Source organism: Staurois parvus, unplaced genomic scaffold (genome assembly GCF_062004578.1).
Source record: "Staurois parvus isolate SC_StPar_1 unplaced genomic scaffold, SC_StPar_1.0 ptg000658l, whole genome shotgun sequence".
NCBI classification, from domain to species: domain Eukaryota; kingdom Metazoa; phylum Chordata; class Amphibia; order Anura; family Ranidae; genus Staurois; species Staurois parvus.
This window is the reverse complement of record NW_028318454.1, coordinates 1-60,803: the sequence shown is the minus strand read 5'-3', so window position 1 is coordinate 60,803 and position 60,803 is coordinate 1. Positions and strand designations below refer to the sequence as shown.

Below are 60,803 nucleotides of genomic sequence, written 5' to 3'. Positions count from 1 at the left end.
TCTCGTGACTCTCCTGGTATCTGATTCGGCTTGTCTTGACTATTCTTTGTATTCTCCTTTGATCTGACCCTCTGTTGCTGAACCCGGCTCGTGACCTGTGATTCTCGTCTGCTGTCCTGTACTGTTCTGTCCTGTTGTTGTTGACCCCGGCTTGTCTGACTACTCTTTTGTCTCTTCCACCAGCTACACGCCATTGGCGGCGGCCATTACCGCAGCTGAGGTGTCTCGGGGGCCGCGACCTGGTTCCTGGCTGCGTCAAGTCCATCCCCACCATCAGGGGCCCTGGTGAAGGGCAGCCTGGGACTTAGACTCCGCGCCCTGAGGGACTTTGGTCTGTGGGTGGTGGTTGTCGTCAGCCAGTGCGTTACATTGTTAGGCCTGCCTGTCCGTTCCTCAGCTCCTGCCCTGACACCTATGCACCCTGTCTGCAACTCACCTGACTCAATATACCTCTGCAACACCTGACTGCAGCTCACCTTTGCACATCCCCCCTCCCCCACCCTCATATGGTTAGCTAGCTTTGCAAAACACAGCTGTCAGCAGCCGGCCCCTCTCTATAGTAACTCCCATTTCGGGTCCTATCTTTCCACACAGTGCACTTACTCACTGCTCCGCCTCTTCTCCACTGGATGGTGATCACCCCTGGGGCATCGGCTTCCATGCATTAGACTGCAGGAGGAGATGTCCCACCCCTAAACACACTGCACCTGCAGATATCTGTTACTTCCCTGTCCCACAGTGAGTACAGAGGTAGGAAGGTTCTGTGGGAGTGGATGGTGCTGTCACTTTAGCCGCGCTTCTGTGTTTATAAGAGACAGTAGATATGGGTGTGCACAGGGCCAGTGCCGGAAGTGGCGGAATGGTGTTCCACCATGTTCCAGCTGAAATAAAACCCTGATCACAACTAGGTCTTATTTTCGGGGTAGGTCTTATACTTTAGCAATTCCCAAAAATAGCACTAGGTCTTATTTTCGGGGTAGGTCTTATTTTAGGGGAAACGGTATGTTTCTTGCTATGCAGCACAACTGGTTGCTCCTTGTGCTGCTGCACCATCTGCCAATCTGAGCTCTGCTGTTAAGTTGAATTCAGGTACTCATACACTGCTTGTACTTTATAAATACACATTTAACCCCTAAACGCCACCTCCTGGCAACACTAATACCTGGGAGGCAGCATGCCTTCTTTAGAATGTTATCACTGATTGGCTGAAATAACGATCACATGATTGGGTCCCTGTCCCGCTGTCTCCAGATCAGAAGCCATGACCAGGAGCCCTCAAATGGCCGAGTTGAGCACACTCTCAGCACACAACCTCAGGCTGCTTTAGACTAATGTGCGGTGGATGGGCTTTACAGACCTTTTTTCTTGCCACCGCAGATATGGCTAATGATGTATGAAATGAATAGAGAGCTGAATTAATTTGCGTATTTGATATCAGCCTGCAGTTTAGCTTTAAATATTTTTTCTACTTGACTGACGTAGTTTATTATGCCAGAAATATTTAAAGACAAAGCACTGAGACAATCTGATAACTGTAAAGTAGAGGAGATTTTTATTAGAAAACAAAAATGACAATGACATTTCTGTGAACAAGAGTACATAAGAAGGCAGCTTAGCAAATGTCAGACATTCCCAGAATCCACTGAGAATCCATGTGGAAATGACAGAACAAAGCTGGTGGCTGCTATTGCTATAAAGAATTCACTCATTTACACATTTCATTATAGAGCACATCACTGGAAAGATATATACTATTACTTTACTGGACACACCGTAATAGAACCAAACTCTGCAGTGCAGGACACAGTTTAATCAGACTAGAAATAAACACTTCATTTCAATGCCGAAGACACAAGGGTGGAAATAAGTTTGCATTGCCTGTCATTGCAGATAACACAAATATTTTTGATGCGCACGGAACTGGCAAACATACTAACAATCGCTTTTAGAAATTTCCAATTGTATTTCATCATTTATAAAAAAAATAAAACAAAACAATAATAGATGAACTTCTTTTTTTAGGCTTTGGTTCATTATCCTTTGCTGACCCAGACCAGATTGTCTGTCTGCATAATTGCAATTGAGGGAAAAAGAGAAAAAAAAAAAAAAATCACGAACATCACAGGAGGAAGCTGCAATATAGTAAGATTTAAGGAAAACTTGCCAACAATACTTACAAAAAACAGCCAGCACCACACAATTTATATATGCACACAATGCCCTCATCAGAATGTTAAAGATAGCCAGCGTAGTCTTGTGCAACATTTTGTTGACTGCTGAGGATAGGCATCGGCTTCTTATATATAGGGTCAGTATGGAGGAAGGTGGGCTGTCCGAGAAATCCCATATCTGCACAGTGTGGATGACCACATAGGATGATTCCATGCTCTTCTGTAGGCATGTAGCCTGCTGTGCCACAGACAGAGCGCTTGAGAGCAAACTTCCAAAGCCAGTGTGCACAGTCTATCTTTGCTGTCATTTTTAGATTTTGTTTGATAAAATGATGCAAACAGTGACAAGCAGTAACCCATACTTGGTAGCGTTTAACATGTCAGGGTAGAAAAGCCAAAGAAAGGTAAAGAGTATCTAAAACTCCAAACAAAAAATGTAATATATTACAGCTTACCAGTCCATAAATGTGATGGCTACATTCATTAAAATTTTTGTAGACTTTTTTTCCTTTATTTTCACCTGATCCGGCCAGTAACACTTCCTGTTATAGGGTGGCTACACTACCTCCTTCGCTGCATCTATAGAGGAGCAAAACAGCCATTCTTGTACAGCAGCACAATCTACCTGTGGAGAGGGTACTGTTAGATGAGCTAGTAAGTTTAGACAGATTTTACAGGAGTGGCTTACAAATTAAAGACTGACTGCACCTAAAAAGTTTTAAGCAGTTTTTTGATAGGGGGGGGGGGGGGAGATACCTATATAAAAAGCTGATCATTGTGAGCAGCTCCTTCGGTGAAAAAAGGTTTGTCTTAACCTGGCAACTGTAACTATTGATGGACAACCTGGTCTGTTGACAGAAGTTTAAAAAAAAAAAAAAAACACAACACACACATCAGGCATATTGGCAGGATCAGCAGGTTATAGAGACATAAAACAAAACTAAGACTGTTGTGTTAATGCCATTTGATAGACTTCATGGGGTTTATTTACTAAAGCTGGAGAGTCCAAAATCAGACTCCCTTCTGCATAGAAACCAATCAGCTTCTAACCTCAGCTTGTTCAATGAAGCTTTGACAATGAAACCTGGAAGCTGATTGGTTTCTATGCAGAAGGGAGTCTGATTTTGGACTCTCCAGCTTTAGTAAATAAACCCCCATATGTCAGGATTTTATTTTGCCCATAGTTCCACTTTAATTTCATTATGATTGTTATGGGTTACTACAGAATGCTCTGTGCACCAACTAAAAGCGGAGTTATATGTGTGGATAAGCAAATGCGTTCATTACGTCTGGTTTTAGATGTTCCTCATTAAGTCATATCGTGTTTACAGGGAGTACAAGCTCTATTAATGGATGCGTAAATACAGAATTAAATAAGTCTCTAATAAGTCCACATCGCCAATGTGATTCAGTAAGTATTCCAGTGTTCAAAAGTAAAGGGAGCAAGGCATTTATGTAATCCAAATACAACCACTGTAATTTATACAAAAATTGTAAAAAACAAACTAAGGTCTGGAATACAAAATAACATTTATTTAATAATGTGGTGCAAACAAACATAACATTTGATAACTAATCATTATTTCTGTGCAGCTAACAGTTTATGCTATAACTAAATTATGTTATGGGTTACACCTCCTTAAGCCATATATCCAAGACATCCCTCTATGCAGTCTTCCATTTTCTGTCCCTAAGGGCCGTTCACAACAGGTGCATTGGGACTGTTATGGGCAGCCTTACCCAGCACAGTTACACAGTAAGACGAGGCAAAAAGCCTTGCTCCCCATCATGCCAGTTCACAACACCACCCTGCAATGGTGTGTGCCGAAGAAAAGTAAGGCACACAGTATTTTTTTTTTTTCAGTGCAACCTGGTGTGACACAATTCACTACATTGAACCCTGCTGCCACCAAGAGAACTTTGTGAAATGTCACATTTAAATAATGTTTACACATCAGCACTGTTCCACACATACACACCAGCAGCCCTGCATTTAGCATGGCTGTTGGTGTGAATGAGCCCTAAAGATACAAAAAGCAAGGATTCATAATCTACCCAACTGACAGTCTATGGTAAGAAAATTATGACAGTGCTGAAGAAACCAACTGGACGGACAAGAAAGCATTGCCTCGTCGGATTTAAAAAAGCCAGTACTGCAATTACCCTTTTATTGAGAGCTCAGATGTGCTCTATTCAATAAAAGTGCATGCCAGATGGAAAAACTGGTGTTTGAGAGTAGAATTTTCTCCAAAGTTCTAAGCTCTAACGTACAGGCATCTTAAAGCGGAGCTACACCCAAAAGGGGACGTTCCGCTTTAAGGACTGCTCCCCCGCTCCCCATTAAGGATTTGCACCTTTGGGGGGCAGCGGGTACCTGAATTTGACAGGTACCCGCTCCCACTTCTGGTCCGATCGCCTAGGCGATCGGAAACGGAAGGTGTCCTACCTCCCTGTAGTCTTTTGGGACACGTGACAGGCCCCAGAAGACTACAGGACCATTCATGAAGCACAGCGCTACTCGCTTATGCGCAGTGGGTACCCGGCTGTGAAGCCGCAAGCTATCACAGCCGGGTGCCCACACTAAAGATGCTGGCCTCCTGGAATACAGGGCGGCCGGTGAATCGAGCTACGGGGGACACCACGGGACCAAGGGACTGTTTTTTAAAAGTCAGCAGCTACAGTTTTTGTAGCTGCTGACTTTTGTTTTTTGACAGGGTGAATGGAACTTCGCTTTAAGACAATGAACATTAGAGATCACTATTTCCATTTCCTACTGGCAAGACATAAGACCATAGAAGGGAATTCAACATATAATGGAGAATGGACAAAGATGTGATTATTGTTCAGTGAGATCTAGTGTACCAACATTTCTTTCTTACAATAAAGTGCTGCTAAGAGCAATAAAATAATTGAGTGAATAAAGTGGTACCAGTGCCACAATGGGTTAATCTAATGAACCTTGTAAATCTGATCTCAGGAAAGAGTTATAAAAAGTGGAATAATCTTTGGGAACATGTCTCATCTGCTCTTGCCCATTCAAGGCAGAACAGGTTTGTTTTAATCCCCACAGTCCCCAATATATACTTAGCCCTTTTCTTTTACTCTCCTGCCATTCCACACAGCATTGGGTGGCGAAAAAAGTGCCAGGTACTTGGAGAAGCATGTGAATTACTCCATGCGACACCGCCAGGTCAATAAAAGCAGTCACAGAGAGAGCCCATAACCATGTTTAAGCTGCAATTTTTGTGACTCATAGTTTACATAGGACTTTCCATTGCTCCCAGAGACTGAAAGAAGTGGCAGGGCAAGTGAAAGGAAGGCACCTTTATGCTGCTGAGAAGGGCTTAAAGTGAACTTGATGTGAACCTTTGCCCAATTTAAAGGAAACCTGTACTGAAATAAGTAGGCTTCCATTGCTAACCTCCTCCTGAAAAAGCCAACTGTCAATGCGTGGCATATGAAATCAGATCACTTGATCTGCCTTGTTGTTCTAAGAGTGTAAACTATTGGATTACTTCAACGACCAGGATCCTTCTTTGGACAGCAGAAAAACTGTTTGGTTGTATTAAAAGGATAAGTTCACCTTTCTAACATGTTACACCCATATTTAGGGTGTAACATGTAACATTTGGAATGGCCTCTGCACCCCATTGTGACAACTAGCAGGGGGATCTTCTCCTTCCCCGCTAGCGGTCACAATTAAAAAAAACAAAAGAAACTATGTAGCCGTGCGAGGCTCCGCCCACCCGGCTGCAACACTCATTCACAGTATTCTGTGAATGAGAATACTACAAGTTCCAACATCCTTTGCAGTAGTTTTAAAAGAACTACCATGGCGCTCCACAGCGGCATGGTAGTTCATTGAGCCTTCCTCTCAGTAAGTATCTGCTTGCCTGTACGGCACATACAGGCAAGCAAATATACCGACAGGTCATGGGGAGACCTGCATGGTACCAGTGATCCGCTGATTGCTAGTGCAATGCTTTAAAGGCTCCACAAACAAAAAATAATACATGCACATTTTTTTTACTTGCAAAAAAAATTTGCATTTATTTTTTTTTTGTTAAAAGGTGAACTTATCCTTTAATGACAACCGAGCTCCTCTTGCCTTTTGAATATGATCTACTGGTCCCAGGATTTCAAAATAACAAATTTTTACATTTCAATCTAAAGCAGCCGAATATACAAAACTGCTACAACTAAATAAGCACATTAGAGAAACTATGTTGACAAATGCTTGCACTAAAAACTATGTTGTCATACAATTTCCAGTTTTTATACTACCCAAAAGGCTGTCTATTTATGAAGTCTCATAAAAAGGTACATATGCTCAGTTTGTTTATTTCCCCCTGCAGACTGCAAACTAAAGCAGTCTTATGAAACCATTCTCTCCACATGTTGCAGAACTACAATTCCCAGCATGCTTGCCTGAAAAGGAAAGCCATAGGCTGCATGCCTGTGTGATCTAGTATGCTGGAGGCATGGTCAGATAGCATAATACGAGAGTATTTCCAAAAAAAAAAAAAAAAAGGCTTCAACTGGGAAATGTGAGGGAATAGAAAACTAGCTATATAACAGCACATTTCTTATCCTGTGTATGTAAAAATATACAAATTATTCTATACATTGCATTCTGCGTATTGGTTTTCTAATCTCCTTCATATACAAATTTTAGCAATGTATACCTTTCGGAAAGGAGTTCATGGAGAAGGTAAAAATGGATTTACGGCTTGTGCAGTGATGCTTTTTAAAGGGCATATGTCCAGAAATATGGGGAAATTCGAATGTTGACTTGTTTTTAAAAGTGCAAGTTCTAAGACTGGCATCCTTATCCTTGCATCCCTACATTGTATGTCAATGACCTGGTAAAGAAGTAACCTGGAGGTCAATGAATCATTAAAAAGTAAAGCAAGAAACAAGATAGAGCCTTCACTTTCAAAAACAAGTAAAACATGGCAGCTCCCATATTAACAACACAAAGGGTTCACTGGCTGATGAGATGTTTTTTCCCCAAAAACCTAATCACAAATTCCTACCATGCTGCTGATATGAATTAACGGACATTGCTGATATGCCTCATTTCTGTCCTTCTGCTGTGCAGCAATTGCAGGGTAGGTATTAAAAAAAAAAAAAAAAAATTCTCCAAAAAGATCCCCTCAGCTTAGAAGTAGATTTTACTGCATTCTCAGATATCCTCCTAAGGACCCATTCACACCAATATTCTTTGCAGTAATGTACATGCCAAACGATACAGCAGGTTCTTTGGAGGTGTGTTAAGCAGCTCATTAAAATTAAAAGAACTGCCTTGATGCAATGCACATTAATGCACCAGAACAGAATGCCTTGGTGTGAACAGGCCCTGATAATGTTGCAAATACATGGATCCAGAAACTCCAATTAAGAAATCTTCCTAACAAAGCTCCTGAGATTGGATCAGTGGTTATAAGCTATGGTTAGTTATATGACTTGTGAACTGCCTTTAAGTCTAGGTTCACACCTATGCATTTTCCGTTGCATTTTGTAGAATTGCACAGCAGTCCATTTAAAAGGATTTCCTATGGGACAGGTTCACATATCCACGTTTTCACCCAGTGCGTTTTTTGGAAAGGGTCAGAGACTTTTTTAAACGCAAAATGTTGCATTTTTGGTTCTATACACTTCAATGGAGACGCCGCAGAAAAGCATGTAGAGTATTTTTGATGCATTTTGCGTTTCATTCTGCCCAGCAACAAGTTGGAAAAAAAAAAACAAAAAAACGCAACACGCACAGTGAAAATCACTGCAGAAACAGATCACATGTAAACTGCATAGGTGTGAACCTAACCTCAATGCTGTATATTATTGTAAACAAACCTTATTACTGCACTATTGAAGGTGGTTTAATGGTGGCTGTAGAATGTTCTCTGCTTTCAGATTCTTTATTACAGGATATTTCATCCCAGAAGTACAACTCATATCAATGCACATAACATGTATACAGCAGCAAGGAGAAGATTATAGGGGGCCAAACAATACTCCTACAGGAGCTTACTAATGTGCTTTCAGGATTTGATCTTTCCACTTCCTACGCATGACCAAGAAGGATATACATTACCTGTAAACAAAAACAAAACTAATACAGGAACATATTCATTGCCATGTAAAACATATCTGGTAAGGAAAATACTGGGTTAGACTTCATACGTTACTAATCATAACACAACAGACAGCGTACAATAAAACACAAACATCGGCCTCTAGTCACTGAAAAATATCAGAACATACAATGGTAATTTGCTAACAGACTTTTCTATAGGCATATTGGAATAGAAAGAAGTTTGAAAGAAAACAAAAAAGAAAAACCAAAGAACTTTTTTGAAAGATCGATTAAACAATAAAAATGTCCTGGGTAATAAAACTATCTTGTCTTTATAGGTAATGGTTTAGGAACTTTCTAAAAGGTAGAAGATATCATTCCACAATGATATACAACTACATAAAGTTATCTGAAATGATTACAGACAGCTGGATCCTGTGCTGTTTGGCAGCTAGGGTAGGAGCCTATAGCGCAGTTAAAGACGGGCAGCTGTGTGGCGTTTAAGGCACCCCCTCCTGGTTTGGGAGAGCTGTTGCATTGCTTTGCTTCCATAGGGTACGTACGGTAGAAGCACAGAAGTGTGGGCAATGCCCTGGGTGAGGTGGTGTGCATGTACGTGGCTGTACATAAGGTGCTTTCTTCAAAGTAAACTGAAACTGGATGGATCAACGAGGAGAGAAGCCAGTGGCCAGACTGCAACCCACTGTAGGCGTCATGTCCCAGATCTACAAAATGTAACAAAAAGAACTACTGTCATAGGTATACACAATTACATACATTAATTAAACACACAGTGGAACCCATACACCATAAGCCCTGGTTCACACTGATGCGGTGCGGAATTCACAGCAATTTCAGTGCAAATTCCGCACCACATCAGAGTCGCACCCCGTTCATGCAAACCACTACAGGTGTATATGTTAACAACACCTCAAAAGCGGTCCGCAAAACGTGCTGCGATGTGCAGAATCGGATCGCATAGGTGTGAATACCTATGCGCTCCGATTCTAGTGCGAAAACCCAAAAAAAAAGGGCCCTGCACGTTTTTTGGTGCGGGGCGAATAGAACCATACAAAATGTATGGCTCCAATCGTACTGCGCACAAATCGCATGTGATTTGCACAGGAATTCGGTGCAGTTCCTGTGCGAATCACATGCGATATACCTTACATATATGCACCCAGGCTAACTGAAGAAGTTACTTTTGAGCCTTTGATGTGTGTACAAGCGTATGTGTGAAAAAAGATTAATGTATACATTTCTAAAAAACAGTCATTTATATTTTAATAGGTACCCGCTCCCACTTCCGCGGAGTTGTCCTCCCCCTCCCTCCACATAGTCTTGTGGGACACGTGACAGGTCTCAGAAAACTACGGGGCCATTCACAAAGCGCACACTTCTCGCGCATGCGCAGTGGACACCCGGCTGTGAAGCCGCAAGCTGTCACAGCCGGGTGACCACACTGAAGATGCCGGCGTTGGGGGAGAGAAGACGGCCGCTTAAAGCAGGACACCATTGGACCGAGGAACAGGAGCGGGTTCTTTTGCACAGTAGAACCAAACGGCCAGCCCAGTATTCTAACACGGCGACGGCAGGAATACCGGGCCGGCCGCTTCATAAGACTAATAGACATCCCCCCCCATTTTTTTGGGGGGCAAAAAAGTGCGTTTTATGAAGCGAAAAATACGGTATTTGCAGGGGCTCTGGCAGCACATCTATTCACAAAAAAGAAGTAAAAGCAGATACTTGACGGTGCCTGCTATGCAGCAGCAGCTTTCCCCCTTAAAGATTTAATTTAATGCTGAAGTATAGCCAAAAATAATTTGACCATATGCACAGTACAAATAAGTGAGCTCTAATGATGTGTTCTACATCTCCGATTGCTGTAGGATTTTGTTACATATCTAAAGCCAGCCATAGATGATGCGATTTTCTTTCCTGCAACCACAGGAAACCTGGCAGGAGAGCACAGTAAATATTGCTAGAGGCTATAGCTGTTGGCAATAATCACATGAAAAATCTAACAGGCTGGTTGTACCCAAGACATACAACAATCTAAGAGTACAATCAGCCTGCCCATTTGGTTTGAATCTCAGCTGGTCCCTGCTGATTCAGCCAAGATTCGAACCATCTATGGCCGACTTTACTCACTCTGCAGTGTCCTGTCTTATAGTTCCAGCTGGGGAACACAACTTTAGAGTTAACTTACTTTAATGGTGCAAAGTGGTAAAAATCCACTTTAAGATTAAAAAAAAGTTATTTACAACTAGTAAAAGGATCTTTTAATTTATCAGACTATCGCCTACTCTGCTCACTTTTAGGTGATCTCTGAAAACCTATCCTGCCCTCAACTAATAATGGAATCTTCTACTCTTCCAACCAGTCCATCCCCCACAGATACTACCTTTTGTACCACTAGCCCCCCCCCCCCCTCCTAGATTGTAAGCTCCAAGGAGCAGGGCCCTCAAATCCCTCTTGTATTGCACTGTATGGTTACTGTATTGTCTCCCGTTGTATTGTAAAGCACTGAGCAAACTGTTGGCACTATATAAATCCTGTATAATAATAATAATTTCCCAAAAAGTTTTTGATGCCACACAGCAAGCAGGCATAATTTTATAGTAAAAAATGGATGTCAAATAACAGTTTGAACTTAACTGGGAGCAAACAAGCAGCACAGTTCCTAGGTAAGATTATAATACACAGCGTGCTTTGAAAGAAACATGAGAATTATGTACACTATGAACAGGAGCCAGGCGCTGTGTTCCTGTTCATACGTTCCACAAACCGATGTGTTTTTACCATGGCAGCAGTGAGGTTTTTCCCCACTAATCACAGTTGACATATACCATTCACTTATTTCCTTTGGGACACATCTGTGCACTTTTATCCAGACCGTTCTTCCAGATTTATGTACACAGCTACTGTAGACCTCCTTTTCAAAAGTTAGCTGTTGTTAGAGTCGCTGTTAAAGCCCCTGGGGTGAACATGCAACAGGCATTTTCAGAATGAAAGATTAGCAGCTCAAGTATATCTCCCAGAACAAGTTCCTTTAAACAGATTTTTTGCTGCCCTGTAGTAAGAAGGTCTGCCATTTAAGAAAATGGGTGAAATTTAGGTGAGGCAGGTATTGTGTAACATTACAGGTTTAAAACACTAAGAATAACAAAGTGACATATTACTTGACATTAAAGTTTATCTCAATGAAGTTAAAGCTCAATAAAAAAATTAGTGTCTACCCACAGTGATCCTCATGGCTGGCCATCACCCTCAAGGTGAATGCAGGGAAGGTCACCGGACATCTTTCCATGCCTCCGTTTTTATGTTTCTGTGACCCTCCCTGTCTCAAGGCAAAAAGGCAGAGAGGGTCACAGAACACCTTTTCACGCCCTCTGTATTTCTAACCAAAAACATAAAATTGCTTATTATTAGGAAGAGAAGTACAAAATCCCACCTTTGTATTCCCTGGAAAAAATCCTGATTAGTTAAAATTGAAATCTAGGAATTTAGGTACCCTCATATCTCCCTATATTGTGAGTAAAACTTCATATACACCGGTCAGTCATAACTTTATGACCACCCACCTAATACTGAGTAGGACCCCTTTTGCCACCAAAACAGCCCTGACCAGTCAACACATGGACACCACTAGACCTCTGAAGGTATGCTGTGGTATCTGGCAGCAAGCCATCAGTAGCAGATGCTTTAAATCCTGTAAGTTGTGAGGTGGGCCTCCATGTATCAGACTTGTTTTTCCAGCACATCCCACAGATGCTCAACTGGATTGAGATCTGGAGAATTTGCAGGTAAAGTCACACCTCGAAGTTATGTTCCTCACCATTCTTCCATTATCCTGCTGAAAGAAGCCACTGCCATCAGGGAACACAGTTTCCATGAAGAGGTGTACTTGGTCAGCAACAATTTTTAGGTAGATGGTATATGTTAAGTAAGATTCACATGAATGGCAGGACCCAATGGTTCCCAGTAAACACTGCCCAATACATAACACTGCCTCTGTCAGCTTGCCTTCTTCCCATACTGCACCCTAAAGCCATCTCTTCCACAGGTAAATGACGCGCGCACACACCCGGCCATCCACATGATGTACAAGAAAAGGCTATTCATCAAGCTACTGTCTTGCATTGCTCCGTGGTCCATTTCTAGTGCTCACTTGCCCATTGTAGGTTCTTTTAGTTGTGGACACAGGTCAGCATGTACACCCTGACCTGTCTGCTGCTCTGCAGCCCCATACACAACAACAAACTGCCATGCCTTTTTTTTGTGCTTCTCAACTTCAGGGGCAAAATGTTCACTTGCTGCCTAATACATCCCACAGACTTTCAGATGCCATTTTAACTAGATAAATTAATGTTATTGCCCTAACCAGTCAGTGGCCATAATGTTATGGCTGATCGGTGTACATTGCTATTAAAAGGTTTCTAATTATTTTTCCGCTATTTTCCCCCCTTTCCAGTTATGCGGTGCATACATATTTTTCTGTTTTTGCCTAGAGTGTCACTTTAAGAGCGAATATATTTATCTAAAAGAATACTAGACATGAATTTACAATCATAAAATGCCATGTTTTCTAAAAAAGGTACACATACACAGAATCCCACTGTCCACTAGATGTCAGGAAAATGAATGCCCATTGTCTAAAGGCAAAACAGACTATCTGTGCAAAGGTCAGTCAGCTGGAACCTGGACGAATAATTCTGCTTTGTTCTCCACAGTTACAACATTCATTAGATATTGCTCAACCAGCAGGGCCAGGTAAATCCTCTCACATAGGTGGGGCTCTACTGACCAACCGGACTGAAAAAAGTCTTTCAATATCTAATGAATTTCACGGCTTTCCAGCCAATTCCCAATTTGTTCTGCTGTCTGACACAAAGGACCACAGTGTAACTGTGTAAATGGAAACATGGCAACTTTTTATTTTTAAATTATGAATATTCTACAACACTTTATATAGGTTTTCAGGTGGTTTGTACTTTCTACATTTTTGGAAAACACAAGCCTACTGGATCAATAAAATCAGCAATTTGTTGGCTGCATAAGTATTCATGTAAGTAAATATTTGATTGAATCACCTTGGCTACAATTACAGCTGCAAGTGTTCTGGGGTAAAATCTCTACCAGGTCTGCAAATTTTTGACCACTTTCACTGGCATAACAGCTCAGTCATGTTGAATGGGACCACTGGCGAACATCAGTTTTCTACCAGTTTGAAGGCTTCCCCCCCCCATTTTTACAATTTCATTGTAGCTTTGTGTGTGCTGCTGTATGTCTCTGTGTGTTGGGGGGGGGGGGTTAAGGGGGTGTCGTTGTCCTGCTGGAAGGTGGGACTCCAGTCCTATTCTTAGGTCTCTTGCAGACAAAGGCAGGCCATAGATGGAGCAAATTTCTTTTCTGCAACCAGATGGGGGAATTCCTCCTGCATAGCCATTGTGTTTTCTCAGTAGGGGGGTAGCCATCCTCCCTAGAACACCGTGATTATTGCTAGCGGCTATAACAGCTGCTAGCAATAATAGCATGTAAAATCCGGCAGGCTGGTTGTACCCAAGTTGATCGATCAATCAGCTTGGGTATATTCAGCCTACCCATACATGGTTTGAATCTCTGCCTGTTCCTGGAGAACCAATCCAGACTCAAATCTCTCTATGGCCAGCTTAAACCGGGTTTCCTATAGTATCGTCTTTTTGTCTCCATCCATGTTGTCATCAATCCTGTTCAGTTTCCAAGTCCCTGCAAACAAAAACCATCTTGACAACAGCATGGTGCTACCACCATGTTTCACTGTGGGGATGATGTGCTCTGTATTCTTGCCCTGTATGCTCTACTTTACTACCATGGCTGCTATGAGCTAAACTGTGCATACCCAACATCTGAAATTATAGAATGATTGCAGATGCAGATTGTTTTCTCTTTTGGTATTGTGCTCAAGAAAGATTCAAAGTAACAACTAAAACCAAAACAATAGACAAAATATATACCTATTTTGATAGTCAACATCGGATTTTTTTTTCAGTACCTTTAGTAGCCGGTCTTTTCCACAAGTGACCATAAGTCCTCTTGAGACATCCATTGTCATGTAGCAGATGTTGTGTTTACCCTCATGGAAAGTGGCCAATGGTGTCCGGCTTCAGAGAAAAAAAAAAAAAAAAAAAAAAAAAAGACAGTGTTTTAATTAAATTGCCCAAGTTATAAAAAAATATACCTTGTGATCAATGCAACATGAGTTTATTAAACAGTTAAAAAGTTAATCAAATGACAGCCTAGTATATTGTGACAAGGTAGACTCTAACGTTATGCTTAAGTCTCACTTTCACAGGAGTAATACACCATATATCCATATGGATGCACGTTACAAACACACACTGTCTGCATTCGGGGCACCCACACAGATGTCAAATTGAGAGCAGTGGCTGTGTCCATGCAGCTGCTGTGGGACTGGCTGCATGGAACACCTGTACATCCCCGTGCAGGTAAATGCTGCCCTCACACAGGTGTACACAAAGTAAATGCAACATCTTCTGTCGAGTACTGGCAATCCCTGAATAATATTCTTAACATAAGAAAAATAAAACTTAAATATATTGAATAATTTTATTTTATAACTGGATGAGCATTGGACAAATTAGAGAATATTTATACAGTCAGTTATGAGAGACACTGATAGTTCTAAATTACAATTTAACAATCACCCCCACCACCTATTGCTGAGTGGAAGGAGGCAATTAACAATGTCTTACATATATACAAGCTTACTTGTGCTAGTCATAACTTTCGTAAGAAATGTAATATCTGGGTAAGCTGGATATATGCTGAAGGCATAACTGTCTGACTAAAGTTTATTTATTTAAGGAACAGTGTTCTCCAATACTGCCCTCCTATTTTGTTATCTATCAACTACCACCTTCTTGGGAACATGCATGCACAGTCTCCCACGCACCTCCTTCCCCTCCCTTTCAATCCACCTCCTCCCCTTTTACCTTTCTCCCCTTGACTGTGGATACATCTCCCTGTTGCGATGTGCTAAGCTATTGGATGATTACATCTGCTGTACCTCGTTACTGAGTCCTATACAAATTTACTGGCAACACCATTTTTCTGATTCTTTTTATTTTAAATTTGTTTATGTACTTCCTATATGCATTCTGCTATACTTTATTCTGTATGGCTTTGTACGAATCCTTAATAAACATTTTACTGGCAAAAAAAATTATGCGTTAACACCAGAATCCTTCATATCACAGATAATCATGTTGAAGGAAATAGTGCTTTACAGTATATATACATTGACTGTATTCATTTCATCACTAGAAAACATTTTTTTATAGTCCTAAAGTCAGATAAATATGAAATGTAGTGTTTGAATATTACATACTTGCATTACATTAATAGCCAGCAGGTGGCACTACAGGCTCCTTACACATATAAACGGTCTACTATCAAGTAAGAACCAAAATTGCTACAGGTTGATCACAGCAGATATTCAGAATAAAGGGTTGTTATTTGCCAAGTGTTTGTATTTGGAGAAACTTTTTTTGTTCACAAGTTAGGAGATATATATTTATTATGTATATAATAATAAAAGAGTGAGCGCTAATCCAAAAAAGCAGAATTTTACTCTAAGTAACCAAAAAATACTTAAACAGAGTAATATCAACAAAAGTGCAGCGCTAGATAATAAAGTCTGAAAGAAAGTCCACTAAAAGTCTATTCATAAAAACGTGCCAGACGACAAGTAGAAAATCAATGGTGGCGGTCCGTGAAGAAAAGCAGAAATGCGCACTCACCAGAAGACAGATGTAAGTAAGCGGTATGCATCAAAGCCCATAGATCCTCAATCAAGGAGAGAGCTGGTCCGGTCAAAGTGGGTTGATCTTCCCTTAAGGATGCAGAGCTAATCCAGAGCAGATCCAGGTAGCCAGAGGTCTTCTACAGCTGGGTGAACGGAAGGGGTCTACCGCTTAAAGGGGGGGGGGGGGGGTCTTCCTCCTCTTGGTAAAGGCCTGAATTCTCAGTAAAAGGACTCTGCAAAAAGGTACTCCTCTCAGGGAGTCAGGGAAGGACGCCCATAGTGTAGTATTCATAGAATAAATTAATTTATTAAGGACAATAGTAACAACTTTGAAAAACATGCGTCATCCAAGTATAAAGGTTGAACGAACCCTAGAAGGTGAAATAATGGCCGCCGGGCCTCCACGTGTTCCATACCTCTGATGATGTGCGTGCGCACGTAACGTGTAAGGAGGAGCCTGGACGTTGAGACACTACGCTGCCGGAGCCACGTGGAGGCCCGGCGGCCATTATTTCACCTTCTAGGGTTAGTTCAACCTATACACCTGGATGACGCATGTTTTTCAAAGTTGTTACTATTGTCCTTAATAAATTAATTGATTCTATGAATACTACACTATGGGCGTCCTTCCCTGAGAGGAGTACCTTTTTGCAGAGTCCTTTACTGAGAAGTCAGGCCTTTACCAAGAGAAGGAAGGACCCCCCCCCTTTAAGCCTTTAAGCAGGAGACCCCTTCCGTCCATACAGCTGTAGGAGTCCTCTGGCTACCTGGATCTGCTCTGGATTAGCTCTGCATCCTTAAGGGAAGATCAACCCACTTTGACCGGAGCAGTTCTCTCCTTGATTGAGGATCTATGGGCTTTGATGCATACCGCTTACTTACATCTGTCTTCTGGTGAGTGCGCATTTCTGCTTTTCGCACATGGTGTAGACCAGTAGTCAACTTACATGATATAGGGAGCCTTGAGTGCGGCCACTGACATCACTAAAGAGGCACCCATAATATTATGTGGGGCGTAATGCTACAAAAAGCTGTGAGACTGCAGACATGCAACAGGAGATCAGAGACTACAGGTATGCTACAAGAAATAATCAGAGTATGCTACAGGAGAGGGTCAGAGACCGCAAACATGGTAAAGCAGATATTTGGAGACAGGCAAAACACTTCAGAAGAGACACTTTACATGAGCCTGCTAGACACATCACTGATATAAAAACCACCATGCTTCCACATGTGTATTCCCTACAGCCTACCTAAAAATTACATGTGCTACATATGACACTCCTCCCAATAAAATCCATAAAAAAAAAAAAAAAAAAAAAAGAGAAAAGGAATGGATAGCATGGAGAAAAAGGAAGACTGTGTGAAAGAAATAAATTAAACAGAATAAATCAGAAGTCAGTATAAAGACTTATTTTTCCTTCTCTGGTCGAAGTAAACATCAAGACAAACACACACCAAGACAAGACACAGACTATCATATGCAGCAGTCCAAGGGACGCAGTGCAGAGCCAAAGGACTGCAGGTTGGGACCCAAGGGTGCTGACTTTTACCAGTCAAGTCTCTTGGCTGAAAAAATCTTGTATATTAAATCGCTGCCACCTCTGTAGGAGGTGCATTTGTGCGCATCCTGGAAGTTAAAAATAGACAACTCCACTTTCCACTCAGGTAGAGGGTAGGAAAATAGTGAATAGAAAGAAATAGAAAGACAAATAGAAACATATTTGCAAGCAGTAACACTTAGCTCACTCAATAGTTAAAGTGTCCTCTGTTCCCCCCCACCACCCCGATACTCACTCCTCATCTTTGATGGTTTCATAACAAGAGTCACAGACCCGCACCTGAAACTCAAAGCCCATAATGGGGTAACTGGATCTTTTGGAGCTGCATTTACCGCAAACAGCCTGGCCGCACTTTCTGCAGTGGTGCTGAAATAAAGAAACAGACACATTTTTGCTCAGTAACCAGCAAGAACACAGGCTGAAATTGAATGCAACAAAACAAAAAAAGTTACAAAGAAAGGATTGTCGCTTTACCCACCTGTCGTAACCCAAGTGTCTTTGCATCCCACATCTGCTTAAGGTTCCAGAAAAAAGGTTGTGCGCACTTCTGGCAGGAATCACTTTCTAGCCACTGAGGAGCCTGTTATGCATCAAAAGTACATGTGAACTGTAGTACGCAGTAAAATATGGGTAAAGACAGATTAGGTCAAGCCTGTCTTCTTGAGTTATTCACGATTACTGACCATTTAAAAAAAAAACAAATTCCTGCCTAAACAGCATATAGAGCCAACAATGCTTTGTCATGTTTCCTTGCTTCCAATTCACTGCTCACTGTCAGTCTAGACATTTAAAGGCCAAGATCACCTTTTCAGGCAGCATTTCAATTTTATACCATAAATAGAAGCCTTTTATAAAGTGTTTTCCGCCCAATCCATTCCATGCGCTTATCTATCACTTACCTAGTTCACAGCAGCTTTCATTCTTCACCTCCCAGTTCAAACTTGGAAAAAAAAAAAAGCCTTCTGAGCTGGCCTATCACTTCCTGCATTATCATGTGACCTTCCAGAAAACTTCATATACCATCATGCACTGCCTTTCTGCATCACAGAATAGGGCGTGTTTTACTTCTGTGGACTACACCTTCCTCATCCCTATACCGCTTATATTTTCCTAACCACTTTCTCTTTCTTCTTCCATTAAGGTGGCTATACATAGTGCCATCGGATTGTGCAATCTACTATCAACTATGTAGTGCAAGGGCCTGTCTGATTTGATGAAATTGAGTGTACTGTTCAGACGGGTCTGCCTATTCCACAGTTGTAAATCTAAAAGGAAATTGTACAGAGATAGTACAAATCAGATTGCATAGTGTATGGCCAGATTTATACAAGTACATGGGAGGAAGACATTCATCTGTCAAAGTTCTTGTAACCCAGGTGCAACTCAGGGAGAGGGAGCATATAACAAAAAAAAAAAAAAAAAAAAAAAAAAACACACCACACACCAATTTCACTTTCAGGCCCTATTCACACAGCATAGTGGGAGTGTGTTTTTCCCATGAGACACAACAAATACAGCAGAGTAACTCATGGGGTATGTTGGTGCATTGCAGTTTCCACAGATTTTTTACTTTAAGTTTGTCTCATGTGTTTGCACTTGATAAAATGACTGTTTGGGGTGCTGTTAATTAATGGCACAGAAAATGTGACAAGTTAATTTTAAGTTTATAAAATGCGCTATACAATCTGATTGTGCCCATAGATTACAGTATGACTGATTGTGCACTTGAGATATGCACATCTACGAAATGTATTTTCAATTGTATGCATAAAAGACATTTACTACAATGTTAGAAGGATTAAATTAGGTTCCCCTTTGGTGTGAAACAAAATTGAGCACCTCTCTACTGTGTGCTTGCGGAGAACTTTTAGATTTACAGGTGGGATACTACAAAAGGGCAGTGATGGTAGCGTACAGCCCTCCAACATTTGAGAAACACTAGCATGAGCTGTTATTCAGTTTGTAAAAATCCAGATTTTAAATAAAGCAACACTGAGATAAAAGACATACCTCTTCTCTATCAATATCCATATTCCATACACAGATTCCTCCATCAACAGAACATGACACCAGTTGGCGTGTGAGCTGCAGGTAGCAGAGTCCCTGCACCTTGTCACTGGGCAAAGAAGAAAGCAGGTTTATGGTCATCAATACAGGCTTATTGTACAGTCTACCGAAATGGTCTACAGATTTTCTGAATGTTTACTAAATCAATATTAAACTGATGAGCACACAAAGCAGAATTAATTCTGCATCACGGCATATACATCACGGCATATATCACTGCCCCCAATTTAGTGATACGTGATGTCACACCTTTCAATCCATCATTTACTAAATCTTTCTACAGATAACAATGAGGTCCTGCTGTTGGCCATGATCTATTCTTGCATGCCATCTACGTAAGCAGTGACTCAGAGTACATGTCTATTACATTAAAGTGCAGTTTGGCTTAGGGCCAGAATCATCTTCATGCAGTTCAGACATGTACCAGCACAGAACTGAATGGAGCAGCGTCACACACCAGATAGTGGAAAGATGTGACAAAGAATGATCCTTACTGGTGTCCTTGGAGGATTAGCGTTCGTCCTTGTCTCCCTCCAATGTCCCACAGTATAATACTGTGATCTGCTGACCCTGAAAATAGAAACCGTTGCACAGGGTCCCAAAATATACAGGAGATGCTACCTAAAAGGAACAAAATGCAACACATTTGTGATAATCAGGTCCACTATAAACACCAAAATATATCCAAAATGCAAAATGAGTAATTTATGATACAATTCATAAAATAATTTAGTTGTTTCAGACAAGTATGCAAAGATTGAGAATATCACACAATATGTCTAAAAGAAAAAGTGGGGTGGAACTGAAATCTGGTCATCAAGTTGTTTTATCAACATTTCTGAAAAATTCCATTCTATTAATGTGGTTTTGGTGCTACTACAGCCTTCCTTTAGTACTGGCTACAGTTACCTGTCAGGTGATCCTTTGTTGAGTAAGTGGCCTGGTTGCAGCCAGCACTAAAAAGAATCGTGTAACAGCATTTTTCCTTTAGGAAACAAACATTTCAGCCCTCATTTTACTATTGATTTACCAAAAGCAAAAATAGGCTGTTCACTTTGCAAAGCCATTAATTGTTTGCGAGGAAATTTTCCCCAGAGGTAGGTGAATGTGATTTTGCAAAGGATGCCCAATGATGTGCAATGAAAAAAAATTTAAACAAACAGCATTTTTTTCTTGCACGATTAGATGATGGAAGTCACCAGATCTTCACCTTGTTCACTAAGCTCTTGGGAAAATTCCTTTGCAAAGTGGATGCAAAGTGTATTTGCTTTTAGTAAATTAACCTCTATATCTAAATTTCTGTTCCCCAGCAAGATTAAAATAGCAGTTCCCCTTTAAAAAAAAAAAAAAAAAAATTAAATAAATAATAGTAAAATACACATTTTTGCAGGGGAAAAAAAAAAAAAAAAAAGCATGCTGATGAGCACACTTGTAATCCACTGAGAACCACAAGCCATCTGCTGAGGTGGAAAATGGGACTGTAGTTTTCTCATTCACAGATTCTGTGAACAAATGACAGTTGTGGGGGCCTAGCCACTCACAGCTGCACTGTTTTCAACATGTGACAGCAAGTACAGGGTGAGGATCTCCCACCCTCTGTCAAAGGTGCAGTCAGGAATGCAGAGGGCAGGTCTGGAGCAAGTTACACATTACACCCTAAATATGGGTATAACTTGCGCCAAAAAGGTGAACTTAGGTAACATAGCATTAGAGAAGCCCGTCGAGGATTTGATTTTCTTTCCTTCCACCACGGGTGAAAGAAAATAAAATTGCTCGATTTCCCCATCCACACAGTCATTGGGGGAGCCTTCCTGTTGGCAGAATACAATGATTACTGCTAGTGGATATATCCGCTGACAGTAGTTGCATGTAAAAAAAAAAAAAAAAAAAAAAAAAAAAAATTCAACAGGCTAGTTGTACCAAAAGTGGATTGATGGATCGACTTAGGTGCAATCAGCCTGCCCATACATGCATCAAAATTCAGGCAGTTCCTGCTGAACTTCAATCTATGTATGGCCGGCTTTAGTGTGTAGGTGCAATTTAAAATGGTGCAAGCTTTGTCACTGACATTTTCCTTGCTTGAAACTCTGGTATTCCTCCTTCATGAATTGTCGAATAGGAAATTCATGATAACATGTTCTTTGGAAACAATATATAATTTCTATATTGGCGAGCACTGAATGCCCAAGTTAAAAGACTAAATTAAAAAGTTATTTGAGCAATTACCTTCATGGCCTTTAAGTGTTGATATTACAGAACAACTGTCTTTCTCCAGCTTTAGCAATGTTATCAGCCCAGAAAAATCACCAACAAAGGCATATCTGGTTTCCTCATCGTATCTAAACAAGGACTTTTGTTAAGGATCACCTGGCTTATTGCAGAGATCAGAGAGGACAAAATATAATACTAACATCCTAATAAAACTGCAAGTTGTCATGGAGACAGTTCTAGCCTTTAGTAAAGCTGTATCAAAATAACTGACAAATTAGAACCCAAAAATAGAGAGCGAGATCAATGTTAACACCTTTACAGAACATCATTAAAATGTATGAACAAATGGAGAGTGCAGGGAAAATACGTTTAAGTAATGAAGAAGCAACACTTCATGCATGGGTAGAGAAACCATATAAATTTACATTTTCTCAACATGAAAATTCTGGATATCCCAGGAATATGCAGATACATAGATTAGAATTTGAGCATAGCTGGAGGTATTTTTACACAAGAGGAATTACACAAAAATGGAAGATTAATGTTGGAGAGAAAGCTTAGAACCAATATGTTAAAAGGACAATTACAATCAGTTGCAAATAAGCCAGCCGTAGATGGATTGAATCTTGGCTGGTTCAGCGGCGACCAGCTGAATTTTGATCCATCTATGGGCAGGCTGGTTGTATATCAGCCAGCAGTAATCACTGTGCTCTGCTGGCAGGGAAGGCTCATTGCCGGAAGAATCTAATAGCACTGTGGGAGCGATTCCCTCATCAACAAGCCATTTTCTCATTATCTTTGGCTTGATTTGACTAGACAGGGCGTTAGAGACTTGTGTTTATGTGTACCTCTATGGAGTCATTGACAGAACTGGTATTCTAAACAGGATGTGTTAATCCCAACCAGGGCACTACCTGCATGGAGTATGCATGTTATCCCTGAGCTTGCAAAGTTTTCCTCGGTGTACTCCTGTCTCCTCCCATACTCCAAAGACAATCTGTTAGTATTATAAAAGCATTGGCAGGTCTTTACTGCAGTGTCCTTTCCAGGGTGGCTCTAGTGACTATTGTGACTGGGAACAAGAGTGAAATATTTCAATGTGGACACTAATTTCAGGTGACAACTGACTAAGAGCTGATTTCTCTTACATTGGAGAGATTCCCTATCAGTTTCTGTTGTGTCTATGCAATACAAAGTCAAGGGAAAACTCCCCAATAGGAGCTGCTGATGCTCGCCATTGAATTCAAGGAAGAGTGCTCCGTTTTGATGACAAACACCGTGAATATGCGGTGCTCCATTTATCTTCTCACCACGGGGCTGAGCTCAGAGGTACTACAATGAATGAGAGACAACACATGTTGGGTTTTGAATCTGAGAGAGAGCATGTGCTCGTGTGATGATGAAGGTGAACATCAATGGCTGAAATGTCTTAGAAACATCTTAGGAACAGGGCAAGCCAGGGGAACACCAGCTATGGCAGTTTTTCCAGCAGGCTTCTGGCACACAGCAATAGAAGGTACATTATTATCTACTGGCATCCCTTAAATGCATAGGCAGTTTTTATGAAACGGTAAAGGAAACACATCATTCAATTCATTTAGTAAATAAGCACTGAACTGGAAGAAAAGTATTGTTTGCTGCAATCTCTCTGATTAAAAGGGGTAAGTATTTTCGATACTGGAAAGAACTTAGGTGTGAGTGAACTCTAGTGGGGGGATGGGTATAGAGTACAATAGGCCCTAAAGGATACTGAAGGCAGGATGCCCAAGCAGAGAAAGCATATCTGCCCACCAAGGAACCACTCTGAGTGCACATCCAGGTGATGAACTTATCCTGCCCAGTGCTAATCACCCATTCAGGTCCAGGGGAATAAACGACTTCTGTCACTCGGTTCTGATGAGCTGTACAGGCAAAAAGAGAATCATCAGTTAGTGAGACCAGCTGCCAAACAGTGGGGCTGAATTGCTAAAGGCAAAAACTGTTCACTTTACAAGGGAGTTTTCCCTAGAATCAGGTGAAACTCTGCTGACTTCTATCATCCAATTATGCCCAAGCAAAAATGCTAATTGTTTTATTTTCCTTGCAAGTGATTGGGTATTCCTCGCAAAGTGGCATTTCACCACATTCGCTAAGCTCTGAGGAAAATTCCCTGGCACCATGCAACGTCCTTTATAAAATGAACAGCCCATTTGCCTTTCAGTGTGTCCGTAAAGGCAAACAGTACAATGATTACCCTACCTGGGTATGTTTTTATAAAATTCATTTTGTTGAAGTCATCAGAAATTACAAACTCCTACAATACAGAAAAAAACAAATATGTCACAACAGGAAATTGGTCAAATTAAAAAGGTTCCAACATTAAACGAATAGGCACATGCTTTCATTTTCTAGGCCTTTCATTAATGAACAACAGCTATAAGGATTACTAACCACTGGCACATACAGAGTACCACCATGCTACTGAACACATCATGTGCTGTCACCAGTAACAGGGAGCAGTGATGTCAGGGGAGGAACAGCTGTAGGAGGACAAGATGAAAGGGTCTCTGACATACCCAAGAGTTGGAGGCTGCCATAAATAATGGGTAGAGAAATGAATTAAAGTATACCTATGGTCATCGTTTAAAATCAGATATTAAATTTCAACATTGAATTTCAATTATTTCTATTCCTATTAATGGACTTCTACATAAACTTACTTTTTGAAGAATCCCACACATTTAAAGTCATTTTAATGGCACAGAATAATTTAAAAAAATAAAATTATACTTACCTGCTCTGTGCAATGGTTTTGCACAGAGCAGCCTCCTCTTCTCAGTTCATCTGCTGGCGCTCCTGGCCCCTCCCCCCTGACAAGTGCCCCCAGACCAAGCAACTTGCTCTGGGGGCAATTGTGTGTACTCGCTCGCAAGCCGGCTCTGTATGCCCGTAAGACACAGAGTGCGGATGCGCCCCGCTTCCTCCTTACTGGCTGTGACTGACAGCAGCGGGAGCCATTGGCTCCAGTTGCAGAGTCTGAACCAATGAGGAAGGAGAGACCCTGGAGAGCCAATGAGGAAGGAGAGATCCTGGAGAGCCAATGTTCAGACAAGTATTAGGGGGATGAGGGGGAAGCTGCACACTGAAGGTTTTTTTACCTTCATACCTTGAATACATAAAAAGGTTAAAAAAAAAAAATCTTCAGCCTATAGAACCACTTTAATTCCTTGAATTCTGTGAGGAATATGCACAATGCCCTGTGAGTAGGCACTGCTGTGTCACACATTTCACAGAGCCTGCCTGATCCAGAGGTGCTGAGGAAAAGTTTCAGGAGGAGTCGTCAGTATAGGAACCACTGCTTGCAGGCAAGGTACCATGGGATCTGTAGTGCTTAGAAATTGAAAGTAAACAGCAGTGCAGAAGCTGCAAAGCATGCTGGAAAACCAGAAAGCTGTGGAAAGAGATGGTCAGCAGACAAGCAGCACTTACAAGATGAAAGGAGATTTATCAAGTAGGCTTATATTGGATTGTCAAAAAATAACTATTGTTTATATTAACGCTATAACACTGATGCTATAAGATGAAAATGTATGCTGTGACTATGGAAATCTTAGGAAGAGAAAGGGAGCAGTAGTAGCTGCTCCTTTTGTTCATTTATGGTTTGAGAGAAGAGAGAAGGCTGGGCATATCACCATAGGCAAGTCTCCCCAGTGGGTATTAGGACCTAAAGCACATCATCCCTGCATGACAGTGTTATCGTAATTTTATTTACTTATGCGCATCATAGCACAGGTTAACAATGGGCAAAGCAAGTCACCTCCTGACTGGTAAAACCCTTTAATCAGATCTGTACAAAAGAGGAAGACAGTGCTTGTTGCCCAATCACAATAAATATATTTTATATATATTTAATGTACAGTATGTATAAAGGCAAAACTCAGCATACAGAGAAGACAAGGAGGCTGGATACCAGAATTTTAGTCTAGGCGAGAATTAAGTTCTCTTTTTCTTGACAATTAAGCCTTGGAATGCAAAGAAAAATATGACAAACTCCTGACAATGGATTGCAGTGTAATTGTTTCCACTCCTAGCTGCAGCTTAGACAATTACTGCTATGCTACATCATTGCCGCTGTACAATAAATAGAGAAAAAAACGCCACTCTCCCAACCAGCCACCATAACCCGTGTACGAAGAAGATCGGATTCAGCATACTTTTCTCCATCAAAAAAACACGCTTTCAGATGCATCTCACCTCGCCCACCATGGCGTTTTCTCCAAACAGTGCTCTGGATGGGCCTACCGGCAGCCTGCACCCCTTCACCTGTGGAATCCCTGGGTTTGAATGGTGTTTCAAGCTTAATATAAGATTACCTGTGTATAGTTACATCTGCAGCCACCTATGCTTACGCCCACTTCTTGAAGGTAAAAATAATAATGACCTAAAAAGGCAGATGTGGCTCTGTGCTGCAATTTATTTCCTCACCCCTGCCTACGGCATATAATGACAGTACTGGTTAGGTCTGTGCAGTCCACAAACCATAGTTTGTGAAATCCTGTTCTATAGCTGCAGTCTCCTACTGATCAGCAAATTCACACCTCTGTATGTCCAAGGATTCCCCCCCCCCAAAAAAAAAAAAAAAAAAAAAAAAAAAAAAAAAAAAAAAAATCACTATCTTCTTTTAAGTCATCAGAGAGGAGGCCCAAGATTCCTGTCTTTGGCTCACAAGAACAATGAAGTTGGAATGCATGATTACGAAGGTCAAACACACAATGCCAGTACCCAACCAGTTTTGGACATCTGCAGAACATATGAATGAGGTCTTCAAGGTACATCTAGAGCATAGCAGGGAGCCTGCGGACAAAGTGGCACATTCTTAAGGAGATCCAATATAATCCATGCAAGGTGAAATATTGTGCAAGTCTCTAAGATTATGATACCAATATGTTGGGTATTTTCTGTAAATGAGCCTACAAGACAGGGTTTCTAACAAAAGGCTGCATAGGTAAATACACTAATCTGGCACACATGCTTGCGATCAAATAGTAACATTTTTGGGATAGAATTCCCCTTTAAACAGTCTACATTTGAGGCATCATGTATGTCAATGTACGCAAGTACTGCTAAGATGTGCATACATCTGCGCAGAGCTGCTGTGTAGTTTAGCCTGTCACTGATTTTGACAGACTGCTAGCTAAAGGTTGAATGTGACTCTCAGCTGCAAGAGGGCAGTACAGTGTACAATTGGGTATAATTATCTGCCTATGTTTTCAAGCCCATACGTTTCTAATTGCTGAATAAATGTGTTTTACTGTTTACTGCATTTATCTGAGCAACACTAAAACCAGCTTCAACAGCAAAAGATGAGCACAGAAAAAGCTGAACTATTGCCCACCACAGTAGCAACCAATCAGCTAGAAAAAGCAGAGCTACCGTCCAAAGTAACCAATCAGGCATACACTTTCATGGTTAAAAAAACTTGATACATACTGAATGGCAACACCTCTATTTTCCTGTGCTGCCAAATTACCCAACTGAGTTCTAACTATATTGACAAGTAAACAATAGAATAGATTGACTCACCACAACGGCTCCACTATCCTGTCCCACAAAAATCTTCCTGCTCTCATGATGGTATCTCAGTGCTGAACACGCAGCTGAAAGAAAGACAATGAAATATTACTAGTGTAATCCAAGAAGTGTCACAAAACTATGTCACTCAAAGGGTCTTCCAAAGTAGCACTCCAGGTATTCTTTCTACTGTAACACATAAAAGGCAGCATTCAATGTACAGTGCCTTGAAAAAGTATTCATACCCCTTGCAATTTTCCACATTTTGTCATGTTACAACCAAAAGCTTAAAATGTACTTTATTGGGATTGTATGTGATAGACCAAACACAAAGTGGCACATTATTTGTGAAGTGGAAGGAAAATAATAAATGGTTTTCAAAATTTGTTACAAATAAATATCTGAAAAGTGTGGCGTGCATTTGTATTCAGCCCCCTTTATTCTGTTACCCCCAACTAAAATATAGTGGAACCAATTACCTTCAGAAGTCACCCAAGTAGTAAATAGAGTCCACCTGTGTGTAAATTACTCTCAGTATAAATACAGCTGTCCTGTTAAACCCTCAGAGGTTTGTTAGAGAACATTAGTGAACCAACAGCATCATAAAGGCCAAGGAACACACCAGACAGGTAAAGGACAAAAGTTGAGGAGAAGTCTAAAGCAGAGTTAGGTTATAAAAAAAAAAAAAAAAAAATATCCCAAGCTTTGAACATCTCACGCAGCACTGTTCAATCCATCATTCAAAAATGGAAAGAGTATGGCACAACTGCAAACCTACCAAAACATAGCCATCCACCTAAACTGACCAGCTGGGCAAGGGGAGCAATAAATCAGAGAAGCAACCAAGAAGCCCATGGTAACTCTGGAGAAGCTGCAAAGATCCACAGCTCAAGTGGGAGAATCTGTCCACAGGACAACTATTAGTCGTGCACTCCACAAATCTGGCCTTTATGGAAGAGTGGCAAAAAGAAAGCTATTTGTTAAAAGAAACCATAACTCCCATTTGCAGTTTGCGAGAATCCATGTGGGGGATGAGACCATAATTGAACTTTTTGGCCTAAAAAGGAAAATACAATATGTAGTGAAAAACTAACACTGAACATCACCCTGAACACACCAACTCCACCGTGAAACATGGTGGTGGCAGCATCATGTTGTGGAGATGCTTTTCTTCAGCAGGGATAGGGAAGTTGGTCAGAGTTGATGGGAAGATGGATGGAGTGAAATACAGGGAAAACATAAAAGAAAACCTGTTGGAGTTTGCAAAAGACCTGAGACTGCAGAGGAGGTTCACCTTCCAGCAGAATAACGACCCTAGACCCGGATCTGTCATTGGCACTGGAAGCCGTCAGACTGCTCAATAGCTGAGCGCAGTGAAAGCAAAGGAAGGAGTGTGTGCTGTGCTCTCTGCCTCCCCCTAGAGTGCAGTACCCGGATCTGTGAGTGAACGAAGCACTGCAACATTTTATTGGGGTGGTGGTAGTGGGGTGTGTATGCATGTACAATTGTACATATGTCTGTGTGTATGTATGTGTGTGTGTGTGTGTGTGTGTGTGTGTGTGTGTGTGTGTGTGTGTGTGTGCGCGCGCGCGCATGTACATGTGTCTGTATGTATGTACGTACATGTGTCTGTGCGTGTGTATTTCTGTGTATGTACATGTATCTGTGTGTATGCGTGTCTGCACGTGCCTGTGTGTATACATGTGTCTGTGTGTATACATGTGTCTGTGTATGTACGTGTCTGTGTGTGTGTATGTACATGTCTGTGTACAGGTGTCTGTGTGTGTGTGTTTGTTGGTGGCGAGTAACTCTAAGGCCTGGCTAGTAGCTCAGGACCAGGGGCGGACTGACCATTTGGAAAATCAGGCACTGCCCGAGGGCCCGGGGTCAGTAGGGGGCCCCATGAGATTCCCCTGGTACCTTTTTCATAGGCTTTTATGAGTTTGGGCAATGACACAGGGGCCCCATGATCCCCTATTGCCCAGGGGCCCCATGAGTTGTCAGTCCACCCCTCCTCAGGACTTGAAAATTTAAGCCCTGGTTTAGATCAAAGCATATTCATGTGTTAGAATGACCCAGTCAAAGTCCAGACCTAAATCCAATTGAGAATCTGTGGCAAGACTTAAAAATTGCTGTTCACAGACACTCTCCATCCAATCTGACAGAGCTTGAGCTATTTTGCAAAGAAGAAAGGGCAAAAATTTCACTCTCTAGATGTGCAAAGCTTGTAGAGGCGTTCCCAGAAAGACTTACAGCTGTAATTGCAGCGAAAGGTGGTTCTACAAAGTATTGACTCAGGGGGGCTGAATACTAATGCAAACCACATTTTTCAGTTATTTGTAAAAACATTTGAAAACCATTTACCATTTCCCTTCCACTTCACAATGATGTGCCACTGTGCTGGTCTATCACATAAAACCCCAATAAAATACATTTACATTTTTGGTTGTAACATGACATGTCGAAAATATCAAGGGGTATGAATACTTTTTCAAAAAGGTACTGTAGTTAATGAATCTTAATTATTTAAGAATTTGATATAATTAATGAATGTATTTCATCAACAGATCCATTTAGTGTGTCCTTATATCCATTACACAAAATCAGCTTTACAAGGATATGGTACCTTCCGCATTTTGGTTCATGGTATATCTGTAACAAGGCAAACACTGCTTTCATTTAAGGCACACCAGTAAGTCAGCGGTTATTGAGAAGGAATATATTTATTATATGTCACTCCTAACATTAACTTTTTTAACTTTCATTTCTTCAGTTTTGAAAAGCTTCAAACACTCTTGTTTACCATGCATATCAATTATTTCCGTAAGCTAAAGTCTTCTTAAAAAGAGGAACTACACTGCATCCGAGTACCACAAACCAATATGCAAAGCAAACTCACCAATCCATCCATGTCTCAATGCTTTATTTTGCTGAGAATTCACTTTGAAAAATACCCCCTAGCATTTCCAGCCATGGCCATCTTGAGTAAGGGCCAATGATTTATGTAGCATTTACTTCTTGGAATCCATCTGCCCGCAGGCAGGACCATGTGCTTAGTTGAGAAAACCCCTCCTCCCCTCCTGAAGACTCCTGAGATGTAGGACTTAATTTGCCTAGGCATGGAAACCAGGAAGAAACCGAAGAAATATTTACTTTTTTTTTTTAATATTTTATACTTTCCCATTTACGAAGGCTAGCAGCATAAGGATGAAATATAGTCAATGTTGGTTTAGAGAGTGAAGTTCACCTTTAACAATTTGCTGTCCCTTAGGCCATTTATAATCAGCTTGGACTTGATCACAGCTCACAGCTTGATACCATTTTTTCAGCAGGTTCTGGGCATTTTAGTAAAAGTGATGCCAGTGATTCACTTTTACATTACCATGAATGCAAAAGGTTAAACAGAGTTTGGCTTACATAAATGACAGATATGCATGATAAGTAAGAGTTTTGGAAGCTTCTCAGAACTGAACCTGGAAGCAGTGAACATTCCATCACTTCTGGTTTCGGCTCATTCAATCCCTGACTACGTGGCTGGGGTCCCAGCTAAGCAAGCACAATCTGTGATTGAATAGCTACAGTGAAGAGAATCTGAAAACACTGGAAAATGATATCACATATTACCCTCTTTTTTTTTCCTTTAACCTTATTGCTATCAAAAAAAGGTTATAATTTAATTACAATGAGAAAAAAAAAAAAAAAAAAACAACCCTATAGCTCCATGCACACACACTAGTCCATGCACATAAAACAGCAATTGCACCACACGTCAGGTATTCCTACGAAAGTCTGAATGAGAAAAAAACAAAAAACAAAAACAAAACAATTCTATGGCCTTTACTCATGAGTAATTCTAAATTGATAACCTTTAAATGCTTATTGCCATTTCCCAGGCACTCAATTTTAAGGATTTACATGTTTGGTATGTATTTACGCATCACAACCTCACATTTTTTATTTTACCATAAAGTGGGTATTATATTGTGATTGTTTGCATTGAAATTCAATTTTAGTGCATATTTTCCTGAAAATATAGATCATTTGTGCAAATGTCATGCAACATAAAAATTGAAATTGCCATATTTTATTCTACAGGCCATCTACTTTCAGAAAAATATATACAGTAATTGTTTAGGGGGTTTTAAGTAGTTTTCTAGCCAAAACACAATTTAATAATTTTGTAAAATTTTAAAAAAATTGCCCTGAACTTCAAATAGTTAAAAAGATACTGGTCATTTTAACCACCTCCTGCCCGCCATATAAGGAAATGATTCTCTCGTTCTGGGAGGAAGTCATATGACATCTTCCCATTCTAACCACACACATACAGCTCCGGGAGCGCACAGCGTGGCAATTGGCAGTGTGCTCGGACACAGCGGATCACCGATCAACAGAAAGAGCTGAAGATTTCAGCTCGGTCATGTGATCAGCTGTGTCCAATCACAGCTGTTCTTATGTAAATAGGGAAATGCGGTTATCGGCATTTCTCTCCTCACGAGCTGTAATGCTGACAGCTCGAGAGGAGAGGGGAGCCAGTAATCGGCATTCCTCGAAGGGAACATGTACACAGATCATCAGGGCACTGATGATCAGTGTGCCCTGATGATCAGCGTAGCCCTAGCAGTGCCACCTGTCAGTGTCCATCAATGCCAGCTGTCAGTGCTCATCAGTGCCACCTGCCAGTGCCCATCAGTGCCACATCAATGCCACACATCAGTGCCTACCAGTGCACATCAATGCCACATAACAGTGCTCATCTGAGCTGCCTTTCAGTGTCACCTATCAGTGCCACCTATCAATGCCAGTCAGTGCCACCTATCAGTGCTGCCAATCAGTGCCACCTATCAGTGCCCGTCAGTGCCACCTAACAGTGCCCGTCAGTACTGCCTATCAGTGCTGCCAATCAGTGCCACCTAACAGTGCCAGTCAGTGCTGCCTATCAATGCCACCTATCAGTGCCATATATGAGTGCTGCCTTTCAGTGCCCATCAGTGATGCCTGTCAATGCCCATCAGTGCCACCTATCAGTGCAGCCTCATTAGCGCATATCAGTGAAGGGGAAAAATCACTTATTTACAAAATTTTAAAACAAAAACTAAGAAAAAAAAACAAATTTTTTGTTCAAAATTTTCAGTGGTTTTTGGTTTGTTTAGCAAAAAATAAAAAACCCAGAGGTGATTAAATACCACCAAAAGAAAGCTCTGTCACAAAAAAAATGATAAAAATGTCATATGGGTACAGTGTTGCATGACAGCCCAATTGTCATTCAAAGTGCGACAGTGCTGAAAGCTGAAAATTGGCCTGGGCAGGAAGGGGGTACAAGTGCCCAGTAGGCAAGTGGTTAAGGAAATCCTGAAAAGATCTCAACTGTCCTTAATAACAGCAGTCATGGCAATTGAAAAATCGAAATACCTTGTACCAAATATTTCCTGACTCCACTTCCTTCAGACATAGCACAAAGATTTAAAACCTTGGAACTATTTAGCTAAGGTTTGTTACTTCTTATTGTTAGTTGACGAAGTTTCCAGGATATTTCAAGGAAACAAGGTTTGTTTAGCTTTACCTACAATCCACGTCAATGCAACCAAAAGCACAGAAATCATTTCTCCTATTTACACAGTTCTCCAAAGAAACCGAAACATTTCAATAAGCAACTCCAGTTAAAATCCATCAGGGATCTCCATTTAACGCTGCAGCTTGTGCTAAAGTCAGCAAATCTGCTTAGTTTGTCTGCCAGCACTGACTGAGGGCACTGTCCTGTTCCTGGGTCTTGAGGCTGCACCTATTACCTCGAGGGGTGTCACACAGCCTACAAGCTGACAGTAGATGAGGCTCGGCAGCAAGTGTAAAATGCTGCAAAGACAGGCCTGCAGAAAGGAGATACTGGTATTAAAGCTAAGAACTCAAAAAGTGAGCGGAAGGGACGAGGACACATATAATATATGGTCATGGGACCCTCCAGTAAGCACAGCTCTGCATGGACAGGGTCAAGGATTCTATTCCACACCTTCAAGGTCAGACAGTATTTGCCAGATAAGAACACATTTTAAAGAGTATGTCTGACAATGAACGTCTTTGTCTCTTAAAGCTGAATTTTGCGCACATAAACATTCATTGAAACATATTTCTCAACATGATATATAGTAAATCTACTTTTTGTGCACTAAATCCCTTTACAAGCCTAGCCATAGCAGTGATACATTCATCATAATCCAGTGATGTCTTCAAGCCTTTAGCTGCACTTGTGGGCTCTTCTTCACCTCATTAAGGATTCTGTGTTGTGCCTTGGGATTCATCTTTGCTGGGTCTCCACTTTTCAGAAGAGTAGCCACAGTACTAAACTGTCAACTTATAAATAATTTGTCTGTCGACATCAGCTGATGCTTCTTATGAACAGCAATCTTAAAATATGAGTGTCTCTTTTCTCAAGTAGCTCTAAACCACACCTCATTTCATTAAAGTGTTACTAAAAGTTGAATTTTTTTAAATTAATATAACAAACATGTTATACTCACCAGCTTTGTGCAATGGTCCCAATCCTCCTTCTCTGGTTCCTTGTCAGCGATCTTGGATCCTCCTCCTCTTCGTGTGTCCTCATAGGAAATGGCTGCTATGGGGGAACACAATGTCCGCTCGCTCCTGTGCTGTGTGTCTATGGAGCCTTGCTCCATAGACACACACAGCAAACTTAGCCCCCGCCCCCACTTACTCCTCACTGAATTTGATAGCAGCAGTAGCCAGTGGCTCCTCCTACTGTTCCGAGTCCTGTGTGATGAAGAGAGGGGAGAGGAGATTGGGCTGGGAAGACATAGAAATATAATCTTTTTTTACCTTAATGCAAGGAATGCATGAAGGTAAGAAAAAAAGGTTTTTAGCTTTAGTATCACTATATTCTAGGTGTGCAAATTATGAACTCGAATTAGCCTTTATTGAAGTAGTCTATGGGTTCACTTTCTTTTTCCTCCAGCATGAACTTCATTCCTGTGAATCATAGAAGTACAGCCAAAAAAGCTTTGGCTATACTTCTTTAATTCCAAGGGGTTCACATACTTTTTCTTGTCACTGTATGATAAAGAACAACAAGGACAATGTGGGTTATCAGACACTTGCTTTAAGTCACTGAGTTATTCTGATTTGTTGCTATGAACTCGCCTATGGTATGGATAGGATAAAGGAACAGTATTAGCTGGACTCACATGACATGGTGTGGTAGATACTTGGCCAATACTGCCCGCTGTCTCTCTTCAGCCACACTCGCAATGTCCTAAACACAGAAAAATTGCTCAGATTAAATAACATCAATATAGTGAAACACAATGATACAGACAATACAAGAATACACTAAATGCTGAAACAAAACACATCAATGCATACATTTCTTGCTTATCATTCTCTCTTTCTAATGAACTGATAAGACAGGAAGCCTTGGAATCCACTATTGTCTTCTCTCTTTACACATACAGCAGCACTTGCCGCCCCTCTGAAGCGGAGAATCACCTTTAAGAGGTGTTGTGCTATGATGGTGTAGCATTTAGAAGGTAAAACTGGGTGAGGGGATGACACAACTGAATGCATGCTACACAGTTACAGCAAAGCCCCATTCACTGCTATCAAACACATCTGAGATTGGGGGGGTACGACATAATTTTATGTGTACATCCCCAATCAGCTGTCTTTGCAGCTTAACCCCTTCCTAATGATTGTACACACATATGTAGCCTCACAGACGCGGGTCTTTATCCATGGGCGTACTTGAGTGCTGGGAGTGTACTGAATGGCATGCTCCCAACACAGAGACCGGGCTCTCAGTGAGAGCTCAAAGTCTCATACTAATGATCAGGAACTGTCCCGATCACTTGATTGATGTGATAGCCTCTGATTGGCTATCACAGTGATTAGTCGCTGAACAATGACTATCTTTTTCTCCTTGCTAGAGGAGAAAAATGTAAATAAAAGGAGTGCGTAAAAAAACAAAAAAAAAAAAACCCAAAGAATATATATCTCTATCTATGGAATAAACAGCTAGATCAGGGTTTAAAAGGTCAGGATCAGTGTATTTTAGACAGGATGTAAAAACTAGCTTTTTAAAAATTAGTATCAGTGCCAGTTAGTTTTGAAAACTTTAACCATTAGCCGCCCGGCCTATAGCCGTTTGGTGGCGGCGGCAAAAATGTATTACCTTTCCGGGTGCACGCCATTTGGCACGCCATGCACAGTTTGTGCGGTTGCAGAGCCGCGCAGCGGAGCGATCTGTCAACGGCCGTGTACCTCGGACACGGCTAATTACAGATCTGAGTACCGGCCCCCGTTGCTGGTGCCATGTGACCAATCACAGCAGCTCACATGACCGTTGTATACAATGGATGGCTTTATTCATGCCATCCACTGTATACTAGTGCCTAGCTGTGAATGGTCCCAGCAGGTCACATGCACATGTCATGTGATTAGCTGTGGCCAAATCACAGCTAAGCACAAAAAAAAAAAAAAAAACCTGAATGAATCGATGTCATTCAGGTAAATGCTTGCTTATAGCAAAGTAATTCTTTGCTATAAGCAAATTGTGTAAAAAAAAAATAATACTGATCACTTCCCCAAAGTAGTACAATGTTGCTATGGTAACATTGTACTACTTTGGTCATAGTAAAATATGAAGAAAAAAAAAATATATACATATTTTTTTGTTCCATACTGTCACCAGTCAGTGTCCCTGTTCACCGCCATGCCAGTTATATGATGACGCTGTACTGCACTGGTGACAGTATGTAAAAAAAAAAAAAAAAAAAAATAGTGAAAATAATTTTTTTCATTTTCCGAAAAATTATGACAAAAAAAACACAACTTCAAAAAACTCCCCATTCCTCTTATGAAGTACGTTGGACTGTCTACTCTGCAAAAAGGGGTCATTTGGGGGATATCTGTACTATTCTGACATTCTTGGACCTCAAGAAATTAGATTGGCTGTCAGTACTTCAGGATTGATCAATATTCAGATCTATACCATAGTTTGTGAACTCTATAACTTTCCTACAAACTAAATAATACATCCTAATTTGGGTTATTTTCACCAAAGACATGTAGCAGAATACATCTCGGCCTAAATTTATGAAGAACAATTATTTATTTGTAAACTTTTATAACAGAAACAAAGAAAAAATGCATTCCACAGATCTGGCCTTTATGGAAGAGTGGCGAAAAAAAAAAAAAGCCAATTGTTGAAAGAAACCATAACTCCCATTTGCAAGAATCCATGTGGGGGACACAGTAAACATGGGGAAGAAGGTGCTCTGGTCAGATGAGACCATAATTGAACTTTTTGGCCTAAAAAGGAAAATGCTATGTGTAGCAAACAACTAACACTGCACATCACCCCAAACACACCATCCCCATTATGAAACATGGTGGTGGCATCATGTTGTGGGGGTGCTTTTCTTAAGCAAAAACAGGGTAGCTGGTCAGAGTTGATGGGACGATGGATAGAGCCAAATACAGGGCACTCTTAGAAGAAAACCTGAGTCTGCAAAAGACTTGAGACTGGGTGGAGGTTTACATTCCAGCAGGACAACAACCCTAATCATATAGCCAGAGCTACAATGGAATGGTTTATATCAAAGCATATTCAGGTGTTAGAATACCCCAGTCAAAGTCCAGACCTAAATCCAATTAAGATTCTTTGGCAAGACTTGAAAATTGCTGTTCACAGACGCTCTCCATCCAATCTGACAGAGCTTGAGCTATTTTGCAAAGCAGATGTCAAAAATGTCACTCTCTAGATGAGCAAAGCTGGTAGAGACATACCAAAAAGATTTGCAGTTGTAATTGCAGCAAAAGGTGGTTCTACAAAGTATTAACTCAGGGGGACTGAATACAAATGCACGCCGCACTTTTCAGATATTTATTTTTGAAAACCATTTATCACCTTCCACTTCACAATTATGTGCCACTTTGTGTTGGTCCATCATATAAAATCCCAATAAAATACAAGTACATTTTTGGTTGTAACATGACAAAATGTGGAAAATTTCAAGGGGTATGAATGCTTTTTTAAGGCACTGTAGTTCTATATAGCTACTCTGGTTATCAATAAATCATGTGGTGTCACTGCTGAATGCCATCTTAAAAACCAGTAGAACAGAATCAACCCTCAAATGTATGGCAGACAGGCCATTAATACAGAGCCCATCTCTTGAGAAAGAGGTTCCAAGCATAGCACCCTACAGTGGTTTATGGGAGGTTGTATTTCCATTAAAACATCTGCAGGAATTTCTGTGGAGATGGGAAATAGGACATCTGCTGAGTTGTTCATCACTGACAGATCAAAGGGCAGGCTGTGACCTTAATCTCTTCCAAGGGCCAATTTACTTTTCAAGTGAAAGTAAGTCTTCCCAATGAAACACAGTTACTTTCACCTCCTGTTCCATGGACAACAGCAAGTGAAAGGAATGCTCTTGAAAGTGAAGGTAATCCCTTCTTAGTTGGTTACAAGTGTTCCCGTTTGTGGAGTTCTCTCTATTCCTCCTGTGGGACAACTTAAAAATGTTTTCCTTACTTTCCCAGTTTAAGAAACAGTGATCACAAGGACAGTCACAGTAGCTCGCTTCAGTGGAGATACACATAGCTAAAAAACCTCACAGGGGTTCTAAACTTTCAGCACTCTATCCAAATAAAATTTTGCCTTTATATACTTTAAAGGATAAAAAGCAGGTAGGGGAAACTTTGCATAGTGTTCGCCAGCCATTGAAATGTTTATTTTGACTGGACTGATAAAAACACAGCTAGCAAATGATAGGGGCCTTACAGATTTAGGATTTTGAGGACTCTACTGTAATAACGACACGAGTTCCAAAAATCAAGTCACTGGAGGCCCTTTTAGGTTTTCTGGTGTTAGAAGGGGAGAATGAAGTCCACATGCAAAAAATAACCATGCCCAAGACAAAGACAGACCCCATAAAGATGATCATGTGAGAGGGGGAGAGCGATAAAGTGTGACTCCTCACTTCACGTTTTGATATATACAAGAGATCCTTATTCTCTCCAAGGAAAAAACAATGCCCTCTTTATTCTGGGCCATTTACATATTTTAAAGTAGATTTGAAAGGGGCAGACAGCACTGAGCCAACATTGTGATCAGCAGCCGCTGGCTAAATAGCTAGAAAATGATCATAAGATATAGATAAAAATAATGGCAATAAGTAACAGAGGGAAAAATATGGAAGCAATTTACAGCTTCCTCAGTACTGGTACTACAGAGCCTATAAAAAAAAAAAAAAAACTGGGTGGGCGGGGGTGAGGGGTGTTGCCAAGTGACTGGTTTCACACAACACTTTCCTCAAGGTCAAGGTTTATTTACTGCCTATAAAAAGCAAGCTATTCAACTGAATGGGGCACGCCCTTAAAGTGTTAGTGATCACTAAACAGTTCCTAACCACGTATGCTGACATGCTGAAGTTACTTTGGAAAAAATTACAAGCACCAAAAAAAAAAAAAAATGTGCCGGTCAATCCCATTACATGACCCCTATCGCAGCATCAGAATCACTAGGAAACCCACCCATGCCCACCCCAAAACCCCACTGTATTATTAAAGCGCAGCTCCAGGTTCCCCCAAAAAAATAAAAGTTAACAGCTACAAATACTGTAGACACTATATTTTAATATAAGGACACTTTCCTGCCCAGGGATCCAGCAAAACCCTCACCCGAGCTGATTCTTCAATGCAGATGCCAGCATCTTCAGTAAGGGAAACCGTATCTGACCGGAAGTGGGAGATGATACCTGTCAAAACCAGGTACCCACACCCACCCGAAACGAGTCCCCAAAAAGTGCCAAGTGTGGCAGTAGAGGGATGTAAACAAGCATAACGTCCCTTTTTGGGTGAAGTACCCCTTTAATGTGCTTCCTAGTTGACTTGTATGTTTTAAAGCAGTATTGACCCTCATAAAAAGCTAAAATATTAGTTACAGAGAGATGAAATACTTCCTTCTGATTGGACACTATGTAGGTTACATCTGCATGTAAAATGGTATTTGTAGCCTATGTGGGGTCCCATAAAAAAGGCAGAAAATGGTTATATTGCACCTGATTGTGACAGCTGAACAGTGATTGGTACTGTCGCGATCGGACTGATGCGCTGGTGTCAGAAATTCAATCCCTGACTTGGTGATTCAAACCATTCCTGGTCCAATCGACTTTGGGCATTTCAGGACCCAGAGTGTCCTGTGGGCTGGTACAGGAACACCCCCCAGAGTCAATTGGCCAAGGGCTAATGTCCAGCCTACGTCCATACCCCCATAAATTGAGGACCTGGGATAAGGACAGTGTGATTTGTATGGAGCCCATCCTATTGACTGACAGATTATCTCTGACTTGCTCCAGTCGCAGGATAAATCTTGGTAAAAGTTTTATTTCTGTTTTTTATTCTATAGTGAATAGTCATCTGTGTGTCTTCCTGTATTTTTGTATTTTCTGTAACTTTTTATACTTTGTACATATTTTATGCACTGCCCACTTTCGGGATATTAAATCTTAAAATTAATAAGCGACTTCTGGGTACTTAAGCTCGGGCTCATATCTCCGGAAAGATTAGATTGTATTGTATTTTAGTGTCTTTATATGCTCAGTCAAGTTCATTGCCAATCTGTATGCAATTGCACTGCGTGTTGGCAGATTGCGTGCAGATTATAAGGGTGACAGGTCTGCCAGACGGAGATTTGTGTGTGTACGGTGTCCCAGCAGACCGTTCTGTGGATAAACTGTTGGGTGGTGGCAAGCTACCGTTTGTGGTGTGTCTGGTGTGGGGGGGGGTGTGGACAGTGGAAGAGTGATTAACCCTGGAATTCTAGCTTGTAGGATAGCTGGAGGAATCCTAGAAGGGTGTGTGATTGCCAGGCTGCTCCTCAACCCTAATTAGTGCACCAGATTGTATGTAAGATCGTATCTGCCTGTGTGTGTGGTCAGCCAGCTGGATTGGAGTGGAGTCTCCCTCTGGTGGTGGCCAGAGGTAGTGCGGGCTGTGAAAGTGTATCACGGCTGGTCTTATATACTTAGATATATTCAGATTAAGTCTCCCTTACTCCCTCTTACCCAAAGTCACGGCCGCACGTGCGCGCCTCGGTTAGCTAGTCGCTGTGGGCGTGTGCGCTGGATCCATGACAACCAGTTACATAGATGAGACAAACCATCTAACACTGGCAGGGGTGCTTACAATGATCAACTGTTATTGAAGTAAAGCCTTTATCCCAAAAAGGAAAAAAAAATACATTTTTGCTGTAACTGCTTATAAAGTATTAGCTGGAGTTTGGCTTTAGTCAGTTAGTGTATGTAAATCTGCTAATACATCTAACACACCCCTCCACCCAGAGCAACAATACAGCTGAGGCAAATGTGCCTCCTGTGCTCATTCATCCAGAGTGGAGGCACTCTAATACAGGAGATGTGTTACTGGCCAGATCACCAGGTGAAAACAGAAGGGAAAGAAGACTAAGAAAAGAAAACTCCTAAATTTCTTTTGGGTGACATGCTTTACGTGATGCGGTTTGCCGCGATCGCAGCATGATTTGCTTCACATGATGTGGGAGAATTAAAATGAATGGCACTTGAACACACGGTTATGCGATTTTTCATTTTAGCAGAGCTAAACTCATACAGTATTTATCTCAGAAGTAGTCAATTCCCCCCCAAAAAAGTGTTAATTTACATATGTTGCCTCTTTTTTTGCAGTATTTAACATTTACAGTACCTTATTCTTTGACTTATTTTAACCCCAGACCAGACCTCTAGCTGCAGCATGTAGTGAAACATTAACAGCATTATTACTGTGATAAACGCGGTGCCTGACCCCTGCCCTTCTCACAAAATCATGACAAAGGACCAGCCAATCTCACACCACATTGTCACTTAAGTAACAATGCCACTCTGAGCTGCACCCAGCACAAGATTTTCTAGATCGCGGGGCTACAATCTGGGTGCCAGCAGCCTGAGAGCAATTGTCACTGTTACTAAGCAATTAACTTTTTAAGATACCACCACCACCTTTTGACTGAGAAGGTGGAAACTCATAATCTTAGCAATAACAAATATGAATAATAAACATCTGTACACACACTGTTGTCACGATCGCGGCGTCAGACCCCAGCCCTTCTCACCAAACTCGTGACCAAAGGACTAGCCGATCTAAAACTGCGATGTCACGTGCGTAACAATGCCACACCCATCTGCACCCTGCACGATTTTCCAGCTAATTGGACCACAATCGATGTATCGGCAGCCTGAGCGATTGTTACTGGGTCAGGTTAATTACGCAATTAACCCTTAACACTGCCACCACCTCCTTTTTGTACAGAGAAAGCGGAAATTCGGCGACTTCCGTAATAACACTATAATGGTTGAGGTAATCGTCTGTATAACATGGTTATACAGAGTGTTAAACACAGTAGCGTTCAGGAATTCATAAACTGCAATACAGAGCTATAGAAACAGTTCAACACTTTCAGAAGGAAAGATTTATTGCTAAAAAGTCAAACGGGTGCAATAAAAATATTTACAGAAAAAGATGTAACTGATTTTTTTATATATATATATATATATATATATATATATATATATATATATATATATATATATATATATATATATATATATACACACATACATACACAGAGACTAACAGCACAGCAAAGAGATATCAGAGAGAGGTGAAAGGGTTAAGGTACTCGCCAAAGTCCTGTGTTAGCAGATCCAAGTTTCAGAGCGAAAGGGCATGGGTCTCCCCAGGTGGTACGGATGTTAAAATGGGAGACGTCTTCAACTCCCTTCTGTTAGGCCTGACAGCCCAATTTGTAGTTCCCCAGCAGGGGGTGTCTCTGAAGTCAAGTATCAATACCCCGTTTAGGGCGTGGAGGTCTGGGTGTGGACCTAAACTAGAGCCAAAATCTTGTTTAGTTCATATTTTGGCTCATAACTTTTCCTATGCACAAGTGACATTCCACCCGCGGGTAATTATTATGCAGACACGTCTGAGGATTGATTAGATATGAATTATGAAATTATACACTGAACGGTTCACAAGATCTATTTTTCGGCTTTCCTATATATTCGAGACAAGGCGAGTGACCTATCAAATTGTTCGTCTTCTCTTAGCCAATCTGACGATAGGTCTGGTTTTTATGCAAGTCTCTCATATTCCAAGATATGAGACAGGGGGGGAAAACTGGATTTTTAAAAGTGTTAGCTGGTCCCGCCTTCCTTGGAATGTCTTGAACTCCAGGGAAAGCTTGCCTTATCTTATACGAGGTGTTACATTTTACAGGTTCTTCGGACAGCTAGGCCCCAGCTCCCTTAGGGACTTTATAGCTCCTAGCCCCCTGCTGGGCCCTGGCCTCCTGTGACACTCCTAACACACTGGCCAAATGTCGCTGTGACTCTCAGAAAGGGAGGGGGAGAATGAGGGGGAAATAGGTTTGTCAGGGTGGTTAACCCCTTTGTCAAGATGGAGGTTGAAGCCAAAATGATTGAACTGCATCCATCTCTGAGTGTACGCGGTTACAACTGTCACCACAGACAGGTGTATTCAGAGATTTGTCATACACAGCCCTCATCTAAAGCCCACCTATCCACCTGTCCCCTCGCAAATACTACGGTCACCCTCTGGCACTATCCTTCATTCTTTAACTCACATCTTCAATCTCGCCCTTTCTACTGGCATCTACCCCAACTCTCTAAAACATGCACTAGTCGCCCCATATTTAAAAAGGCCCTACTGGACCACACTAATCTTAACAACTTAAGACCCAACTCCTTACTCCTTTTTTGCTCTAAACTCCTTGAACGTCTAGTCTACAACCAGCTGAGCTGCCACCTCTTTCAGAACCTTCTCAATCCTCTTCAGTCTGGATTTCACCTACAACACTTTACAGAAACTGCTCTCCTAAAACTCACAAACGACTTACTAACAGCTAAAACCAATGGTCACTATTCCATACTCTTACTCTTGGACCTCTCTGCTGCCTTCAACAGAGCTGACCACCCCCTCCTCAAAAAAAAACCTATTTACTTGGCCTCCATGACTGTACTCTCCATTGGTTCGAAGCTTACTTATCTCAGCGCACCTTCAGTGTCACTTACAACTCTATTTCCTCCTCTCCTATTCCTCTTACCTTCGGGGTCCCCCAAGGTTCTGTCCTTGGACCTCTCCTATTCTCGATCTACACTTCTTCCTTGAGTCAGCTGATAGCTTCCCATGGTTTCCAATACCATTTCTATGCTGATGACACACAAATCTCTCTCTCTCTACTACTCAGCTCACCCCATCAGTTTCCTCACGTATCACCAATTTACTAACAGACAGACATCACACCACTTCCTAAAACTCAATCTATCCAATACTGAGCTCATAATAATATTTCCTCCCCCACGTGCCTCTTCCCCTGATTTCTTGGTCAAGATCAATAGCACCACTATCAACCTGTCCAAATCATGCTGCCTCAACCTACGCAACATCTCCAGAACTCCCCCCCTCTTTTTAACCAATGATACCACAAAGCTCCTAATTCACTCCCTGGTTATCTCTTGCCTCGACTACTGTAACACTCTCCTCATTGGCTTACCTTTATATAGGCTATCCCCTCCTCCGGTCCATCAAGAATTCTGCTGCCAGGCTCGTCCACCTTACCAAGCATTCAGTGTCTGCTAAACCTCTCTGCCAATCCCTCTACTGCCTTCCACTCACCCGACAAATAAAATTCAAAATACTAAACAACTTACAAAGCCATCCACCACTCTGCCCCCAGCTACATCCCCAACCTGGTCTCAAATTATCAACGAAACCCCTCTCTTTGATCCTTCCAAGACCTTCTGCTCTCTAGTTCCCATGTCACCTCCTCCCATGCTCGCCTCCAGGACCTCTCACAAGCTTCTTCCATCCTATGGAACTCCCTACCCCTATCTGTCCGGCTATTTTCTAATCTATCCACCTTTAGACAATCCCCGAATACCTCTCTCTTTAAAGAAGCTTATCCTGCTTCTAACTAGTCACCTGCCTTTTATTTCCTCCTTCAGCTCATCCACCACAGCTTTTACCTTTTGGATCACTCAACCCTTCCTCTCAGATTGTAAGCTCTAACGTCCTTTGTTTTAGCAGTGTTCAATTAAAAATGTTGCAGTGGCTCCTCAAGTACGGTTAGGTGTTCATTGGCTGATGTTAAAACGAGAGCTCGGCAACAGGTCCTGTCAGTCCCCTTTTCTATGGTATCAAAGGGGTGTTGCCAGAGACCATCTGACAAATTACCCAGTTTAAGGGGTAGTGGCTGAGAGTTCACCACGTTTATGACTGTATCAGACCCTCCCTTACACAGTTTTATACCAATATTAATATCTTCCAATATATACAGGATGCATCCTGGAAACTGGTAGATTATCCTTCAGCATTATATTTTGTGTCCAGGGATAGCAAACACAGAGTATTTCAAAGGGGTATGTCACCTGGGAGGAAGGAGATGGCTTTCTCCTCCTCATATGTGCAAACTTATCTATGTACAACTTTGATTTGCTCGGTAAGATATTCCCCGTTCAAATATATACTTAATATTATGTCTTGTTCCTGTTGGATTTTAAGAATTGTGAGTGGATTTTGATAAGTTGTGAATGGGGCAGAGGTCTCAGAGAGGTGCCTCACACTTGGCTGCTTTCTGGGTAGACATTTTATGGCACACTATGTGTTCATAGTTGTTTAAATTGCCCTACACATCATTGATAAACATTAATTCCAAATTCATAATTCAGCACTTCTATTATATTGATGGCAAGCTTGCAAAATATTTGGCGTTTATGATTAATCATAATTAATATTAAAATGTGTGATTGGCATTTCACAAGTTCTAGTGTCAAATTCTTCAGTTATAGCTGATCTAACTAGCTGAAAGCGAAGTATTCTATAGGGCATAGCTGGTTAAACGTCTTTGATATAGAATGTCATCGGAGTGAACCAAAATAGAATTAGTATTAAATAATATATATTCTAATAGTATGTGTGTATTTAATTTAGGTTTTATACGTTGGTAATGTGTGTTACACAAGTAGATTTTTGGTTATACAACATTATTGAGATATGCTGTAAAGATACATTCTTAGTTTATATTATCATTTAAACAGAGAAACGGATCACATGAGCAGGCTGATGCAAGATTGTCAGCTTCAGCTTATGGAGCCAATACATATGGGCTTGTCAATCAAAAGACCATATATGTAGTGTCCCCTCCCTTCAATGAAATTGCTCTACTAAGCAGTATTCTTTGCCATACAAGGTTCTAAGATCACGAATTATGACGTATACAAGCTGCTCCTCGACCTCTCCGCGGCCTTTGACACAGTCGACCACCCCCTCCTCCTTACCAAATTGCACTCCTTTGGCATTAGGGACTCTGCTCTCTCCTGGCTCTCCTACCTATCCCAACGCTCCTTCAGCGTCTCCTATAACGCTGCCACCTCCCCCTCTCTCCCACTCTCTGTTGGAGTCCCCCAAGGCTCTGTCCTTGGACCCCTCCTCTTCTCCATCTACACCTCCTCCCTTGCCAAACTGATACACTCCCACGGCTCCAACTATCACCTCTATGCTAATGACACACAAATTTACCTCTCCACCCCTCACCTCACCCCCTCACTCTCCGCCCGCATCGCCCACCTATTGAACGACATATCAGACTGGATGTCGCTCCATTTCCTCAAGTTAAACCTGTCCAAAACCGAGCTCCTGGTTTTCCCCCCAGCCCACCCCCCCATCACGACTAGCAACGCCACCATCAATCCCACCCCACACGCCAAAGTCCTGGGTGTCACCCTGGACTCAAACCTTTCCTTCCAACCTCATGTCCAATTACTATCAAAGTCATGCAGGCTCCACCTCCGCAACATCTCCAAGATACGTACATTCCTCACCCCAGACACTACTAAACAACTCGTACATTCCCTTATTATCTCACGCCTGGACTACTGCAACTCCCTTCTCACTGGCCTACCCAAGCAAACACTATCCCCACTCCAGTCTATCCTAAACTCAGCGGCTAGACTCATCCACCTCACCAACCGCTCCACATCTGCCACCCCCTTCTGCCGCACATATTCACCAAAAAAAAAAAAAAAGTATGGCATGTGATAACTATTTGTGAATTGACCCCTAGGTTCCTTTCACACGGGCGTTCCGTTTTTTCATCAGTTCAGTCACATTTTGTCCAAGGAAAAATGGATCAGTTTTCACATCAGTTTTCCACATCCACTACCGTAGCAAACCGGATATCGTATGTACTCTCCAGCGCCTTAGGGAATGCACAGCCAAAGGGAAGCTAAGGGAACAAGGACAGTGACAACCAAAAGGTGATGCTTCAGGGCTGCAGTCCTCCTCAGGTGAGGAGATCAGCCACTAGATAAAGAATAAACAGGTGGCGCACACACCTAGTGTTACATACACAGACCCGAGTTATGGGGCATGCATAATAAATTTGTGCTTTTACAACCGTGGACCATCATGGTGATCCGGTTTCATCCGTTTTTCCATATTGATGATACCTCTCAAGGTATCAACAGAGGTAACAACAGCAAGGTTCTTACCATCGGTCCACCATACCCACTACACATCTGTACCAGTCTAAGAGGGTGGTCAGCAGCTCTGAGGAAAGGGACTCGTCCCCGAAACACGTCAGTCATTTGACCGCACTGACAGTTGGAACACCTTGCTTGCCGTTGTGGCCATCTTCATAATGCAAATGCTTTTTAGATACATTCTTCGTCTGTGAGTATGTTTTTATTCTTTATACCTTTGAATAAACCTTGGATAATGCACTAGGTGTGCGCCACCTGTTTATTCTTTAAACCCTTCACGCCAGATCGTCCCGGCGTAAAGAGAAGTTCCTGCACCGGGAGGTGGGCGGGACGGGGCTTGGTGTCATGTGGCCGCTGTGATGTCACGGCCAGTCACATGATCGGGAAAGGTCCCGATCGCAAGAGCGGACCGGGACCTTTCCGGGAGTACCGTGCAGGGCACGCGCTCTCAGCACATATGTTTTTTGTTACATGAACGCAAATGGGCGGCCGCTCGGCGTCTAGGCCCAGACGCCGGTAGGCCACACATTTCTGTGCGACGGCGTGAAGGGGTTAACTACCGTAGCAAAAACTGATTTTTTCCGTTTATATCTGTGTTTCACCTGGTCCGTTTTTCTAACTGGATAAAAACAGGGCTTTGATCTGTTCCAAAAAACAGATGCGGATGTAAACAGTTGATCAAAAGTTTGCATCTATTTTTCCAAATGCATTGATGTCCATTTTTCATCCCTTAACGGTTGGATGAAAAAATAGACAAACAGAACATCCATGTGAAAGAGACTGAAGGTCTCTTTCACATGTGCAGATAGTTTGTCAGTTTTTCATCCATCCATTGAGGGATGAAAAATGGACATCAATGCATCTCTTTGGAAAAATGGATGCAAACGGATCACCACGATGGTCCACGTGTGTAAAAGCACAAATGTATTATGCATGCCCCATAACTCGGGTCTGTGTATGGAACACAAACAATGCAACAAAAAGCTCAGCTCTAAGGCAGCCAATCTACATAGATTAAGGCAACACAGGAAGCCACAGTCTTGTGTAACCCATCATTATTTGCCTACTTGTGAAGTATTACCACCGATAATACACAGCAGTGAAACACAATAGGAGAGCAGTAATAGTCACATCTAGTGAGATGATTTACTATTCTCTACAGCAGAGCAGGACCAGTATATACTGTATTCTCAAATCAGAGCTGACCACAGGCCTTTGATAAATTATATTTGTTTCTGCACTAATGTGGTTATATAAAATACGAGTGAAAGTTTCTCAATGTGAAGCATCCGTTAAATGTTCCTCCAAAGTAACTCATTGTTGTAGATGATAGTGGTATTTATTAAAAGTGAAGTGGTGGGTTTTTTTCCCCCCAAACTATACTTATCTAGGTGGATGCTGCATCTGTCCCCCACCAGCTCTAAGGGTGAGAACTCAGCGATCACATGACCGCTGATCGCGGAGTTCTCACCTGACTGTGATCAGAGATACTGCTGCTGTCTGCTCTACCCCCCCCCCCCCACTGGAGCACTGGGCTGTGGAGGGGGAGAGAGTGGCTGGCTCAGGAACTCAGCAGACCACTGAGAGGTGAGCCAGGTGCTACTCTAGACTCTGGGTGGATCCTGACTTTAGAGTCGGGATCTTTTCCCAGCTTGGACCAGCTCAGTGACTTCTGCCTGCTGTCAGTTGAAACCGGGTCCCAGGGGTGCAGAACGAACTGAAATCCTGTGATCCACAAAAGTACAGCCAAAGAGACAAAACAGGCAAAATTCTTGCAGTAAAAAACTGCAGGGAAGGTGTATGCGATCGGGAGTACCAAGATGGCGGCTGCCATCCGTACCGGATATGACTTCCCCACACTTCCCTCCTACACGTTACGTCACGGGTCACGAGACTTCCACTGTTCATTAAGTAGTGCAGCACACTTTCACTCGTTTATAAGTAAATGTTATATACTTTCCATGTCAGTGCAGCTTCAAGTGTGACTTGGCTGACATCTGTGCGACTTCATGAACAGAAATCTATGCAAAGGCACACGGGGGGGGGGGGGGGCGGGGGGGAGTGCAGGAATTTTTTTTTTCAAATTGGTGTGGCACCACAAAGTCGGAGTCGTACCGATTTGATCGGTTCCATTGCACACAGTAGAGTACGACTTGTCATGTGATTTGAAATTATCAATAGCATGACAAGTTGTACCAGTGAGAACCAGAGCTAAAATATCTACATGTTCCTTAACCACCTCATGATGGAAGGTAAACCAAGTTCTGAACTTAGTTTTGCAAAACTGACATGTGTTAGTAAAAAACTGTACATCTCATCACAACTACTTAGCATATCTAGATAGATTACACCTTGTTTGTTCCAGGACAAATTAGGCTTCATTTGGTGGTAAATGGTAATGCTCTTTCCATGGATCGGCTGTGTCCAAGGGACGCGGCGCACTCCGGCAGCCGCACATGCGCGGTGAGAATGGGAGGACTTCATATGACGTCCTCCCAGAACGAGAGAACCACCTTGTGTCCGTCATATTACTATATGGTGGGCGGGAGGTGGTTAAGGGTGTGTACACTTATGCAACCATATTATTTTAGTTTTTTATTTTTACTTCCCTCCACCTAAAGATAAATCATTTCAGAACTTTTTCCACCTTTTTAATGTGACCTATAAACTGTACAACTCAGTTGAACAATAAACTGAAATCTTTGTCTCATTTTTTACATCACACAAACCTGACATTTTAACATGGATGTGTAGACTTTTTATATCCGCTGTAGAGTGCAGCACTCAGGAGTAATGAATACAGTGCAGCAGTCAGGAGTAAGAATTGTACAGATTGCAGGGGTCAGTAATAATGTACAGAGGTCAGATGTAAGCATTGTACGGTGTGCAGAGGTCAGAAGTAAGAATTGTACAGATTGCAGGGGTCAGAAGTAAGAATTGTACAGATTGCAGGGGTCAGAAGTAACACGTAGCAGCCAGGAGGAGAAGTCAGAGCGATATAGGGATGCCACATTGGTGTACTGCTTCTCCCCTCTCTGTCCAGTCACAGGGTGGGGAGGAGACCTGACATTTAAAATGTGAAACTTACACAACAAAAGATCAGGTCCATCCCAATGCCAGGAAAGACTGCTTTGTGGCCGAGCTTTATAGACTCTATAGGCAGGGAACGGTGCGGTGTCACTACAGACAGGGAACGGCGTGGTGTCACTACAGACAGGGAATGGTGTGTTGAACTTGTCACTACAGACAGGGAACGGCGCGATGTCACTACAGGCAGGGAACGGCGCGGTGTCACTACAGGCAGGGAGCGGCGCGGTGTCACTACAGGCAGGGAGCGGCGCGGTGTCACTACAGGCAGGGAGCGGCGCGGTGTCACTACAGGCAGGGAACGGCGCGGTGTCACTACAGGCAAGGAGCGGCGCGGTGTCACTACAGACAGGGAATGGTGTGTTGAACTTGTCACTACAGACAGGGAACGGCGCGGTGTCACTACAGACAGGGAACGGCGCGGTGTCACTACAGACAGGGAACGGCGCGGTGTCACTACAGACAGGGAACGGCGCGGTGTCACTACAGACAGGGAACGGCGCGGTGTCACTACAGACAGGGAACGGCGCGGTGTCACTACAGACAGGGAACGGCGCGGTGTCACTACAGACAGGGAACAGTGTGTTGAACGTGTCACTACAGACAGGGAACGGCGCGGTGTCACTACAGACAGGGAACGGCGCGGTGTCACTACAGACAGGGAACGGCGCGGTGTCACTACAGACAGGGAACGGCGCGGTGTCACTACAGACAGGGAACGGTGCGGTGTCACTATAGACAGGGAACGGCGTGGTGTCACTACAGGGAACGGCGTGGTGTCACTACAGGGAACGGCGTGGTGTCACTACAGGGAACGGTGCGGTGTCACTACAGACAGGGAACGGCGTGGTGTCACTACAGGGAACGGTGTGTCAGTGTTTGCACTGGAGGTCCAGCAGGAAAGGAGGGGGATTCACGTTTTAGTGGACCATGACGTCAGGAGGTGGTGGCCCCCGGAGTCGTGTATAATTACCGGTCGTCGCTGGCAGTGATGACGCCGTCCTCTCTCGGGATGAAGCAGGCGGAGGTGACCTGCTCCCGGTGTCCGGGTATCTTGGTGAGAAGTACAGGGCCGCGCGGAGACCGGGAGTGGATCTCAGCCGCCATAGCGAGTCATGTGACCAGGACGGGACCCTAGCTACAGTGCATGTGATAGCAGCGCACAGTCACTCGGCCTGAGCCGCAATGTACCGTGTAGCGGCGCCTCGTCGTTTCCAAGTTCCGGCGGTGCAGAGCGACGTGGCGCTTTTATACAGTGTAATAGGTGAGGTGTTGTAATCCGCCTGCCTGGTATGTAAATAGTCGTAGGTCGGCGCTGAGGGCTCAGTCATGTCATGATATCTGCTATAGACAGCCACCATTTCCAGACACACGTGTGTTCTGCATGGCAAGGTCCACAGCATTGTGACCACACCAGAGCAGGCTTCTGTGATAGGAGGGCTGTGAGCAATGACAGTTTATGAACACAAAGCAACAACATTTCACCTTCATATAGTAGTTGTATGAATAAAAAGAAAGGCAGTCCCAGCAGCAAGAACTAAATGCAGAGTTTTTCTTTAGTTTGGACAAAGTAGTGCAGGGTTGGAGCCTCTGTCAGGTTTTGTTTTGAGGTTTTTTGCCATCTGTGTCCTATTTGGGTAGGTTTTCCGTCACTTCCTGTCCCATAGCCAAAACAGGAAGTGAGGAAACTCCTCCAAAGTGATGTAGTCGTTAGTAGTCACCAGAACCAGTGTCCCCATTGAAAGATTTCAACTCTGTTCCTGTTCTGGTGACTACCCAAAATTTGGGATTTACTTTCACATTCAGTGATAATAATAATTACCCTCCGGAAGATTTACCCCCACTTCCTGACCCGGCCATTTTTTGCTATGTGGCGCTGCATTACTTTAACTGACAATTGCGCGCTCATGCAAAGCTGTACATTAATGAAATCTTTGTCATTTTTTCCCCATAAATAGACTTTTCTTTCGGTGGTATTTGATCACCTCTGAATATTTTATTTTTTGCACTATAAAAAAAAAACACTGACAATTTTGAAAAAATAATTTTTTACTTTTTGCCATAAAACATATCCAATGAAAAAAAATTTCTTCATAAATTTAGGCAAGAATTATTCTGCTATGTGTCTTTCATAAAAAAAAAAGCTTTTTAATTGGCTTACATTAACCTCTTCACGCCGGCCGCACACAAATGTGCGGCCTCCCGGCATCTGGGCCTAGACGCCGAGCGGCCACACATTTGCCTTTAATTAAAAAATATGTGCTGAGAGCGCGCGCCCCGCGCGCTCCCAGCACACATGTCCGGTACTCACGGAAAGGTCCCGGTCTCCTCTTTCGATCGGGACCTTTCCCGATCATGTGACCGCCATGACGACGCGTCACGGCGGTCACATGATCCCTAAACCCCGCTCGTCACGCCTCCCGGCTTCTGAAACTCTTAAAGGGCCAGGAGGCGCCAGCGTGAAGGGGTTAAAGTCATAGCGTCAACAAATGGCGGTATATACAGTGAGGAACAGAAGTATTTGAACACCCTGCGATTTTGCAAGTTCTCCCACTTAGAAATCATGGAGGGGTCTGAAATTCACATTGTAGGTGCATTCCCACTCTGAGAGACAGAATTAAAAAAAAAATTCAGGAAATCACATTGTATGATTTGTAAAGAATGTATTTGTCTTGCACTGCTGAACATAAGTATTTGAACGCCTGAGAAAATCAGTGTTAATATTTGGTACAGAAGCTTTTGTTTGCAATTACAGAGGTCAAACGTTTCCTGCAGTTCTTGACCAGGTTTGCACACACTGCAACAGGGATTTTGGCCCACTCCTCCACACAGATCTCCTCTAGATCTGTCAGGTTTCGGGGCTGTCGCTGAGCAGCACGGAGTTTCAGCTCCCTCCAAAGACGTTCTATTGGATTTAGGTCTGGAGACTGGCTAGGCCACTCCAGAACCTTGATATGCTTCTTACGGAGCCACTCCTTGGTTATCCTGGCTGTGTGCTTCGGGTCATTGTCATGTTGGAAGACCCAGCCACAACCCATCTTCAATGCTCTGACTAAGGGAAGGAGGTTGTTGCTCAAAATCTCACAATAAATGGCCCCATTCATCCTCTCCTTAATACAGTGCAGTCGTCCTGTCCCCTTTCGCAGAAAAGCACCCCCAAAGCATGTTACTACCCCCATGCTTCACAGTAGGGATGGTGTTCGTGGGATGCAACTCATCCTTCATTTTCCTCCAAACACGACGAGTGAAGTTTAGAACAAAAAGTTCTACTTTGGTCTCATCTGACCACATGATTTTCTCCCATGCCTCCTTTGGATCATCCAGATGGTCATTGGCAAACTTCAGACGGGCCTGGACATGTGATGACTTGAGCAGGGGAACCTTCCGTGCAATGCATGATTTGAAACCATGACGGCGTAGTGTTCTACCGACAGTGACCTTTGAAACTATGGTCCCAGCTCTCTTCATGTCATTGACCAGCTCCTCCCTTGTAGTTCTGGGCTGATTCCTCACCTTTCTTATCATCAGTGATACCCCACGAGGTGAGATCTTGCATGGAGCCCCAGTCCGAGGGAGACTGACAGTCGTCTTTAGCCTCTTCCATTTTCTAACAATTGCTCCAACAGTTGATCTATTTTCACCAAGCTGCTTGGCAATTGCCCCGTAGCCCTTTCCAGCCTTGTGGAGGTCCACAATTTTGGCTCTGGTGTCTTTTGACAGCTCTTTGGTCTTTCCCATGGTAGTAGTTGGCGTCTGACTGACTGTGGGGTGGACAGGTGTCTTTAAAGAGCTCAGACAGGTGCTACGAAGTTAGATTAATGAGTGGAGTAGAGGGGGACTTTTTAAAGGCTCAGTAACAGGTCTTTGAGAGCCAGAATTCTTGCTGTTTCTTAGGTGTTCAAATACTTATGTTCAGCAGTGCAAGACAAATAAATTCTTTAAAAATCATACAATGTGATTTCCTGAAATGTTTTATAAATTCTGTCTCTCAGAGTGGGAATGCACCTACAATGTGAATATCAGACCCCTCCATGATTTCTAAGTGGGAGAACTTGCAAAATCGCAGGGTGTTCAAATACTTCTGTTCCTCACTGTATAATGGAATTTTTTTTTCATATCAGTAATGCTGGTGATCAGAAAGCAGGACTGCGATGGGCATTCTGACACTAACTGACACTGGGTGGGAACTGACTAACTGCCACTGACATCTCCAGTGACAGTAATACAGTGATCAGTGCTAATAAATAGCACTGTCACTGTACTAATGGCACTAGGCAGGAAGCGGTTAACATCTGGGGCGATCAAAGGGTTAATATGTATTGAACTATTTTGGTGGTAAAAATGTGCTGTTTTAGGCTAGGTTCACATATGTGCAGGCGGTGCCGCTGCGGATTCGCACAAAAATCCGTACCACCCACACAGAAGAATGCGGACCCGGGGGCGGGTGCCATTAGTTCTAATGGCACGCCGCCCACACTGGAAATCGCAACCGCACTGGGAACCTAGGTTCCCGTGCGGGCTGCGGTTTCCAAAGAAGTGCAGGGACTTTTAACCACTTCCAGTCCGGACACTTTTACCCCCTTCCTGTCCAGGCCAATTTTCAGCTTTCAGTGCTATCACACTTTGAATGACAATTGCGCAGTCATGCAACACTGTACCCATATTAATTTTTTACCATTTTTTTGAGACAGATAAAGCTTTATTTTGGTGGTATTTATTCACCACTGGGATTGTTATTTTTTTTGCTATGTAAATTAAAAAGTCCAAACATTTTGAAAAAAAAGTGTCTTTCTTATAAAATTTTGCAAATAAATAGTATTTCATCATAAATCTTGGCCAAAGTTTATTCCGTTATATGTTTAGTAAAAAAAAAATAACCCAAATTTTTTATAACCAAAAATTATAATTTTTAAACATTTTTTGTTACTTTTTTTATATTATTTTTTATTTTATTTTTTTACATACTGTCACCCTAGCAGTACAGTGTCACCATGGTGACACTGTACAACTTGTGGGGGGTGATGAAGATTTTTTTTTTTTTACACTGATTGCTTTTACACCCAGAAAGGATGTAAAAGCAACCATTTCTCCTGCTCTCTGGCTGCATTCTTGCAGCCATTGAGAAATACTGTGCGAGCTGTGATTGGTCACAGCTTGTCACAAGGTACAAGGCTGTTGTGAATAGCCTTGTACCATGTGACCTCTGTGATCATTCACAGATTTCACATGTAGTAAGCAATGATGTCAGAAGTGACATCTTGCTTACTACTCTGCATGTGATCACTGATTGGCCAATCAGTGATCACATGATCGGGACCTCGTACAGAGGTCTTGTCCGACGATTGGTGTTCCACTGTGTCCAGAGGCTGCACGCTCCCAGGAAGCAAGCACAAACAGGGTGCAGGGAGGCTGTTTATAAACGGCCACCCGACCCTGCACTGCCACCGTTTGGCTGTTTATATACAATGGCCGGACAGGAGGTGGTTAAATGAATGGGCTCTCGTGCCCGCACAAAACTTGGCCCACAGGAACACAGATATGTGAACTAGGGCTCACTCACGTGTGGTGAAAAGGTTCCAGGGACAGAAGATCCAGCTAGATTCTGTGCCTGTAGTTACAAATACAGGCACAGCTTTGCTTTTCCATTCGTTGCAGGAGATCAGCAGAGTCCCAGCCATCATTGGTCGTGACCTGCTGACAAACATGTCCTGTAGCAAATGACATCAGGGGTCAGCGGGGGGGCGGCATGCATGCGTGCTCCAAACCCGGAAAAACAGCGACATGCAGGTACTGTAGCTGCCACCCGTCCGCAGTACTTTTTACAGGCAATCTTTAACCACTTGGACAGGCGGTAGCTGCAGGCGATCTTTAACCACTTGGACAGGCGGTAGCTGCAGCTGCAGGCAAAGCGGGTTTAGAGCACGCATGCACGAGTCCACCCCCCCACCCCCCGCTGACCCCCCTGTCATTCATTGTAGGAGTTGTATGTCTGCAGGTCAAACCCAAATTCAAACCTTGCCAGACCATTTGCATGGAAACCTATTACGGTTTCTGAATTTAAAACTTTTTTGGGCCTAACCCTCAACGCAGGTTTTACAAAAAAGGATGAGTTGCGGTCGTATTGGTCCACAGACCCGATTCATCATATGCCTGTATTCTCTGCTGTCATGGTCAGGCATAGATATGATACTATAATGCTCATCATGAATTTCAGTGATAACACACTCTGTCTTCCTCGGGGTGACCCTGAACATGACAGGCTCTACAAAATTGGAACCCTCATAAACCACCTCACTGAGAAATTTTCAGATGTGTATACGCCCCAGCAAAAAATCTGCGTTGATGAGTCCCTCATTCACTTTATTGGCCACGTTGCCTTCAAACAGTACATCCTCAGCAAACATGCTAAATATGGGGTCGAATTGTATAAGCTCTGAGAGGGCCACAGGTTATACGTACAAATTTAGGGTTTATGAGGGAAGAGACAGCGAAGTAGAGCCCCCCTGACTGCCCAGACTACACGGGGAGCAGTGACAAGATAGTTTGGGACTTGGTGTCATCTTTGTTCTGTAAGGGGTACCATTTATACTTGGACAATCTCTATACAAGCGTGCCACTATTTAGACATCTGTAGAATCTTGAAATTGGCTCATGTGGCACCATACGACCTAATCGCCAGGGTTTCCCCCAACGGCTTGTACATACCTGACTTAGAAAGGGGGAGAAAGCCTGCTTGAGGAATGATGAATTGCTTGCAGTGAAGTGGAAGGACAAACGGGATGTTTTTGTCTTGTCTTCCATTCACGCAGATGAGACAGTCCAAATTAACATGGTATCTGGCATTGTTGAGAAACCTCTCTGTGTCCATGACTATAACCTTAACATGGGAGGGGTGAATTTCAACGACCAAATTATGAATCCGTACCTAGTTTCCTGAAAAGCTCGACACTGGTACAAAAAGGGGTCTATTTATTTATTTCAATTGGCTATATAGAACGCTTTTGTAATTTACAAAGTAACTGGACGAAGTGGATTCTTCCAAAAATTCCAGGAAGAGATCATTACGGCCCTTTTGTATCCACCGACTTGTTTATTCTGACAGCAAGATGGTCTTGCTCTCAGAATATACATAAGTAGGTGTGTGCAGTGCTGTTGGATGAGATTTTTTTATCCGCAGTTAAAAAAAAGAGCATATAGGCCGAAGCATGGGGGCCTGGGGTGGCCAGTGGATGAATGGTCCTTATGCTTTGGCATATATATTTTGTAATATTTGTTGGCACATTTCATGTGTGCCCACCATTAGAAGTGGGTGGATGCAGGGAGGTATATTCTAATGGTGGGCATACCACACACTTTTTCTGGCAGAGATATTTTAATAAAAAAGTTGTTTTACTTAGTTACTGTTTTATTGTTAACCATTGCTGTTTTCTTTGCAGGAATGTCATTCAACTGCAGCACCGACTTGTTTATTCTGACAGCAAGATGGTCTTGCTCTCAGATTATACATAAGTAGGTGTGTGCAGTGCTGTTGGATGAGATTTTTTATCCGCAGTTAAAAAAAGAGTATATATGCCGAAGCATGGGGGCCTGGGGTGGCCAGTGGGTGGATGGCCCCTGTGCTTCAGCATATATATTTTATAATATTTGTTGGCACATTTCATGTGTGCCCACCATTGGAAGTGGGTGGATGCAGGGCGGTATATTCTAATGGTGGGCATACCACACACTTTTTCTGGCAGAGATTTCTTGTCTTTTTTTCATTCAGCCTACAGGCTGCATAAAAAAAGAAAGAACATAGCATATATACCCAACAAGGACCAGCGATCTATTGGTAAATCTCTGGATTTTGAATGGTTATACCAGAATGATGCCTACAGCTGCGGGCATCATCCTGGTACCGGTTTTTTAAGCCGACAATTGACTTTTATGTAAAAGCAATCCTAGTGGCTAATTAGCTGCAGGTTTGCTTTTACAAGCAGTGGAAGAAGATGCCCTCCCCTCCCCCACTGCCTTCCACGGCCCTTTTGGGCAGTCTCTTTCCATTGGGGGAACCTGAGAATGCAGCCGGTATTTTTGCCAGATGACCATAAAGCTAATTGGAGACCGGAATGGCCCAATCATCTCTATAGTCTAAGAAATCAGAAGCTACGAGCATTTAATCACTTCCGTTTCGCAGGATATAAACAGTGCCATTTGTAAATTGGGAAAGCATCTGATCACACCGATCTTGATGAGATTAGATAATGTAAGGGCAGAGGAGATATCTAGAGTCTGATAGACCCCAGATTTCTCAAAAACGAATATATGACAATGCCCATTGAAGTTATAAGGGATATTTGCATTCCCTGTGATAGCATTAAAAGTGATTAGAAAAAAAAAATGAAAGGGATAGTGTAAAAAAAAAAAAAATCACCCTCACCCTCCAGCACGCACGCTTGCGTTTGTGAGCGTTGACCCCGTGTCGGTATGTAAACAGCGGTTGCACCATGCTATGTGAGGTATTGCTGCGAATGCCAGATTAAGGGAAGTAATTCTAGCACTAGACCTCCTCTATAAATCTAAAGTTGTAGCTTGTAAAGGCTTTTAAAGCGTTGCCTATGGATATTAAAAATGTATGCAGTTTGTCACCATTGCATGGGACATGCACAGTTTTAAAACATGGCATGTTTGGTATCTATTTACTCAGCATACCATCATCTTTTAAATGTTACCAAATAATTGACCAATATATTGTGTTTTTGTGCATTAAAAGTTAAAAAAAAGTGTATTTTTTCAACAAATTTGCGTCTGAAAAATCGCTGCACGAGTACTATGTGACATAAAAAATTGCAGCACCCACCATTTTATTGACTAGGGTGTCTGCTTTAAAAAAATATATATAATGTTTGGGGGTTCAAAGTAATTTGGTTAGAAGAGTGAGTGATGTGTGGCATAAACCTCTAATGCTGGGCATAAAATGTCCCTTCCCCCAAAATGACCCCTTTTTGGAAAGTAGACACCCCAAAATATTTGCTGAGAGGCATGTTGAGTCAATAGATTAATTTATTTTTTTACCACAAGTTTTTTGGAAAATGACCAAAAAAAATAATATTTTTTTTACACAAAATTGTCAAATGATTTATTGCTCACACATGCCATGAGTATATGTGGAATTACTCCCCAAAATACATTCTGCTGCTTCTCCCGAGTATGGGGATACCACATGTGAGAGACTTTTTGGCAGTCTAGCCAAGTACAGGACCCCAAAATCCAATAAGCACCTTCAGGCTTTTAAAGGGCTTTATTTCCTCATTACACTTCCTAACTACCTATCCCCCTGCCCAAATCACCCCTTTTTGGAAAATAGATACCCCAAGGAATTTGGTAAGAAGCATAGTGAGTATTTTGCAGGTCTTGTTTTTTGCCACAAGTTTTTGGAAAATGAAGAAAGAAAACAAAAACATGTTTTTTCTTTTCTTTTTTTATATTTCAAAACCTTGTGAGAAAATATTAGATCTGCAAAATACTCACCATGCGTCTTTTTAAATTACCTTGCGGTGTCTACTTTCCAAAAAGGAGTCATTTCGGGGGGTGGTTTGGTGCTATCCTGGTATTTTAGCACCTCAGGCCTCAGGGCCTCTGAAACTGTGATAGGTAGTGAGGAAGTGAATGAGGAAGTTACACACCTTCAGGCTTTCAAAGTGGTCATTGGATTTCAGGCTCCTGTATGTGGCTAGGCTTCCAAAAGGTCTCACATATGTGGTATCCCCATATTCGGTAGAAGTAGCAGAATATATTTTGGGGTGTAATTCTACATATACCCTTGGCTTGTGTGAGCAATATATCATTTAATTGACAACTTTATGTAAAAAAAAAATGTATTTGTCATTTTCCAAAAACGTGTGGAAAAAAAATAAATCTTCCATGGACTCAACAGTCCTCCCAGCAGATAGCTTAGGGTGTCTACTTTCCGAAAAGGGGTCATTTGGGGGTGTTTGTACTATCCTGGTATTTTAGCACCTCAAGAAATGTGATAGGCAGTCAGAAAGCAAAAACTGTGTAAATTCCATTGTCTATACCAGGGTTGGGCAACTGTGGCCCATCAGCTGTTGGTGAACTACAAGTCCCATCATGCCTCTGCCTTTGGGAGTCATGCTTGTAACTATCAGTTTTGCAATGCCTCATGGGACTTGTAGTTCTACAACAGCTGGAGGGCAACAGTTGCCCACCCCTGGTCTATACCATAGTTTGTAGACGCTATAACTTTCACACAAAGCAATCAATATACACTTATTGGGATTTGTTTACCAAAAACATGTAGCAGAATACATTTTGGCCAAAATTTATGACTAAATTTGAGTTTGCTATATATTTTTATAGCCAAAAAATAAAAAGCGCACAGGCGATCAAATAGCACTGAAAGAAAGCTCTAGTTGTATGAAAAAAGGACGTAAATTTCATTTGGGTGTAGCGTTGCATGACCGCGCAATTGTCAATTAAAGTAACAGCACCAAATAGCAAAAAGAGGCCTGGTCAAGAAGAGGGGTAAATCCTCAGGAGGGCAAGTGGTTAAAGTGGTAGTACACTTAGTTTTTTTCTTTTACCTACAGGTAAGCTTATAATAAAGCTTACCTGTTGGTAAAATTAATTTCTCCTAAACATGCACCGTTTAGGAGATATTCTCTCTATTTAAATCCGGCTCATGGG

General features: G+C 42.2%; 1 protein-coding gene across 2 annotated transcripts; it reads right to left on the bottom strand.

Annotated features, from left to right (window-relative positions):
* Positions 1-1,529: 1,529 nt before the first annotated feature.
* WDFY1 (WD repeat and FYVE domain containing 1) lies at positions 1,530-51,359 on the bottom strand. Of its 2 annotated transcripts, none has more exons than XR_016315509.1 (12): positions 51,091-51,359; positions 34,641-34,708; positions 27,457-27,530; positions 24,133-24,187; positions 23,645-23,795; positions 21,910-22,022; positions 20,178-20,304; positions 19,627-19,732; positions 18,095-18,196; positions 17,896-17,982; positions 14,282-14,390; positions 1,530-8,972 (listed from the first exon to the last, which is right to left on the bottom strand). XR_016315509.1 is itself a non-coding variant. In XM_089694297.1 (12 exons), the coding sequence occupies exons 1-12, from the start codon at positions 51,222-51,224 to the stop codon at positions 8,913-8,915; spliced, it is 1,230 nt and encodes a 409-aa protein (XP_089550423.1). In that variant the 5' UTR covers positions 51,225-51,355; the 3' UTR covers positions 1,530-8,912. The 2 variants fall into 2 exon arrangements, 1 of the variants encoding a protein (XP_089550423.1); XM_089694297.1 differs by having other exon boundaries at positions 17,852-17,982; positions 51,091-51,355.
* Positions 51,360-60,803: the final 9,444 nt, after the last annotated feature.

Excerpts from the sequence above, each read along its gene's own strand:
- WDFY1 (XM_089694297.1), bottom strand. The coding sequence starts at position 51,224 with ATGGCGGCTGAGATCCACTCCCGGTCTCCGCGCGGCCCTGTACTTCTC. Across the intron at positions 23,796-24,132 it reads TTTTATAAAAACATACCCAG|CTCATCAGAACCGAGTGACA; the intron begins GTAGGGTAATCA and ends TTGCCTGTACAG. Across the intron at positions 20,305-21,909 it reads AACACTTAAAGGCCATGAAG|GTAGCATCTCCTGTATATTT; the intron begins GTAATTGCTCAA and ends TGTTCCTTTTAG.